The sequence below is a fragment of the Alnus glutinosa genome, chromosome 4, assembly GCF_958979055.1.
Source record: "Alnus glutinosa chromosome 4, dhAlnGlut1.1, whole genome shotgun sequence".
Classification (NCBI taxonomy): domain Eukaryota; kingdom Viridiplantae; phylum Streptophyta; class Magnoliopsida; order Fagales; family Betulaceae; genus Alnus; species Alnus glutinosa.
Genome location: NC_084889.1, coordinates 9,690,841 through 9,762,929, shown reverse-complemented (window position 1 = coordinate 9,762,929; position 72,089 = coordinate 9,690,841). Strand labels below are relative to the sequence as shown.

The following is a 72,089-nucleotide window of genomic DNA, read 5'->3' as shown; positions in this document are numbered from 1 at the left end:
CTTAATATTTACTTTTGGTAACATAATATGAGTTTTAAGGATGTCTAAATATGTACTTACCCATCAACCCAATCTGATCAATCTGTATGTGCTGGGTCACTGGGTTGCCTGCGACCTCCTCGTCAACCCCTCCTGCTGGTGGAGGCTGCTGATCATCATCTGAAAGCATATCATGGGGGCTATCGAGGGCCAATTGATCGGTACCTAACATCGCAACGTCCCCCTCATGGAGAATCTGGCTTCCCCCCAGATCTGGCATCTAACTCTCATCGGAAAGTGGTACCTGACTCTCTCCAGATATCGACACATAGCTCTCCCCAGATAAAGGCACCTGGCTCTTTCCAGGCCCCAGGCCCTGACTCGCTGCCGATGTTGGCATCTGTCTCAACCCCATAATCTGGCCCTGCATCGCTGCCTGTGCTGGCATCTGTCCCAACCTCACAGTCGGTATCTGCATCTCCCTTGTCTGTGGCAAAGGAAACCTATCATCCTGTTTCTCACTATCAGATCCACATGGCATAGGTCCAGTATATGTATACGAAAAGTACGGCGCATAACCATGTGGCTACATCCCTTCTCGCACCCACCATCGAGCCACATTACCTGGTGGGGTGAACCCTATAATGTCGGCAGCTCCGAATACGGAGAACTGCAATATCCAACTGTGCTGGTCTGCCCGTGATATGACGTGGGCACGGCCACCGTACCTGGCAACAATGGTCTATAAGCGGCATCTGGGTGGTGTTGCCACGCCGCAGTATATAGTGCCGTCGAATTTGTGGGTGTGGTCATGGGGGGCATGAGTGGGCGAGGTGCCCGATATGCACAAGGAGGGGGTCTCTTGTCCATATATACCTGCGAACAAATGTAGACAAATTAATTAAAATTTGTATTTTATATATTATTAATGAATATGCAAATTATACAATAAAATTTATGCAAATAAAAAAAAAAGTGTATTGAGTTCAAGCGAATTGTACCAACAATAAATATATCAATCATTGTATCACGGGAGCTTCAATCGGATCAATGTCGGGCCTGTCGTATTCAAATTCATCATTCGTATCGGGTAGGTCATCAGTGGCAAGTACGAGCGGTACGCACTCGTGATAGGTTGTACCTGCCTCATTACTCCCTTCCCCCTGACCAACGTCGTACACGTTGCGCGGTTTGGTCCTAACTGCACAAACCCAATTTGGGTTCCTTCTATCTTCGACATAGAATACTTGATCTACCTAAGATGTAAGCATGTACGGCTCGTCCTTAATCAGTTCTCCCATGTGGACGAGGTGATTGAAGTTGACAAACACTAGGCCATACTCGTCTATTGTGAATCCTCTGTCCATCGTGGGGTTTGCCCAATTGCACTTAAATAGGACGTACGTAGTCCTGTCATAGTACTCGACCTCAACTATATCGGTTAACTGCCCATAGTACGTTTCACCTTCAACGGTTGGAACACATACGCCACTGTTCTGAATCCTCCTTCCCACATCATGGGCAAGCGTGCAGAACAATTTCCCATTTACCACTTACCTGTTGTACTTGACTGCTGTCTCCGTTAGCCCTCTACAACGCATAACCAATTTGTGGCCCAATTCCTCCCTACGTTGATCGTTCAGGCCATCGACCTATGTTATAATTACAAATATTAAAGATCACATTGGTTAATTATACTGAACATGTATAAATTTTGCTAATTTCAAAATTACAACTATTTCCTTACATATGCAATGTACCATTCGCAGAACTGCTCATGATCTTGTGCTTCAATAAAAGCCTCCGTAATGCGACCCCTAGTGTATGATCGTCTAAACGCGTCTTTGTGCATCCTACATTCAGCGTATACAATTATGTAATAATTGTTATTAATAATTTTATTCGAATTCTGTTAAATATATAAACACTACTTACATCCGGAAATTGTGAAACTCTTCAGAGTTGAACACAATATAACGATGAATCTGGTACATTGTCAACCGGTTCAGGGTAACTTGCGTGCCCGCCCCCTTGGATCCATCAGGATTTCTCTGAGGTCTGTTGTGGAATGTTGGTGCGTTATCCAGATACCTTGAACAGAACGTTACCAGCTCGGTCGCTATGTACCCTCTGCAATGCACCCCTCAGGAGCTGCTTTATTGCGCACATTAGACTTGAAATTCCCAAGACTCCTGGTGTACACACATACACGACAAGATATTGTCGTCAATTACGAAACTAATTAAATCAAAATATATATGTATATATTACGCGAAATTTTACCTCTCTGCCGAGTACATCCACCTATACTGCACGGGTCCGCCGAGTCTACACTTGCGCACAAGATGCACGACCAAGTGGACCATGCTGGTAAAAAACCTTGGAGGAAATACATGTTCTAGCTTGCACAAAGTGATACAAACGTCACCCTGCAGTCGGTCCATCTCTTCTTGTGATAGCTTGGTTGAGCATATGTATCTAAAAAATGCAGAAATCTCCACAAGAGGTCTAACCACTTTATTTGGCAATCACTGTCGCAATGCAATTGGGAGAAGCTGTTGCATCAGTATGTGGCTATCATGGCTCTTCACATTTCGAAGAACCTTCAGAAAATTTTCTTTGTCCTCCCTAGACATCGTGTGACAGGCAGCGGGAATATATGTCTTACCATTTGCGGTTGTGAACGGATGCAACTTAGGTCTCAACCCCATTTCCTGCAAGTCTAGCCAAACTGCCAGGTTGTCCTTTGTTTTCCCTTTGATATCCAAAATAGTGCCAAGTATATTATCCATGGCATTTTTTTTCTATGTGCATGACATCAAGATTGTGCCGAAGCAAATTGTCTTTCCAATACGGCAATCTGAAAAAAATACTTTTCTTTTTCCACATAACATCATCGGAACTCACTGCACCCTTCTTCCGTTTATTCCGTTTCTTCTTCTTACCCGCGTTCTCATCCCCAAACGCAACTCCATCTAACTATTGGAGGATCTCGTCTCCGCATGGCACATTTGGCGCGCTGTCAAATTCTTTAGTACCGTCAAATATTCTTCTGTTCAGCCGCCACAGATGTTCAGTTGGCAAGTATCTCCTGTGCCCCATATAGCAAAATTTACATCCGTTCTTTAAATATTTAGAACGTGTCGATTGCATACAGTAAGGACATGCCTTCACACCCCTGTTAGGCCAACCAGATAAATCTGCATACGCTGGTAAGTCATTTATTGTCCACATCAACTGGGATCGCATATTAAAATTTTCCATCTTTGAAGCATCAAATGTCTGTATCCCTACATTCCAAAGTTCCAGCAACTCATCAATCAATGGCTAAAGGTAGACATCAATATCCATACCAGGTGAGCTCGGTCCAGGGATAACCAATGACAGGATGAACGACGTCTGTTTCATGCACATCCAATGAGGCAAATTGTACGGCACAAGCATTACGTGCCATGTGCTGTGGGATGTGCTCATGTTCCCAAAAGGATTAAATCCATCTGCTGTCAATCCAAGCCAGACGTTCCTACTGTCTGCCATAAAATCTGGATGTAAAATATCAAACGATCTCCATGCCTCACCGTCGGCCGGGTGCCTCAATACGCCATCCCTAGTGCAGCCTTCTGCATGCCATCTCATATGGGGCACAGAAGACTCAGACATGAATAACCTCTGTAACCGTGGGATGAGTGGAAACCACCTCAACATCTTCACCAGGTATTTTTTTCCTCGCTGATATGACCTCACCATCCTCATCTATATGTGTATCAGCCCTCCACTTAGATTCTCCACATACGGTACATGAATCTAAGTCTTTATTGTCTTTCCAGAATAACATACAGTCATTACGGTACGCCGGAATCTTCTCATACCCTAGACCCATGAAACTTAGGAACTTCTTCGCCTCATACGTATTAACTGGAAATGTCTCATCGCAAGGAGGCAACAGCTGATTGATAAACTCGAGAATGTTTGAAATTTTTTTGTTACTAATACCTCCAACGTACTTCAAATTGCACATGTGTACAATAGCACTCAATTTACTATGCTTGGTACCAGGGCGAAGTGGCTTCTCGGCAGTCTTTAACAACTCTTGGTACTTCAATGCATCCCAGCAAGAGGTTCCTTCGTCAACTTGTTGCAGATCCGTACTGACGGCTTCAGCAACATCGTGCATGCCGAAGGCGTCACGCAACATGACGTGCATGTCACCATCCTGTTCCAGCGCCCCCCCCCCCCCACCCTGTTCTGTGAATTCACCATGTTCAGTGCTACCGGCAGCGGAATCTGTGCCACTGGGATGACTCAAACACTGACCACGAACAGCAGACCCGCTCGTGGTCTCACCGTGCATATACCACAAATTGTATCCCGGATTCATCCCCATACCTCCTGTCAGGTCGGCAAGAACGTAATCTGGAGTGTGACGCCGGTTATTTCGACAATACTTGCATGGGCAGTAAATTTTGCCATCGACAGCCGTACAGTTACTAACGGCAAATGCCACAGACGCCCTACACCCCGTCGTTATACTGTGTCGTACCCCTACGTGCTGACGTCCAAGACTTGTCCATATTTCTCTATATAGAGTTAAGAGACCGAGACAAATCATATTTCTTACAGTGTAAACTTGTAAAAAAAGAAAGAACATGGGTTACAATTTTACGGTTATGGTTTTAGGGTTTAGTGTTTAGGGTTATGGATTTTGCAAATTTTTTTTTTTTAAGGGTTTAGAGTTTAAGGTTTATGGTTAGGGTTTTTGTTTGTGTTTTAAGGGTTTAGGTTTTATTTTTTTATTTATATTTTTTGAAGTGTTTAGGGTTAGGGTTTAGGGTTTACTTTTTTATTTATATTTTTTGAAGGGTTTAGGGTTTTTTTTTCTTAAGGGTTAGGGTTTAAGGTTAGGGTTTACGTTTTTTTTTTTTTTAAGGGTTTAGGGTTAGGGTTTTGGTTTTTTCTTAAGGGTTTAGGGTTTTGTTTTTAAGGGTTTAGGGTTTAGGGTGAGGGTTTTTTTTTTCTTAAGGATTTAGGGTTAGGGTTTTTGTTTTTTCTTAAGTGTTTATGGTTTTTGTAATTCTTTTTTTTTTTTAAGGGTTTATAGTTTTTGGGTATTTTTTTTTTTTTTTTTTTTTTTTTTTTTTTGTAGAGTTTAGGGTTTAGGGTTTAGGGTTTTTTGATTTTTTTTTTTTAGTGTTTAGGGTTTATGGTTTTTTGGTTTTTTTTAGTGTTTAGGGTTAGAGTTTTTGTTTTTCCTTATAGGTTTAGGGTTTTTGTATTTTTTTAGGGTTTAGGGTTTAGGGTTAGGATTTTTGTTTGTGTTTTAAGGGTTTAGGTTTTATTTTTTTATTTATATTTTTTGAAGGGTTTAGGGTTAGGGTTAGGGTTTAGGGTTTACTTTTTTATTTATATTTTTTGAAGGGTTTAGGGTTTTTTTTTTCTTAAGGGTTAGGGTTTACGTGTTTTTTTTTTTTAAGGGTTTAGGGTTAAGGTTTTGGTTTTTTCTTAAGGGTTTAGGGTTTAGGGTGAGAGTTTTTTTTTCTTAAGGATTTAGGGTTAGGGTTTTTGTTTTTTCTTAAGGGTTTATGGTTTTTGTAATTCTTTTTTTTTTTTTAAGGGTTTATAGTTTTTGGGTTTTTTTTTGTAGAGTTTAGGGTTTAGGGTTTAGGGTTTAGGGTTTTTTTGGTTTTTTTTTTAGTGTTTAGGGTTTAGGGTTTAGGGTTAGGGTTTTTGTTTTTCCTTATAGATTTAGGGTTTTTGTATTTTTTTTTAGGGTTTAGGGTTTAGGGTTAGGATTGTAGTTTTTTCTTACGGGTTTAGGGTTTTTTATTTTATTTTTATTTTTTGAAGAGTTTAGGGTTAGGGTTAGGGTTTAAGGTTAATTTTTTTATTTATATTTTTTGAAGGGTTTAGGGTTTTTTTTTCTTAAGGGTTTAGGGTTAGGGTTTACGTGTTTCTTTTTTTAAGGGTTTAGGGTTTAGGGTTTGGGGTTAGGGTTTTAGTTTTTTCTTAAGAGTTTAGAGTGTTTGATTTTTGTTTTTTTAAGGGTTTAGGGTTTAGGGTTAGGGTTTTAGTTTTTCCTTAAGGGTCTAGGGTTTAGGGTTCAGATCTTTGTTATGGATTGCTCAATAACATATATTATTGTAAATGGTAGACGATGGCAAATTTGTTTTTGTTTTATTGATTATAATTATTGAGGTTAATTTTGGTTGAAATCGTTGGGTACAATCATTTTATTATTAAATGAGGGAAAGTTTGTTTGAAAATCATTTTTGTAAAAATTTGTCAAAAAGGATAATAGCAACACAAATGTACAATTAAACTATGTTATTCTTTTTTTAGAAAAAAATGCTGAAATTAATTGTACAGCATAGTTGTTTAAATTTTATTTTAAACAATTCCACAATTTATTTTTAGGTGATTTTGTATATGTGGACCATTATTAGAATTCATTTTTTTTCATATTTTGATTTTTTATGAATTTGTATATGTCGACTATATGTAAAATGCATATATTGATTTTATGTTGCTTTTTTAAATTTTGTTGTTAAGGCGAATTGTACTGAATGCTTAGAAAAAATATATCTTCTCCTCACACCAACGTTTAAAGTGACAAAATGATATTGTAAATTTTATAATACGAATAATGAAGTAAAAAGTGGACGGTTAATTTGTAATCGTTGGTTTCCCATGCAAAACCATATTTGTAGTACAGTAAAATATATCAAAAAAAAGACAAAAAAATATGTACGCATATTTCACATGCAAAACCACAAAAAAACTAAAAAAAAAAAAAACACAACAATATATATACAAACCCAACAAAATTAGTAGCATTGCATGGGGAAAAAAAAACAGTCCAATATTAATTGCTAAATCCACGTTTATTATTAGAAAATATTAAAACAAATAGGAATATATTTTAAACAAATATATTTAAATGTACCACGTTTATTATAGCAAAAAAATCAAGGACAAAAATAAGGAAAAATTACTCACAATTTATGCTCCTTTTATTTGTTGTAGTGTAATTTATGCTCCTTATATATTTTGTACCTGCATTGTTGGGAAAAAAAAAATTAATAAAACAAAACAAAAGAAAAACACAAGTCAGAGAGAGAGAGAGATGTAGAGAGAGAGAGAGACAGAGAGATACAAAGAGAGAGAGAGAGAGAGAGAGAGAGAGAGAGAGAGAGAGAGCGAGATATTAGAGAGAGAGAGAGAGAGAGAGAGAACCGAGCAGGTAGAGCTAGAGAGGGGGCGTGTCACCGGCGGGAAGGGCGGACGCGCGGTGCCGGGGAGCTGGCGGTGCGGCTGTGACAGAGAGAGAGAGAGAGAGAGATATGTCGAAAATTGGTAGCTTCCAGAGGAAACTACCCATTTAAGTGTTTATTTATTTTTTATTATTTTTAGTATAATTTTTTTTTTAAGTTATTTGGCCAGGTGGCGCGCGGGAAATGTCCCGCGCGGTTCACCTGGCCGAATTTTGGCCACGTGGCATTAATCCACGTGGCCAATCAGGGACGTGTATTTAATACACGTCTCCATTTGTAAATTATTATTATATATTTGATATATATATATATATATATATATATATATATATATATATATACAAACACAAACCTATATAAACTCTAACTCATAAAACGACACCCTAACCCTAAAACTAAATCATAACCCCTAACCGTAAGTGTATGTACTATATATAGTCATAAACATAACCTAAGTGTATGTACTATATATGTACATAAACCCTAACCCTAAGTGTATGTACTATATATAGCCATAAACCCTAACTCTAAGTGTATGTACTATATATAGTCATAAACCTTAACCTAAGTGTATGTACTATATATGTTCATAAACCCTAACCCTAAGTGTATGTACTATATATAGCCATAAACCCTAACCCTAAGTGTATGTACTATATATAGTTATAAACTCTAACCTAAGTGTATGTACTATATATGTACATAAACCCTAACCCTGAGTGTATGTACTATATATAGCTATAAACCCTAACCCTGAGTGTATGTACTATATAAGTCATAAACCCTAACCCTAAGTGTATGTATTATATATAGTCATAAACCCTAACCCTAAGTGTATGTACTATATATAGTCATAAACCCTAACCTAAGTTTATATACTATATATGTACATAAACCCTAACCCTAAGTGTATGTACTATATATAGCCATAAACCCTAACCCTAAGTGTATGTACCATATATAGTCATAAACTCTAACCTAAGTGTATGTACTATATATGTACATAAACCCTAATCCTAAGTATATGTACTATATATAGCCATAAACCCTAACCCTAAGTGTATGTACTATATATAGTCATAAACCTTAATCTAAGTGTATGTACTATACATGTACATAAACTATAACCCTAAGTGTATGTACTATATGTAGCCATAAACTCTAACTCTGAGTGTATGTACTATATATAGTCATAAACTCTAACCGTAAGTGTATGTACTATATATAATCATAAACCCTAACCCTAAGTGTGTATGTACTATATATAGCCATAAACCCTAATCCTAAGTGTATGTACTATATATAGCCATAAACCCTAACCATAAGTGTATGTACTATTTATAGTCATAAACCCTAATCCTAAGTGTATATGGCTATATATATATATATATATATATATATATATATATATATATCATTTTTATTCCTTTTTTTTTTTTGAAAAATTTAATATTGTATTTATAAAACCCACATATAGTACATAAATTCAATGATCGATTTACACATCTCTTGTACAAACATAGATAAGAGATGTGTAAGAGAATGAAATTAAACATTTCTCTTTAAAAAATGAGAAAAATCAACATTTAGCTTTTTAATTTTTAATTTTTTAATTGTTTGAGGAGATTCTCTCTTTAACTTGATTGAATAAAATTCGACTTAAATGCCATAAAAAAACTATAAGATATAAGCTATAGTTTTTTTCATTTTTCTAACTGTTTAGATTTAATATCACAATCATTCTCATACAAAATTAGAGTAAATATACTGTACTTTTTTGTAACAGCACCTAAGCCAAATTCATTCGAATTCCTATAATATCAGAACAATCTAATTATAATCAATTTAGGATTTAATGTTATATTTAAAAGTGTACAATAATGACAAGTGAAAAATATATTGATATTATTATTCATAAAATGTAAAATCAATTAAATAAACCATAGCCCTAAGTGTATATACTATATATACCTATAAACCCTAACACCTCTAACCCTAAGTGTATATACTATATATAGCGATAAACCCTAACCCTAAGTATATATATTATATATATCGATAAACCCTAACCCTAAGTATATATACTATATATACTATATATAGCTATAAATCCTAACTCTAAGTGTATATACTATATATAGCCATAAACCCTAACCCTAAGTGTATGTACTATATATAGTCATTGACCTAAGTTTATATACTATATATAGCTATAAACCCTAAGTGTAAATATTATATATAGCTATAAACCCTAATCCTAAGTGTATATACTATATATATCGATAAACCCCAACCCTAAGTGTATATATACTATATATAGCTATAAACCTTTAGCCCTAAGTGTATATACCATATATAGTTATAAACCCTAACCCTAAGTATATATACTATATATAACCATAAACCCTAACCCTAAGTGTATGTACTATATATAGCCATAAACCCTAACCCTAAGTGTATGTACTATATAAGGGACTAAACCATAAATATTTAATTTATTATATAGCACGGAACCCTCAAAATAATTGCATTTACTATATATAGCCATAAATAGCAAGGTTAGGGTATATACAAGTCATTATAAATGTATATAGTTTCTAAACCGTTTACATGGATGCATGCATATATTATGCATATCTATATATATAGTATTAATTATAGGTTTTTTTTAACTTTGTTATGTTTTATTTTATTTTTTTTGTTTCTAAACGTAGATGGTGTATAAAACTAAACCTTAATTTGAACTATTTGGTTTAATTATATAAATATATATATATATATATATATATATATATATATATATATATATATATATAGCACCAAATTTGGTTTAATTATGCATATAGTACAATATGTAAATTAGGTTAGGGTTTACGTACTTATCAGTATACCATATATATATAAGGAACTCAACATGTAAAATCCAAGTATAGAATTTACATATAGCATATAGCCCTAAAACCTAACCTTACGTGTATATGCTATGTACACCGTAATTATATATATTTATATATTTATAGCACAAATTTAAGATTATGATATATAGTTAATTATATAAGATTTTTTTTTTTTTTTTTTTTTTAAAAAAATGAACACAAAACCAAAATTTTTTATCTTTAATATATATTTGGAAAAAAATAACATTTGGCCACGTGGATTTATTACACGCGGCCATATGGCCACGTGGATTTAATACACGTGTCTCATTAGACACATGTATTTTATACACGTGTACAATTAGCCGTGCGTATTTACTACACGTGGCCACTTGTTCGGCTTATACAACTAGCCACGTTGTCATCAAGACACGTGGCTAGTTGCCCGCGTGTCTACAGTAACCGGTACTGTAGACACGCGGCAGATTGTGCCTTTTTTGTAGTGGCACGGCCACCCTGAGCTTACCCTCTATGGCCCGCAAACCACCCCAGATGCAAGCCGGGGTGGCGCGTGGCCATCCTCAGGTTCGGAGGTGGCAGCAAGCCACCCCATTTCTCTTCTTTTATTTTTTATTTTATTTATTTTAGTGGAAGTAACTCAAATTATTATTTGATTTCACATAAAATGGTCCCCATAGACCACAATAGATCAAATCAAATAAAGATTTTGAAATTTAAATGCTGGGTGAAAAAGGAAGTTTATGCTGCCAAGCTAATGGGCAAATAGTATAGATAGAGTTGGAATTACATGGAATATATATAAGGAATGAAATTATCTAACATTTTCATTCTAGAACGAGACAAGTGACCAAGCTTATAATGCCAAATGTCAATAGAAGCATTCTTTATTGACAGAGAAAAAGCTTTTGCAGAATGTAAAATTGGTTTGTGCATTAAGTAGAAGAGACCACCTTGAAGCCTACCCACTCCAATCGTCCTCCGTGCAAAAAACTGTATGAAGCATGAATTTTCAAGAAAAATGAGATAACAGTTAAGAGTTTTAATTAACTTCCTAACATAAATCAAGTTAAAAGAGAAGGATGGAACGCAAAGAACATTATGCAGGATAGGATGTTCAAAGAGTTGAACTGTACCAATATGAGTTACAGTAGCATAATTTTCATTAGGTAGTTTTACACGAGATGAAAATGACTGCATTTATGAAAGTGAATAAGGACATTGTACTGATCATATGATCAGTAGCACTAGTGTCAATTATCCAAGATTTGACTTTATCACATGGATTATCAATTATGATATATGTGATGTGGAAAATACAGAGTGCTTCATGTTTAACGAAAATGAAGCAGGAGATGTAAAAGTGTCCTACATCGCTAAGATTTCTTTCACCTGCGCACTTTATAAGTCATGGTGTCCCCTCCTCTCTCAAGACGTCATTTGAGAGTGAAATAGGCCAATGGACTTTAACTTGGTATCAGAGCTACATGTTTCTTGCGATGATGGACATTTTCCTCCCGTTATTGTCCACGTGTTTGGTTATTAGTAGCCGCACGTGAGGGGGCATGTCAAAATGTCCCACATCGTTAATATTTCCTTCATTTGTACACTTTATAAGCCATGGTGTCCCCTCCTCTCTCAAGACGTATTTTGAGAGTAAAATAGGCCTATAAACTTTAACAGAAGATGTGACAGAGTTCAAAGAATTACCTCCCATGTTTGCAAACAAATGATCTTGTGTACTAGCTACTAGATGTGCTAATGGTAAAACCTTTTATGATAGAGGTTTGATCAAAGCAAATAACTATTGAATTTGCTCTTGAGAGATCGACAATTGAGGAACTTGAAAGTTCTGATCAGTTTCTTCAACTTGGTTGGCTGAAGGAGAATTCAGCTTATTCTTGCTAAATTTGTATCATGTAAGATAGTTGTGCAATATATAGCACTCTTCCATTGTGTGGCCAAGCAAACCACAATGTGTACACATTGGTCTGTCCTTGCGAAAATTTTGCTTATCATTTCAATTCTGCTAGTACTGTGATGGTGTCTGATACTGTGGTGAAGTCTTTGTCAGCAGTGCTGCGGTCTCAGTATGCAGGGGATTGATGGAGATTTCACGCTACCTTTCTTCTTTGATGATCAGAAAAAATACCTTATTAACCGACAATAAGGGATCAATAAGAAGAATCTGCTCCCATAAGGAACTGAAAGATATAGGCGTTGTTTGGCAACGCCTTGGACAGAACAGAGTAATGCTCTAATTTTTTTCCCTACTTTTTTACATTTTTCAATAACAATCAACATCAAAACATTCTCACTTTTTTCACTTTTTATATCACATCAATAATTTTTTATTACTATTCAAATAAAAAAATTTACTATGATTCAAAACTTTTTCACTTTTCTATACAAATTCTTTTTACTTTATCTCATATCATCACTTTTTACTAATTCCAAAATTAACAACCCACTACTTTGTTTTGTACGAGCATATATTTGTCAAACATAGCCATAATCTTGATGATAGTGATCCAATATGATTTTAGGAGTAGCGCAAGAGCATTCTAGAATTGGTCTATAATTGCTCAATCATCCCAAAGAGCATTGAGTCGAGTATAGTATTCACTTTCAGTGAGATTCTGTTGTGAATGAGCAAATATCGCCTTCTGCAATTGGAAAATTCGAGGCATGTTCTTTTGTGATAATCAATCCTCCACATTTCTTCAACGAAGTTGATGTAGATCACACTTGCAACAATATCCTTGGATACAAAGTTCAAAATCCAAGATAAAACCATATTATTGTTGCGGGTCCAAGCACGGTACTCGTTATCCAGATCAAGAGATGGTTTCTTCAAAGATCCATTGACGAAATTGACTTTGTTTTTAGTAGTCAATGCCATCATCATTGAGTGACTCTAAGTGTGATAATTGTCTCCATGGAGGAGTTGAGACTCCAGAACAAAGCCTGGACTATCCCCGTGATGAAGAAATGCACCAGAAGCCATGAATGGCAGCTCTGATACCATATTGAGTTTCAGAATGAACTACGAAGAAGACAAAGAAATTGTAAAAGAAGAACATTGTTTGAGTGCTCTGGATTGAAAACTTCTCTATTATTAATATTATGAACGATTACATTATGGAAGAGTATTTATACTAAAACTAGAATAACAAACTTCGCACAGCTCACACCTCCACGTGTCAATGTATAGCTCACATTACATGTGCTTAAATACAGCTCACATTTCACGTCATCTAACTGTTTAACAAACTTGATCTTAACTAAATAACTAATTTCCTAAACTAATGTTAATCACTTGCTGACTGAGCTAACTGATGTTAGCTTTGCCCAGGGGCGGAGGGAGGGGGGTCGAGAGGAGTCAAACGCCCCCCCCCCCTCACCTCCAAAAATTTTTTCCCCTATTCTTGAATTTTTTTTTTCAAAAGTTCTAGTTGCCACCCTAAAAAACTCATCAATGGGCAAATATCTTTCAAGAGAATCAAGCTTCATGAGTCACACCACATTCTGCCATATTTGCGTTGGTTTCTTAACCTAAAACCAGTCACTCACCAACCACAAGTTGAAGAAGATGAGGTTGAAGACGAGTTTTTTTCTTTTGATAAAAACACATCGTTTTGTTAAAAACAAAACGGTGCGCTCGTTACTTCGTTTAAACAGACCAACTTCAACTAAAAAAAAAAAAAAAGAAGAAGAAGAAAAGGATGAAGAGGGAGTTTTAATAGATTTGAAATTTTGAAAGAATGATAAGTATGACTGATGAGACTTGTCGATCTTAAATAAAAGGATGAGACTTGTCTTTTAGTGAACCTATGACTCTATGATATTGATTGAACAAGCCTTAAAGGTGAAGAAGCCATAACTCATAGTTGTATTACTTTCTAGTTGCATTCGTCACTGATTTTAACCTTCAGGCATTTAGTTCATCAATTCGGCAGATCATTCTTCAACAATTCAAATCAATTGCTTAACTATTTTGTTTTAGAGCTTGAGTGGTATGTAATTAAACTTTTACATTGATTAAGCTTTTATATTTAAATTAATTGTTTAGGAATATATATATAAACTTTTTGTTACATATTTTAATTGTATGAAATATATAATTGTAGTTACATAATACTTATGAAGAACAAGAATGATTCCATTGAACTCTAATCAAATTCTAAATGAGCTCGTGTCGAGGTAGATTTAGTAAATTTGGCAAGAGATCCTTACTTAAGAAAAAAAAATTTCTGATTACCATCCAAGTGATCGAGTCAAATTCAAAGAGCATATCTACAAAAAAGACCTTGTCAACCTAATCATGATTTTTCGAAAACACAATTTGGAAAAACATGACGCCGTTTTAATCCAGCATGATTTATAGAATATGCTGATTGGCTGGAATACAATATTTTAGAAGATGTTGTATATGCTTATATTGTTATATCTTTAGACCAAACATTGGAAATCAAGGAGGAGACCCGTTTGTTACTCAAAGGTTTAAAAATTGAAAAAAGAAAGAGAAGTTACATAGCTATGTGGAGTCTCACAATAGTGCACATAATCATGCTCGACGAAAAATGTGAAGCTTTATTAAATCAGAAACAAAGCATTAAACAATTTTTGGCAAACAACCAGATCAATAGAAAAGAGAATATAAACTCATTTGAGTGCATCTATTGATTGTATTCGCTTTTTACAGTAGCATGGATTAGCATTTCGTGGTCATGATGAATCTAAAGACTCAAGTACTTAGGCAAAATTTTCTTGAATCGTTTTGGTTTCTTGCGAAACATAATGAAGAAATTGACAAGGTAGCCTTAGAAAATGCTCATGAAAATCATCGAATGACTGCACCAAACATTTAAAAAGAAATAGCAAATGCTACAGCAAGTGAAACACTATATGCTATTCTTAAAGATCTTGGAGACTCATCATTTGCTATCCTAGTTGATGAATCTCATGATATATCTGTTAAAGAACAATTGGCAATCATTGTGCATTATGTAAATAAGCGGGGCCATGTGATTGAACGTTTTTTAGGCATTACACTTGTTAGCAATACCACAACTGCAATATTAAAAATGACAATTGAGTCAGTGCTTATCAAACATGATTTAAGTATTAGCAAATTGCAAGGAGAAGGATACGATGGAGCCAGCAATATGTGATGTGAGTTAAATGGACTTAAAATACTTATTTTGAACAATAACTCATCTGCCTATTATGTTCATTGCTTTGCACATCAATTTTAACTGACTTTAGTTGCTGTTGCTAAAAATCACATCGAAATTGTAAAATTTTTTTAGCTTGGTTAAAAGTGTTTTTAATGTTGTCGGGAGCATCACGCAAACGTTGTGACATACTTCGTGAAAAACGAACTGCTGAAGTTATGGAAGCACTAATAAATAATGAAATTTCTACTGTGAATCAAGAAATGAATAGAAAGAGACTTGGAGATACGCATTGGAGTCCTCATTATAGTACACCTGTTAGTCTTATTTAGGGGTGCACAAACAGTTATAACCAGCGATTATTAGCTAAAACCGCTAACTGCCTAGGCGGATGCGGTTATTTTTATAACCGCCGGTTAGCGGTTATTGAGTAGATAACTGGCGGTTGTATAACCGCTTTTCAATTTGGGTTTTGGGCTGGTTTTGCCCACTTTTGGGCCTGTTTTAGTGCAGGTTTTAAATCCAAAATAGTAACAAATCCAAATACAAATACAAATCTAAAACATAACAAATCAAAATAACCAAATACAAACAAATCCAAAATTATATTTTAATATATATATATAAGCGGTTAGCGGTTATTAACTGCTTTTCCCAAATTCTTTAACCGCTAACTGTCTCCGCCTAAGCAGTTAACAGTTATTTATAACCGCGTTTGAAAGAGGTTATACGGTTAGCGGTTTTAAAGCGGTTATTTTGTACACCCATAGTCTTATTCTCATGTTTTCTCCTATCATCAATGCGGTTGAAGATATTGTGGAAAATGTTTTATATTCTGAATAAATAACATAAGCAAATATACTAATTTAGTCGCTCTAGACTTTTGAATTTGCTTTCAATTTACATTTGATGAAAAGTGTTTTGGAGATTACAAATGAGTTATCTCAAACATTACAATGAAAAGACCAAGATATTTTGAATGCAATGAACTTGGTTGAAGTTTCAAAGCAGCATTTACAGGCCATGAGAGAAGATGGATGGACCTTTTTTCTTGAAGAAGTTTTTGTGTTTTGTGTCAAAAACAATATTGTTGTCCCCAATATGGATGATTTGTACCAACCTCAATCACGATGAAAAGCTCAAAGCATGAAAATTTCACATCATTACCGTGTGGAGCTTTATTATACTGTTATAGACATACAATTCCAATAACTTAACTGTCGCTTTAATGAGGCTAATTCTGAATTATTACTTTGTATTACGTGCTTGAGTCCAAATGGCTCGTTTGCTGCAAAAAACAAGGAGAAATTACTTCATCTTGCTCAATTTTATCTGAATGATTTTCAGCACTTCAACTTACCACCCTGGACAACCAGCTTGAAACATATATCATTGACATGGGTTCTAATGATGAATTTGCATAACTCAAAGGGATTGGACAGCTTGTTAAAAAGATGGTAGAGATGAAAAAGGATATCGTGTATCCATTGGTATATTCATTGGTGACATTGTCGTTGATTCTACTAGTTGCAACAACAATTGTTGAAAGAGTCTTTTCAAAAATGAATATTGTAAAAAACCGTTTACGTAATTGAATGAGATATCACTAAATGAATGATTGTCTGGTTACGTATATTGAGAATGATATATTTAAGACTATCAGCAATGAATAAATCATGTAGCAATGTCAAGGTTGTCGAGGACAACTGAATAAATAAACACTAGGTGTGACAAAATAAATTATAAGTTACATTTATATATTTTAACCGATAATTAACTTTTGTTGAATTATTTATTTATTGTGTTAGTTATATTTTTTAATATTTTTATTTATGCTCCTAAAAAAAAAAATTGACCTCCCTCAACTATAATCCTGACTTCGCCATTGGCATCCGATATAAATTTGTAGATTTGTTTGTAAATGCCGGAGAAATTCCCTTATGTAATAGCACCGTCATTGTGAGGCTCACCAACTCGATAGATTTTTTTTTTTTTTTTTTTTGGAGTGAAGATAGATTTCGATGATCTGCTTAGCAACTCACCTTTGATTTGTCATCTATTGGACTGAATATGATGCATTTTTTGTTATATAAATTCAAATTATGATTTTTCCAAATGCTAAACTCAGGTCAGACTCCCAAGATTATTATAGGCTCTCAGTGATAAGCAAGTGGAGCAGCAGGCTCCCTCAACTCACGTCCCTGATAATGTATGTCCTGCAATACAATATTTGCAACAAAACAAAAAGACCATAAACATATAGAAGAGCCAAAAGGGGAATATCAACATAGAGGAGATGATTGTCAATAATGTAATATATTATTCCTTTTTGGTTGTGGCCTTTATATCACATTTACGGTATTTACTATGTTTATTATTTTTTCAATAAACATATACGGCATTATGGATATTTCCATTAATTTAGATTACCGTAAATATGGAATCGGTATTATGGTTATTTCTATTAATTTAGATTACCGTAAATATGGAATCGGTTAATTGATTTTAAAATCAATTAACGATATTGTTTCCTTGATGGAAGGAAACAAATACGGTGTTTACCATTTTGAGGGTCCCTAACCTAGCCTATAAATAGAGTGCCTGTGTACACCATCAGTACGGCAATCAAGCAATAGGCATAGGTTAGAAGATCCCTCAAATAATCTTTCTTGTTCTTCAGATGGATCGTGGAGACGCTTGAGCAAACATGGCTAGAGGTAAGCCTGAATCCTGTTTATTCGTTTTCCGCTGCGCATGTTAGATTAAATAATATGTTGATTATTTCTAACATGTGGTATCAGAGCCATCCTCTGTGCTATTTTGCTTAGCGTATAATTTTACTATGCGTTATCAATATTGAATCAAGTATTTTTTATTGGTTATCAATATTGAATCAAGTATATTCTATTTGGTATTGTTCACTTCTGTTTGTCAATATTGTTTGAGCAATATTTCGTCTTTTGTGACATGATAGAAACGCATTAACGATTATTTTGTGAATATTTGTTGTTCACGTACTGTTTGTGAAAACCCATAAATTTGATATAACTATTTTTTGTTTTATCACTATTCTGTGTATTGTGATATACTGCCTAATTTTGAGTTGTTGTAATCTTGATATGGGTATTTTCATAAAGGGGTGGCGGCTAGGGTTCCATTTTTAGGGTTTTCAACCCATCTGGAACATTACGGGTCGGGTTGGTTGGTGACTGGGTAGGGTTTCGACCCATTAAAGTTTTTGGGTTTGATATATTTTCAGGTAGGGTTTTTAAAAACCCATGCAGTTTTGGGCCATTTAAGTGGGCTGACCTAGTTTGGGCCAGCACTATACATAGACCTAGAGGCCTGACCCGATTAAGTGGGTTGACCTAATTGCCAAATACAGTAGCCCATTTGGAGTCTTGTGACCCAAAAGCCCAACCTAATATAGTAGCCCAATACAGATACCCAACCCAAATTAAGTGGGTTAACCCAATTGGGTCAGCCCAGTACAGCAACCCATTTCAGTAGCCCATCAAGAATTAAAAAAAAAAAAAAAAAAATAGTAGGCTCATGTGGGGTTTAGAACTTGGGTTCACCAAGTGTAAAGGGCCTTGGCCACCTACTAAACCATTGGGCCATATTTTTTTATTATGTCCTCATATTGCAGTTTTATTCCACTTATTATTTACAGTGTTGTATTTTAAGATTATTGGTTCTTTAATACATATATTGAGGAATATATTTTAATTGTTGAATTTATATTGTTATATATAAATTGTTTGATGCCTATAGACCTAAGAATAATCAACAATACCATATATACTGGTGTGTTTACAGTAATATCTAAGAATGCAATGTCGGGGAAAGTTCTGGCAAGGAAAGTCTTGGGATTTAAGTGTGTCCGGTGTGACCCCCCTCACTTTCCTGGGAGCTCATCTGCTTGCACCTTGAAAAATGCTGTTTACCCCATTTAGGTATTGGTTTGTTATATTCTTGGGGCTATTAAGGGGGCATCTATAAAGTTGTTAGATGTTAATGAAGTCGCAATTATTATTATGATTTTGGGAGAGCCAAAGCATCCCAATTTTTGAATAATAATTGCATCAAGATTACACACACGTAATTATCATGATAATTATGGGAGAGCCAAAGCATCCCATTTTTGTATGATAATTACATCAGGATTACACGCATGAACCTCATAAAGATTTATTAGATGTTCATGAATTACAGCGTGATTATTATGATTTTTGGAGAGCCAAAGCATCCTAATTTTGTAATAATTGCATAAGGATCATACACATGAACTTCATATAGAAAAATTAACATCGTCTTGTAGTTAATTCATAAATTTAATTACTTATCCCCAAAGGGAAGTTTTTATTTTTATGACTTAATTAGAATAAGATAACAAATTTAGTATTAAAAGTGAAATTTCTTTCGGTTGCCCAAAGGTACGAAGAATTTTATTTATTAATATTTAAATTTGCTTTAGTCTTGTTAATAAAGAGTAAATTTCATGCGTGATGCAACCTTTGCCCACAGGTAGGTTGAAATTTACTATTTACTATTTAAATTGGCATTGGCCAATTTGAAATAAAGTTACTTCATAGCATTAAAGTATTTTTATTTTTTATTTTCTTGGTTATTGCAGCTGTTCATATTACTCTACTTTTGTGGTTTTATATTCCAATACATTATGGTAATATTTTTCTGACTGGAAAAAGATTAATATACTTTTTCATTTGAGCGTTTCTAATTCCATTATGGGAATGAAGGATATTGTAGTTTAGCTTAAGTCCCTAAAGATTGAGATTTTTAAGTCATTATTGGTCTATTTCAATTTTTTGAATTCTCTCTTCTAAGTGTAGAATTTTTGTCTTGTAACACACGTAAGGATAAATGGTTAGTAAATAAACTTCTAACCATGTGTGTTCAAGGATATGAGAGAATTTATAAAGTGTTCACATGATTACTCATATTAAAGGAAAGACCAATAAATGCAATCATGTCCAACACTTAAAGCATGAGAATAAGGTGCCAATAAAGTATTATGGCAATTAAGATACATATTTCTCATGAAATAAGGAAAATTAAGGGCATATAAAGAAAGATTGCATGAAGTATAAGAAATGACTTAAAATAAAGATAATCTCATATATCTAGTATGTCGTGAATCTCTTTTAGTGACTCATTCAAATATATTGTGGATTGATTATGGTTTAACAATCCATGTTGTCAACACAAATGCAGAGTCTTTTTAAAATGAATAACACGTGTTTATAACTTGAGGTTGTTGGGATCTATAGGTTAATTTTAAAATTCAGTCATAATTTTTGACCTAAAAAATGATTTATATTCCATAATTTTTAGAAATTTATTTTTTAGTTTGGCTTGTTAAAAATTTCAATTTTATTTTAAACTTGAAGTTTTTCTTATCTTTGGTGGAATATTGGTTGGGGTTTATTTAAAGTCTATTTAAAATTGACCTACGTCCCAATTTTTAAACAAAATTATTTGTTTATTTCTGCATAGTGATGTTGACGTAAAGTAGAGTCTTTGAGAATTTAAAATGCTCTGGTTATGGCTTTGGAGGTTGAAATATATCTCCATACAGTAAATAAAAGTCGGTAATTTACTGACTTTGGTTCTTGTGTGGGCTGCATAAGGGAAAGCATACCAACAAGACCACTAGAGGTGCCAAAGAGAGCATTTTGAGATTCTTGAGATCATGTACATTGAAATGTGTTGACCTTTTCATACTCATTGCCTAAATGGTCAGAGATATTTTGATCTCTTTTAGTGATGACCATATAAAGTTTATGTATCTCTATCTTCTAAATATTAAAGCTGGGGTATTGAATGCTTTCAATATCTATAAGGAAGAAGAAGAGAAACAATGTGAAGATCATTAGATCTAATATAGGCATAGAGTGTTAAGGTAGGTACACACCAAGGGGAAATGATTAGTAATACTAATCTGCTATTACCCTTATAGAGTAAAGCTTTGAAGACCGTTGTGTATATGTTAAACAGGATTTCATCTAAGGTTGTCTTTATGACACATTTTAAAATATGAAATAGATGGAAGCTTGTTTACATTATTTACACATATGGGGTTGCCTTGCTAAAGAGAGGATTTATAATCCTCACCTTAGAAAATTAGATTCAAGGACAACCAGCGGATCTTTATAAGCTATCTAGTAAACTTTAAGGGGTTATAATGTTTAATTATCCTTCATATGATCATAGAGTTGTTGATTGTAAAATTTCTAGAGGATGCAGAACCTAGTGGGAGTGCTCATTCACACAAATTGGAATTTGAGGAAGCACTAGAGTTGGCCAAATCTCCTTCTCATAGAGGATGATTGATTGTATTCAGGGAAAAATCAGATTGATTATCCTGAGCCACAATCATTTCTAGAACAACCAACTCATACAGAACAGGTTCAAAAGTCTATTCTCCCATTGCAAAATGCAGAGGAAGTAGAATTAAGAAAATCCTATAGAATAAATAGATCAACAATTCTTAGTGATCATGTTGTATATCTCCCAGAGTCTGATGTTGACATTGGACATAAAGATGATCCAAATTTGTTTTCACATGCTATGAATGGAGAAAACTCCGCATTGAGATTCAGTGCCATGAAGTAAGAGATAAATCCATTGCTCAAAAGTCAAACTAGACTCGTAGCCAATGGTTTTACTCATAAGGAAGGCATTGATTATCGTGAAACATTCTCTCCAGTGTCTAAGAATGGTTCATCAAGATAATCATAGCATTAGTAGCTCATTTTGATCTAGAGCTGCATCAAATCGATGCGAAAACAACCTTTCTGAATGGGGATCTTAAAGATGAGGTTTACATGAAACAATCAAAAGGTTTTATAAATAACAGTCAGAAAGCTTGCAAATTAAAGAATTCTATTTATGGGCTGTGATAGATCTCTCAATGGTAAGATACTTTTTACAAGGTTATTGTTTATAGAAAACCTTGTTGATTAGTATATATACCTTAAGGTCAGTGGGAGTACAGTAATCTTTCTAGTCCTATATTTGCAAGTGGTGATTTAGGTTTGCTACATAAAGTTCACAAAACTTTGAAATGAAGGATTTGGGTGAAACCTCTTATGTCTTTTGACATAGAGATTCACAGAGACATAAAGAATATTAACATTGTCTCGGAAGGCCTACATTAAAAAAAGTTTTGAAAAAAAAAAAAAAAAAAAAATTTAGAATGAAGGATTTGCACCTTCAGTAGCAATTAAGAGGGACTAATTAAATACAGATTAATGTCCCAAAAGGTATTGGAATAAGGGCAGATGAAAAGTTTTAAGCGTCTGCATTATACATAACCATATGACTGACAATAAGTATATTGAGTCAATAAAGTGCTGCAAATAAAGCCTTGCGGTATATGCAAGGAACCAAGAAGAACAACTTAACCTAAGGATACACTTTCCATTTGAAGGTGGTTAGTTGTTTAGATTTGAGTTTGCTGATTGTGTAGATAGTAGAAAGTCTACTCTAAGGTATATATCTTTTTATTGAAGGATATATCCTAGAGATGCAGTATGCAGACTATAGTTGCTATGTCTACCAAGAAAGCTAAAAGTCTAGCGTGCTATGAATTTAGTACACAGGCATGATGGTTGAGACATTTGTTGAAAGTCTCAATCTTGTCGATTTTACAGTTAGACCATAAAGATACTCTGCGGTAATTCTACTATAATCTTCTTTTATAAGAATAAAGAGTAGAAGCAAAAGTAAATCGACATCAAGTATCTCAGTACGAGAGATAACATTAAGAGACATAAAGGGTCTATTGAGCATATAAGTACTGAATTAATGATTGCGGATCCCATGATTTAAAGTTTACCGGTAAAGAAAGAATAAAGTCATGCGGAATATATGAGACTCATTAATTCATTTTCGCTTGGTTTGTCTCTTTTTGGTCTATAGACATAAAGTTATTGTAATAAAGATTTTTTGTGCACATTTGTTATTTTATCCATGAGGATAAATAAAGTTGGACCCGAATGACTTATAGGAAGTTCATTCATAAAGCTTGATTATCCATAAGGTACTCATGTAAGGAGTGTTTTACATCGTGATACATGGAAGGGACGACCTAATTTTATAATGGTTTTACCGCCATGATTCGTGTGAAACATTTCTTAACTGAGTTGGAGGATTCCATAAAAGATTGGCCAAAACTAAAGAACCTAATACCATATGGTCATGTGTTATAAAGTCCAAGTGGGAGAATGTAATATATTATTCCTTTTTGGTTGTGGCCTTTATATCACATTTACGGTATTTACTATGTTTATTATTTTTTCAATAAACATATACGGCATTATGGATATTTCCATTAATTTAGATTACCGTAAATATGGAATCGGTATTATGGTTATTTCTATTAATTTAGATTACCGTAAATATGGAATCGGTTAATTGATTTTAAAATCAATTAACGATATTGTTTCCTTGATGGAAGGAAACAAATACGGTGTTTACCATTTTGAGGGTCCCTAACCTAGCCTATAAATAGAGTGCCTGTGTACACCATCAGTACGGCAATCAAGCAATAGGCATAGGTTAGAAGATCCCTCAAATAATCTTTCTTGTTCTTCAGATGGATCGTGGAGACGCTTGAGCAAACATGGCTAGAGGTAAGCCTGAATCCTGTTTATTCGTTTTCCGCTGCGCATGTTAGATTAAATAATATGTTGATTATTTCTAACAAATAATACTAATAAAAAAAATCCTAACAAAAAAATTGGGTCATGTGGAGTTACAGGTTACCGGTTCGTAAACGTGTCGTTTTGGGTTTCATGTGTCAACCATTTTAACTAATCGTGTCGAGTTTGTGTTTGCCTTAACTGGTGGGTGGGTCAACCAAAACCTGACACGCTTATCCATTTTGCCATCCCTAGCTAAGTAGGTAAGTAACATATGGACTTTCATGTCAATGTAAAAGAAATTTGTAGCGAAAGTTATAATATCTCTAACAATACTCAAAGAAACTTTATTGCTACACTCAAAAGAATTTTTTTTTTTTTTTAACTACTTCTTCTTCTTCTTTTTCTTTCTTTCTTTCTTTATATTTTATATTTTATATTTTTTAAACGTTGTAGAAAACAATCTGTTTCAAGCTTCTCAAATTATCTCATTCAATTCGGATACAGTGCCCCATGGATGAATTGTAAATTAAGGCTGTCAAATTGTTGGGCTTAGCAACCCAACTCTCTACAAGTGTAATAAGCATATGGCCCACGAACAAGAGTTTTAGTGCTCAACTTTCAAGGCTTGCTTGTACCCTCTATAAGGGCTGGCACATTTGAGCCCTACGGCCTTGCCCATATGCTATGCCCCATGGACAAGCCTTACTACTACTTCGGATCATGCAACGCAACCAAAACTTCACGAAATGGGTGTTGCCATTTAAGTCAAATATGGAAGTGCAATTATAGACTATATAGATTGAATTACTCAAAGCATTTTTCTAAAAACAAAACAAAACAAAATTTACAATGTCAAAGAGTTTGACATAGACTATATTGTAGACCTTAGTTTTTATACAACTTTTTTTAAAAAACTTTTGGTTATGAAAATAAATTCAAACCATCATTTATGAGAAAATTTTCAATATAAGAATATATGTGTGTGTGTGTTTTGCAAATTATCATTTTTTAATGATTTTAATTTTTTGAAACTAAATAATTGTACCATAATTTGATTATTAATTAAAGAGCATTGACTAGCCTTTTTAGCGTAATTAAGGCCCTTACTGATTTTCATTTTTCCCTTTATTACCATGCAAAAGCATTTTCAGTAATATTAGTAATTTAGTTACTTAAAATACACATTTTCCTATTTTACTTATTATATTTTCAATACAAACTTCAACAAATTATCTATTATACTTTCTACTTTCTTTAAATATTATTCTTCAACATTTTATTGTTAATTTTTTTTTAATCCTACCATTTTCTCACCCATCTTGTTATGCCTTCAAATTTTCTCCCTTCCAGCAGCGATTTCCGATCAATGTCATACAAGTCCCATTGTGCTCGCCCATTTTTAGTGTGATTTGTGCTTGTCCTGATATGCCCCATTGGAGTAGCCCTCTGGTGCGGTGGACTGCTGCCGCACCACATGGATCCTAGCCATGATTGACACGGTCGAACAAAATGCTAGAGCGGGGTGCGACCTTGTGGGGAGACCACCCATGCTCTTGATGCTATAGTGGGTTGCTATGCACAAAATAGCCCCACGGTGGAACCTCGGCCAACTCTAACGTAGCGTCTAGTTGTAAAGATTTGACCTTTGGGAGTCTCCGATGGTGGGCCTGGCATTGGTGAGTGTGATTGAACTCTAGACAACAAGCCTAAGGGTTGTTTTTGAAGGAGAGGGAGTAAGGACGGATTTAGCATTTAGAATTTGAAAATGTAAAATTGAAAAATAATTAAAAAAAATTGGGGGTCAAAACTGAAAAATAAAAAATTTAGAGAGTAAAATTTTAATTTTCAAATAATTCAATAATATTTTAATTTTTTTTTGAAGAAAATATGATGGCTTACGGGCGTGCCCCGAAAGCTACCATGTAACTATGCACCGTTGACTCGTTGAGGGAGTGGCCAAGTGGGAAAAGGAGGAAAAATCAGTAAAAAAATTTCCTTCCGTTGTAGCATAAATTATTATTTTGACTATTTTGCTGGAGGAGCAAAATGGATCAAATATAATTATTATGAGTATTTAGAGAGAAAAAAACAAAAAAAAAAATGGTGGTCAAAGGCTACGCTAACCCGCCACGAGTCCACACGTATCCTAATGTTACGCACGATCTCGATCAACGGTTTTGGGTTTAGCCGGCAGACCCAAAGGCCAAACTGCCAGGTGGGTGAATCAAGAAGCATCGGACGGTCCACATTCGCTCTAAATTTGAAACTAGGGTTTCCACTTTCCCAAACCCAGCGACCCCGCTATATAAACCACCCGCTGACATTCAAGCCAGTGCGGTGCAGTTCTGTTCTGCCCTCCCCCTAAAAAAAAAAAGAAAATTCAGTTAACTTCCTCCGTCGTCTTCCGTCAGGCACCGTTCGGATATCCGGACGGTTTATCCCCATTTTACCCTTCCCTCTCCTCTTCTATCCTCCTCCATAAACCAAAAAAAATTCCCCAAATTTTACTTTCCAGAATATCACCCAGGTCCCTAGGGTTTAGAATTTATCGGCGTGGGTTTCTTGAAATTTGAGTCTAGTGTTTTCTCTCTAGGGTTAAGCTTGAATAACAAGAGGGGAGGGAGAGAAAAAAAATTAGAAAAAAAAAAAGAGAGAGAAAAGAAGGATCTAGAAGGGTTTGTGGTTTTTGTTCTTTTGGTGAAATGGCGCAGATTCAGGTTCAGCATCAGACTCCAGTGTCGGGGCCCAACGGTGTCGTCTCGGGCGCCGGTGCGAACCAGTTCGTGACGACGTCGCTGTACGTTGGAGATCTTGACGTGAACGTCACTGACTCGCAGCTCTACGATCTGTTCAGCCAGACTGGCGGTCAGGTCGTGTCGGTTAGGGTTTGCAGGGACATGAGCACCAGGAGATCTCTCGGCTACGGCTACGTCAACTATAACAACCCTCAGGATGGTCAGTCTTTGCTTTGGCTCTCTTTTTCTTTTTGTAGCATATAGTGAAGGAATTAGATACATCGAGGTTTTGTTGTTACGAAAATTGTGTTTCCAGGATGCGTCATATTTGTATCATATATTACGGCTATTTGTCATGTGATGTTTTATTTAATATCGAATTGGTAAATGTTAATTTCAACTCATGGGAGTGTGTGATGAAAGTTGCTACAAATCGGTGTTACCCATAATTTTATTGATTTTAGTCATGAGGATGCGATTACTTGCTTTAAAGCTTTACTTCATGGTTATTATCTGGGCCTGTTTATTGCTTTTAGTGCCGTTTAAGCTTGTTTTCTTCTGTGTTTTGTTTGGTATTAGATTAAAGCTTTATTGCTTTTAATTGCTTCTTCTTACGTACAGCGGCGAGGGCATTGAACCTACTGAACTTCACTCCGCTGAACAACAAGTCCATCAGAATCATGTATTCTCATCGGGACCCCAGTGCTCGCAAGAGTGGGACTGCAAATATATTCATCAAGGTATTCGTATTTAGCTGATCTATTTGTGCCCTCCCCCCAACCCCGTTTGTCCTCATATTTCTTCAAGTGTAGGCATACCTGTAGAATATATTGGTGGTTGTTTGGATGGTTGGGATTTCTTTCCCCTACAAATTAGGAGATTTTGTGCGCCAGTCTGGAAAACAGTTTCTAGCTATGATCAGGTTTTAGGTGTTCCACAGTCTAATTGGTTTGGCATAATAGTTCATTTCTGGTTTGGGTTGCTGTAACTTCTCATTCACTCAAACGGGCATGCATGCTCACACGCACATGTATATATGGCGATGTCATATTTTCACCTGGTGGGGATGTCAGGCTTTATCCTTGTATTTTCGTTCATTGTGCTGCATTTTGCTCAAGGAGTTGGACTCTGAAAACCCACCTCATCCCACAACTTGCATATAACAGTATGGTATAGGCTATTTTTTTTTTTTTGGTTTTATTTTGGGCAATAATGCCTTGATTGAATGCTGGCTTTGTCTTTTATTTTTTTTCTCTCTCATGTAATATGATGCGTGCAGAATCTGGACAAGACAATTGACCACAAAGCATTACACGACACATTTTCTTCTTTTGGAAATATTCTCTCTTGCAAGATAGCTACTGATGCCAATGGGCAGTCCAGAGGCTATGGTTTTGTTCAATTTGACAATGAAGAATCCGCACAGAATGCAATAGACAAGTTAAATGGCATGCTGATCAATGACAAACAAGTGTATGTTGGACACCATATTCGCAAGCAGGAAAGAGAAAGTGCTTTGAATAAGACAAAATTTAATAACGTTTTTGTGAAGAATCTATCAGAAGCAACAACAGATGAAGATTTGAAGAAAATTTTTGGGGAATATGGAATAATTACCAGTGCTGTGGTGATGAGGGATGTGGATGGAAAATCAAAGTGTTTTGGTTTTGTCAACTTTGAAAATGCAGATGATGCTGCCAAAGCTGTTGAGGAGCTAAATGGAAAGGCATTTGATGACAAGGAGTGGTATGTAGGAAAAGCCCAGAAAAAATCAGACAGAGAGCTTGAACTGAAAGGAAGATTTGAGCAGACAATGAAGGAAGCTGTTGATAAGTATCAAGGGATGAATTTATATGTTAAAAATTTAGATGATAGTATTAATGATGAGAAACTAAAGGAATTATTCTCAGAGTTTGGTATAATCACTTCATGCAAGGTTTGTAAATATGTTTCTTGTTTCTTAACAAATCTGAAATCCTAATTGCATTGCTTCTCCTATCAGGGTGGCTATAAATCATTGATCTGACTTTGCAGGTCATGCGTGATCCCAGTGGAATTAGTAGAGGTTCTGGATTTGTTGCTTTCTCAACCTCTGAAGAAGCTTCTCGAGCTGTAAGTCTACATTACGTCTCTTTATTGGTCTAAAATATGCAATCAGAAACTGATATCCTATTGTTTATTTACAGCTTGATGCAATGAATGGTAAGATGGTTGTCAGCAAACCACTCTATGTTGCACTAGCACAGCGGAAAGAAGAGAGAAGGGCACGGTTGCAGGTATGATCGATAAGGAGCATGCTTGAATGAAACTTGGATGAGCAATTTTGCTGCTTTATCTTATTTATGGACTATCAAATTGCTGCTTTCTGTGCTAATAGCTTTTTGTGCTTTAGAATCAAAGCTGCTGTCTCTGTTGTAATGTTGTAAAAAGTCAAATTGGAGTTGTAATAAGAATGGGTTGGAATAAGAATCAAATTTTGATACTTTTTTTAATTTTATCTAATAAGTGATAGTAGGCGTATGTGCTTTGCTTCTTGTTTGTTATAGTTAATGCTGTTCCCAAACAAAAAAGGTAGTTATCTGATTTTGTTTTTGATCTTGTATACTGCCGCATCTATATATTAGGAAGATTTATGACCACAGTAATTTCACGGTGGATATGAACTATATCAATTTTAAACTTTTTTTTTGATAAGTTATTATGGTTTCTTTTTTCTTTTTTCTCCTCTTAGCTAGCTAGGTGTTTTTTCTTGTAAATTTCTTATGTACCTGGAGAGCCTTATGCTTCTAATGATAATCCGATTACTTTTTTTTTTAAAAAAAACTTAAAACTTCTTTTTCTTCATCCATTGCTATTATGGTTTGATTTTCATCTTGTTTACTTCCTGTGTTGGATGACATGGCATTGTTGCAAAATGTTTCTATATTTTGTCGGGGTTCGTTTATCTGGCCATGAAGTACTATCCCTACATTTTAATTCTTTGTTTTCAAAGATGTTTGTGAAATTTGAATTTATTGTTTCCTTTTCAAGACATTGAGCAGTATGACAGGAAAAGTAAATTAAGAAATGATTCAAAGCTGCGATTGTGCTGGTTTAAGGTCTCTAATTGTAAGATCTATTTTAATTTCTGTAATAGGGAACAACTAAATTTTAATTTATCATTATTTATTGGTGAAAAGGAAGATGAAAAGTAAATGGTCATGTAGTTTAGATATGTTGTTTTTATGGTACTCTCTCTCTCTCTCTCTCATGAGATAAGTTAAATTTTATTGCCCAAAAAATGTGGAAAAGAGGGGGAGGAGGCCAGAGTCCTAGTAGACTGGAAGCATTAGAAGACCATGAATGTACAAAATCAAGGTCAACTGTCTAGAGATTGTTTAACATTTGAAAACACCAAAAATGGCATGGAGTTGCCAAAATTTGGGTGAGGAGAGGATGAATAGAAGAAAATCCCAGGAAAAGCAGCTTGAACTTAAGAATTGGAATCTCTAACGTTATGGTCATTCCATATACATCACATTAAGCATGGTAGTGGTGCATGCAGGCTAGGCTCCTCTTACTTATCCTGCCCAGCCCTTTCCAGTAACCAGAGAGCTCAAGCAGAGTCTTGGCTTTATCCATGATGCACCTGACAAAAGCCCATAATGCTTATGAATATTTCATGCAATACCTGCCACACCCTTACTATTCTGAATACTAGACTCTGGATGGCTCCTCCTATGCATTTTTCTTCCCTTTTTTTTTTTAATTTTTTTTTAGTAAATGGATTTGTTCTGAAAATTATGCAGGCACAGTTTTCACAAATGAGGCCAGTTGCTATGGCACCTTCTGTTGCTCCACGTATGCCAATTTATCCTCCTGGTGCTCCAGGTCTTGGTCAACAATTTTTGTATGGGCAAGCGCCTCCGGCTATACTTCCACCACAAGTAACTACACTTGATAATCTGTTATATATTTATTAGTTCATCAGTGATTGTTGTATTGGACCTTCACCATTCCTTTACAAGTCTTTGATTTTATGTAGTCTTGTTCATTTTTTTTTTGGGTATAGAGGATATAAGCTTTCTTGTAATTTTCATTTTGTTACTCGACTAATCTTTGTGTATTCTGCTTGGAAAAAAGGTTAAAGCCTGTTAGCATCATTTAGGCTTTGCAAGTTGATGCATCTTAGATTCCAAAAATGATTAATTTTCAATACAATTGAATCAATATTAGTTGGAGGATTTTTTGGTTTAAGGTATATTTAAGTTTAATGATAAACTTGTCAATGTGGTGCACTAACTAATTTGGAAAAATTAGGCTGGAAGCTTCTGTACTTTTTTTTTTTTTTTTGATTTATAGTATTTAAGGATCAATGGATGTTCTCTTTGTCATTGTTCTTTCAAATCTTCACTATTTTTTTATTCCAGATGTTGCTGCTTTTTCTTTTTTTTTTTTTTTTTTTTTTTTTTTTTTTTTTCTTTCTTTCTTTAATAAATTTTGATGCAACTTGGTCATTTGGAGTGTTTATTTGCTATGATATAAATGCTTGGAGATGGTTTAATTGTGTAAGGGCTTCAAATAATCTATTTGAGATATGCCTTTTACTTTTGGGTATGGTTAATCATTGTTTTGAAAAGTGTTTTTGTTTTGGTTTCAAAGTGTTTTGATGTGATATGAAGGTAAGAAGTGTTTTTTTGTGGGGTTCACATTTGAGAAAGTGGACCAGGAGATTGTTTGGTTGTGTTTTTAAAGAAACAAATATTAAACATGCTTATTTTGAGAAAACACAGTCAGGTGTAGATCTGACTCTTTACTTATCTAAAAAAAATAAAAAATTAGAATAAAGAGTGGCCGTGTGCTCAATGGAAAAGAGGGGTGGTTGCGCGGCCACCCGATGTAGTTCGGGTGGCTGTGGGGCTACCCCTAGCCTGTTGTGGTGGCTGAGTAGCTACCTCTGCCCTGTTGGGGTGACTGCATGCCCCCTTGTCTGATAGCGGTGGTCCTAAAGCCATCCCTCTGTTCTGTTGGAGGTGGCTGTATGCCTCTAATCTTTTTCTATTTTTATTTTTTATTTATTTTAAAAAAAAGTTATAAGTTACATACGCTGAAATTTAAGCACATATTTTCTCAAAACATTCCTTGTAAAAGTTCTTGTTTTGTGTTTTGAAAAGTGTTATTTGTTTTGAATTGTTTAGTAATGGTTTTGAGAAAGTGTGTTTTTGGTTTTGAAAACAGATCCCGCTTGTGGTTGTTTGGTTCATAAGCAAGCCGAGGGTTGTTAATCTCAATTTTGAAGTTATGCAATTTTTAAAGCAAGCCATGACATTGATCCAATATGATTGTTAGTGGTCTAAGATTTAACTTGATCTGTGTACCCAGATTGATTTGATTTAGCTCACTTGAAATATAAACTAATCAAGATGCCGTTTGATTTTGATCTCTTTGAATTTTTAAACTTTTCTTAATCGAAATAATAGTTGAGTGGGCCCAGCTAGGCTTGTTTACAGAGCTTCCCTCTTGTAACTGTAATGCAATTCATTAACAAAAGTGATGGCAGTCAAACTGGCTGAATTTTTAAATGGTTTTGGAGCATATGGGGTTTTGCATATGCTTAAGCATGATTTGGGAAAAAAATAATACCAAGGATCTTTGTTTACTGATGCACATTTTTTGATGGCTAAAGCGGTTATATAAATCCTGTCCCACGGTATTTGTGGTAAATGTGTTTCAATTGAAATTATCTAAGGAGTTTAATAAGGAACTTAGTTTTACTTTGAAGCTGAAATAATCTTTTTATTAATGTTCTGTTAGTTTTAGTAATTTCTGTACTGATATTCTGTCTATATATTGTGTTACTGTCGGTTATTCTTAATGGTGGCAAAGATTTTCTTAACAACATTTGTAATGTAATTTCGTAGGCTGGATTTGGTTACCAACAGCAACTTGTTCCTGGAATGAGGCCTGGAGGAGCTCCTATGCCCCATTTCTTTGTTCCAATGGTCCAGCAGGGCCAGCAGGGCCAGCGCCCAGGAGGTCGCCGTGGAGGTGGTCCTGTGCAACAAACCCAACAGCCTTTGCCAATGATGCAGCAGCAGGTCAGTTGAAATGTGATTTTTCATACTATACATTTGTGTCTGACATCGTGCATGTCTGATTGAAAATAATTCTGTTTCATCACCCAGATGCTTCCTAGGGGACGAGTCTATCGCTTTCCCCCAGGTCGCAACATGCCAGATGTTCCAATGCCAGGTGTGGCTGGAGGCATGCTCTCAGTTCCTTACGATGTTGGTGGTGTGCCAATGCGAGATGCTGCACTGGGACAGCCTATGCCCATTCAGGCTTTGGCTACAGCTCTTGCGAATGCTCCTACAACTGAACAACAGAGGACGGTGGGTTCTGACCTTGTTTCTTTTTTGTATTAGTTGCAGTTCGTCTGGTGGGATGTTATAATTCTGTGATCTAGCCTACTGATGTTTTTTATCCTCATTTTCATGGGTGGGCAGATGCTGGGTGAAGCTTTGTACCCTCTAGTTGATCAGCTGGAGCACGACTCTGCGGCCAAGGTTACTGGTATGCTTCTAGAGATGGACCAGACTGAGGTTCTGCATCTGCTTGAGTCACCGGAGGCTTTGAAGGCAAAAGTTGCAGAGGCCATGGAGGTCCTGAGGAATGTTGCACAGCAGCATGCTAACAGCCCTACTGATCAGCTAGCTGCACTGTCTCTTAATGACAATCTTGTCTCTTGAGTGTGTCGATTGGAAGGGTTTGATGGTTTGAACACTTTGAATCTACTTCTATTTTAATTTTTTAGGTCTTGGAAGTTTGGTGCTTATTAGAGCTATGCTCCGTTTTTATATCATGTAGGATTCTTTTATCTTGCTACGGTAGCTGTGTTTTGGTTTTGCTAAACTCAATTTGAAAGATTTGGATTTCAGCCATTGTTGCCTTATTATTCTTTGCCCTTCCTACCTTCTCATTTTAGGCAATTTTTGCTACATTTAGAGCACTTGTATTGAACTCAAATTTTGACGAAAAATATCACTTGTTATTTTAGCTACTTGGGTTTCATAAGCTCTAAATATCAAAATTTTCAAATATTCTCTACTTTAAAATAAATATTATTTTTTATTAACTTTTTAACCAACCTACTTTTTTCGGACTGTTCTAGAATTCATACCTTTCTCTTCTTTCTCTAATCCGATTCCTCTTTCTTTTTCGCCCTCCACACCGATAGACATTGAGATAGTGAACGAGAGAGAGAGATTAAGATCAAGGGAGAGAGCACATCGGGAGAGATTAGACCCGAGAGATTGGGAGATAGAATCGGAGAAGATCCGATGGTCCAGAGTCGCCGATTTTTGGTGGGTTCTATGGATTGTAGTTGGAGGAGCAGGAGGCACGACGATCGGTGGCCTGTAGAGTGATTTTCGGCAAAATCGCTTTGCAACCCGTGACCATTCAAAGCCCATTTTTCTGGTGAAAATCGTGGCAATTCCGGTGGGTGTTTTCCGGTGAGTTGAGAGATGACTTTTGGTGATATTTTCAATTGTGTCTCCCCTGTTATTTTCGATTGTGTGTCTCCCTTGTGATATTTTTGGTGTTGATCTTCTGCTCATCAACGACCTTTCCCGTGAAAATAGAATAAACAAATGCAAAATAACAGACGATCGATTTTGCCCTTGTCTCATCAGACGATGGTTTTTGACAATCATCAATTTTATTGTAGAGGCGACGAGCTCGTTGGAGATGAGATTTTGAGTAAAATCGTTTGATTTTAGTGATTTCGTCTGTTTGACGACTTCACTAGTAATGCTCTTATAAGAGCATCAATTACGGGAAACAATCACGTGTAGCATCACTTCTTACTTAAACCACAGACATAATGAAAATGTATATTTGTAAGGTAGCCAATTATATAAACGTTTGCTTGGTGGAAAATTTACTTCAATTCTTCTCTTCTCTCCAGCAATAGTAATCACTAGTAGTGACTAGGGGTTGGCAATTTTTTGACACGATTTGCGAATTCGACACGAGCACGACACAAAGTTATAGGGTTTGAGTTTAGATTAGACGGGTTCGGGTCATAAATGAGTTGACCTATTTATGAGACGTTTATAAACAGGTCAAATCATTTATGATACGTTTATGACCCATCAACCCATTTATGACACAATTAGCTAAATGATTCTTCTAACCTGTTTAGTTAATTGTGTCAGGTTCGTGTTAACTGGTCAACCGGATCGACCCAAATACAACTTTTGTGTTTGTTAATGTCTTTTGGTATGTAAATGAATGTGAAAATTGTTTTTGAAGAGTGTTTTGTATGTTTTTGTTTTAAGAATGGAAAAGAAAAGACAAAATAAAGAGTTTAACAAACAGTGGATATTTGTTCTTTGCCAATCAATCATGTTACTGAACCTTTTTGGAACTTCAAGTATCGATTGTTATGAAAATTTCAAGCATTAAATTAGGATATACTTTTTCTCTGCTTCTTTATTATTTGATTTGATTTGATTTTGTTTATTTTGTAGTTTCTTATGTGATCCTCACTCAAATATTCAATTTTGTAGTTTCTCTCTCTTTCTCTCGCTTTTGCCTCATAAAGAGAGAAGAGATTTTGGTGGAAAATAGTGATTTCTATTCAGAGAGGTAGATGGGTTAACAAGCAACATTTTTTTAACATAATAAGAGTAAATTAATGCCATGCTTATGAATAAGAAAAAGCGTCGGCTTTTAGTTTAAGAGACCGGCATGAATCAAAAGGTTTGAGTGTGGTCGACCATTCTCTCACCTTTTAAGAGAATGGTCGGTTACCTTAAAAGTATGATTGAAGTGGACCGAACACTCTTAAAAAATGATCATAAACCACCATTTCATCATTTGAGAAGTGATTGACAACTTCTGAGGTGAGATGTTAGTTGGACCACCTTAACCGCCCCTTTCCATAAACCTTTTTTATTATTTTATTTTATTAATTTCGTAACTAAATTTAGAGCACTCATTTTAGATCATTAGAATTGTATCCCTGAAATTCATGTGATTTGTAAGCCCTACAATTTTCAATTGCAGGACCTAAATTCGAAAAAGGCACACCTTCGAGAAATTAACCATCGTCACAATTTATTAATTCAAACAACAATAGACTATAATAGCATTTCTTCTTCTTCTTCTTCCCTTTTTAACTCTATATTAAGCAAATAAAAAAGCTAAACTACGAGGAAAGAGAGAGATGACCATTGGAATAATGGACGAATTTTTCCACCTTACAACCCATTCAGACGAGTCGTTCTTTTACAATTTGTAGTTTATATACTCAGCATGTGCTAATAAAATTAGAGATATGAGTTTTCTTCTAAAATGATACGTGATAAAACTTATGATTTGACTATGCCAACGCCCCTACCAACCCATTAATTTGACTATTCCTGCCTATAAGTCCCGTCCATAATGGTTGCTATAAACTTTTGGCCATATGTTACAGGAAAAAGGGAGCAGTGATTGGGGGACCCTAGCAGGCCCCTTCCCTCCTTTTCAATAAATAAAATAATTTTATTCAAAAAGTGATTTTTTTTTTATTTTTATTTTTTTTTTCAATAAAATTGATTTGTTTATTAAAAAAGGAGAATGGGGCCGGTTAGGAACTCCCCAATCATTGCTCGGAAAAAGGCTCCTGCACAATAGTTGTGCAAGAGCCTAGAGACATGAGATGGGTGTTGTATAGAACTTATGTGGTGGGACCTACCACATGGATTCCACCCATGTCTCTAGAAATTAACTGTTGTGCACTAATCACTCATCTAAATAATATATGAGTGTCCTTAAGGAATAGCTCAATCGGTTGGGGATCACGCCTCATGAAGCGGAGGTCATTAGTTCGAATCCTCTCTTCCCATTTGTGTGGACATGTCAAAAAATATATATATATACAGGGATGGATTTAAGGAGGGGCTAGCGGAGGCCATATTCCCCCCTAAATTCCAAAAAGCAACAAAAAAAAAAAAAAAAAAAAAAATATTAGGTAAAAAAAATTATAAAGTAAAAAAATAAAATTTAGAGAGGTAATAAAACCTATGTCTAGTTTGTCTATTATGAATATTATAATTATATTTTCATTGGATACTGGCTTTACCTGCACCGGTGGGGCATCCTAAAACAACCAGAGACTATTGTGCTATGCAAGATGAAGTCAACAGCTGCATATCTTTGATCAACCGCATGAACCAGAGCAGCTTATATAAAGATACGGTGATTGAAGGGATTGAAGAGAATCACTTGGCCTGTTAGCCTTCTTCCTTGAAAAAATTCCCATCTGATGTCGAATCCTCCCAAAGTTCGACACATCTCAGAGTGCTTTGTTAAACCACAGCATGCTGTAGAAGAGTCGAAACGGCCCTTTTACCTGACACCATGGGATCTTGCCATGCTCTCTGCGCACTATATCCAGAAGGGCCTTCTCTTTACCAAACCTCCGGCAGCAGATGACCAAGAAGGCTTCATCAATACTCTCTTGGACAGGCTTAAGAACTCCCTCTCTCTCGCCCTTGTCCATTTCTACCCACTTGCCGGCCGCCTTGTGACACAACAAAATGAAAACCCACCTTCGTGCTTGATTTTCGTTGACTGCGATAACAGCCCCGGAGCTAAATTCATCCATGCAGCTTTAGACATGACAATATCTGACATCCTTTCACCAATTGATGTTCCTTCGGTTGTTCAATCATTTTTTGACCATGACAGGGCCCTCAACTATGATGGGCATACCATGCCTTTGCTTTCCATTCAAGTTACGGAGCTGGAAGATGGCATCTTTATAGGTTGTTCCATCAACCATTGCATTGCTGATGGAACTTCGTACTGGCATTTCTTTAACTCGTGGTCTGAGATCTTTCAGGCACAAGGAAATGATATCTCCATTGCGCGCCCGCCCATCCACAAGCGATGGTTTCCTGATGGTTATGGTCCAATCATCAACCTCCCTTTCACCCACCAAGATGAGATCATCAGCAGATTTGAAGCACCCGAGCTCAGAGAGAGAGTCTTCCACTTCTCATCCGAATCCATAGCAAAACTCAAAGCGAAGGCAAATGAAGAGTACAAAACCAACAAGATCTCTTCCTTCCAGTCCTTGTCGGCACTCCTCTGGAGGTGCATAACGCGTGCACGTCGTCTACCACTTGATCAGATAACCGGTTGCAAGCTGGCCACCAACAACAGATCAAGAATGGATCCACACCTTTCTCAGGACTACTTTGGGAATTCAATTCACGCGGTGGCGGGAGTAGCCCTAGCTGGTGAACTGCTTGAACAGAGTCTTGGGTGGGCGGCATGGCAGCTGCACCAGGCCGTGGTTAACCACACTGACAAGGCGGTCCGTGGATGGCTTGACGCCTGGCAGCAGTCTCCCTTTATTTACCAACTTGCTCGGTTTTTTGATCGATACAGTGTGATGATGGGGAGCTCGCCCAGATTCAACATGTATGGTAATGAATTTGGGATGGGAAAAGCAATAGCACTTCGCAGTGGGTATGCAAACAAGTTTGACGGGAAAGTGTCATCGTTCCCGGGATATGAAGGAGGAGGAAGCATAGATTTGGAGGTGTGCCTTCCGCCAGACTTCATGAGCGCTCTTGAGTCTGATGAGGAGTTCATGGATGCCGTCTGTTTGTCCCATCAGTGGCAGTAGGTTGCAGAGCTCTACCCTGCAGATGTCCATGCCCAATCTATCACTAACGTACTTGTAAGGTTCTAAAGGTTTCAGTTAATCTGTCCAGGGAATGGATAGGAATAATTGTTGATTGGTAATATTACAGTGTCTTTTGCCAATCAATATTATGTTGTTATAAAGATAATTAAATAAAATAGAAATTGCAGACTATATCATACATGTTACAAGACATTTCATGTGCTCCAAATGCTCAAACACCTGTTTGAGTGACCAGTAGCAGCCTACTAGTTTACCATATGGAAGATTAGAGCTCCACTCTTTTAACTCAAATTATGTAGTAGAGGTTAACGCAACAAAGGAGCCTGAACAGAGCAATCCATAACAAACTGTAACTACTGCAGATGAAGATAAAGACCAACTCAGGTTGGAGAAACAGAAGAGACCGAGAAACAGAATTTGCACAATTATAGAATTCTCTTTGAATGTATATTCTATAAAGATTGTTTTCTACTTACTGTACAATACAAACTGATGTAAAACACTGAAATTATAAATACAATACAGCCTCTCTGAAATTGTCAATTGGTGAGGCCTTTCATCGAACACTTTGTGTGTGCATTCGTTTAAGCCGTTCCATGTCTTTAACCAGTTAGACCCCCTTCACACAAACTTTCCCATTCCAAAATATTGAATATAACAACATATAAAAGCAGTTCTACACAACCAAGATATATCGGTGGAATCCATACATGTGGGTTTCACCATGTATGAGTCCTACCGATGTGTCTTGATTGTGTGGAAGTTGTGTCAAAGGGTTGTAAAAGAATCATTTTATATATATATATATATATATACACGCGCGCGAAGGATAAATCTCGTAACTACAATTAATTTGACAGCTGTTTGTCTAGAAGTAATTATGACAGCCGTGTATTTGGCTGAGAGGTTTGGTTATTGATATGGATTTGTAGCAGGATGAAACTATTGTGTTTTGTAATAGTTAATGTGCAATACTCTTAACCAAAAATCAAGTGTATCATGAGATGACCAAGCACATTGATGTTAGATATCATTGTAAACTTGATGAAATTCAAGTAAATGCGAAGATTTGTCGTGTAGTGACTTATAATCCTCAAGTCATGGTGTCCCCCATTCTTTGTTTGTTCGTTTTTTTTTTTTTGTGGTTAATTTTTAGCCATATTTTGTCTCTTCTTTAGCTTCTTGAATAAGCTTTTGACCGAACCACTTTTACAAGGAGAACTGTTCGGTCAATTTGAGTATATAGAACAACAAGAACAATTGTCTCACTTTGTATTCTCACACTGTTTGTTGTGCCGCACGGGACTTAGAGAATAAAGATAAGTTCTTATTTGTCTTTAATTATATTTTGTTTGAGTTTTTTCTTTTTTTTTTTTCTTTTTAATTTTTCTTATGTAAGTATATTTTGTGTGAGAGTTAGATTTGAGTGTATTGGAATTAAGAGATTTGAGCGGTGTTATGCCTTTATCTTTTATCAGAAAATTTTCTCTTGATCATCTCCACCCATGGACGTAAGCTTATTAAGTCGAACCACTTAAATTTTGGTGTTCTTATGTGATTGGTGCTGCGCCAAAAAGAGTGCAAGCAATCACAAGTAATAAAATTTTCAGTAAGTACGAGGTCGATCCACAAGAAATAGTAGACACTAAATTAAAATTCATATTATTGTGCAGAAAAGTAAATTGAATTTATTTTCCATTATAAATTAGAGCGATGGAGTGATTAAATTAACAAAACTAAATTACGTAAAATAGAGCTAAGGAAAATTAACAAGAAAAAGTACTAGGGGTTCAAGGATCCACTTAACATTCTATTAACAACCGGGTAAAGAATCAATTATCCTAATAGGAAGATAAAACAATTAGGAACTAAAGAAATATAAAATATATTGAACATGAGTTGGTTGAGAATTTGATTTCAATAATATGTTACAATAAATTAAGCATTCAATATATTTTCGAATCATAACAAATCAAACAAAATAAGTATTTGATATAAACAAAAATCATAATGAATCAAAATAAATTTGTTACATGAAATTATCTCAAATTAAATTTATTCCTAACATTCGATTAATTTATGAACAATAAATAAAATAGTCTTAAAGAATACATAATAAAAATATCAGAGTTCACCCTTAGCCCCAACTAGACAATTAGCCACGGATAATTGAAAATAACAAAACTAGTCTTGAACCCAATCACTGGCCTCCTCCTTTCTTCCTTTCTGTGACGTGGGTATGGGGCAGAACTAGACATTAAAGTGTGTGGGGACATAATTGTGAAAAAAAAAAAAAAAAGTGGCAATTTTAAAATTTGGGGGGGGGGGGGGGGGGGGGGCATTTAATAATTTTGGAGGGGATATTAAATAAAAAGCATAAAATTTAGGACTAACTTTAAAATTTTGGTGGACCAAAGCCTTACCTAGTTCCGCTACTACTATTGTCGTAGGGTCTTTTTTTAGAGCATTACTGGCAGCTTCCCTACAAGGGATCTGTTCCCTAAATTTTAGGATAAATTTTAAGAAAGTCAAAAAAACCATTCCACAGCAGCTTCCCTACAATTATCTGTTCCCTAGGAAGTAAACAGTGCTTCCCAATGCATTGGGAAGCACTGTTCACCTCCCATTCAATTGTTTATTTTAAAAATATAATCTCTCTTTTACTTTATCTCTTTCTTTTCTTACTTTTAATTAAAGTAAAAGTAACAAAATAATATTTTAATGATATAGAGAAAAATGAAGGGAAGCTGCTGTGGGGTATTTTTTGATAGGGAAGTAAAAAGTAGTTTTATTCCCTACATTTAAGGAAAATGAATGGAAAGAAAAGGGAAGCTGCTAAGAATGCTCTTTACAAGAAAAAGAAAATCATTTTTCTTGTAAGTTTCATATTCCATGCCTCCACTGCTTATCATAAAGAGACGAATTCGTGAGGCCCATGTACTGAAATATAATTGCATTTAATTCTTGCTTGATCCATGCCATTTGATAAAAATATAATTCATTTACAATTTCTATATAATTTCAACAAATTTATTTATTTTTAAATCAATCATTCGATATGTTGAATCTACATGTAAAAAAAAAGACATCTAATAGTTAATTTGAAAAGATAAAATTGTTAGAATTGTAAAAAAAAAAAAACGACTTACCTAATAACCTTTCAAAGAAAAATAAAAACATAAAAATATAAAATAAATAAATGAAATGGCAGGACCACCCCTTGAGAAGTTACTTGGTTACTCTCTTCCGGAGACTGTTCCAAGTTCCAAGGGGTGGTCGGCCCCTCCAAGGGTGGTCAATGGTCATCCAATGGGCTGGAATATTAGCATCACAATATTATATTGCAAGCTGAAGTCAAGTCAACAGCTGCATATGTTTGATCAATCGCATGAACCAGAGCAGCTTATATAAAGATACGGTGATTGAAGGGATTGAAGAGAATCACTTGGCCTGTTAGCCTTCTTCCTTGAAAAAAATTCCCATCTGATGTCGAATCCTCCCAAAGTTCGACACATCTCAGAGTGCTTTGTTAAACCACAGCATGCTGTAGAAGAGTCGAAGCGGCCCTTTTACCTGACGCCATGGGATTTTCTCATGCTCACTGCAAACTATATCCAGAAGGGTCTTCTCTTTACCAAACCTCCAGCAGCAGATGACCAAGAAGGCTTCATCAATACTCTCTTGGACAGGCTTAAGAACTCCCTCTCTCTCGCCCTTGTCCATTTCTACCCACTTGCCGGCCGCCTTGTGACACAACAAAATGAAAACCCACCTTCGTGCGTGATTTTCGTTGACTGCGATAACAGCCCCGGAGCTAAATTCATCCATGCAGCTTTGGACATGACAATATCTGACATCCTTTCACCGGTTGATGTTCCTTTAGTTGTTCAATCATTTTTTGACCATGACAGGGCGATCAACTATGATGGGCATACCATGCCTTTGCTTTCCATTCAAGTTACAGAGCTGGAAGATGGCATCTTTATAGGTTGTTCCATGAACCATTGCATTGCTGATGGAACTTCATACTGGCATTTCTTTAACTCGTGGTCTGAGATCTTTCAGGCACAAGGAAATGATATCTCCATTGTGCGACCACCCATCCACAAGCGATGGTTTCCTGATGGTTATGGTCCAATCATCAACCTCCCTTTCACCTACCAAGATGAGATCATCAGGAGATCTGAAGAACCTGAGCTCAGAGAGAGAGTGTTCCACTTTTCATCCGAATCCATAGCAAAACTCAAAGCGAAGGCAAATGAAGAGTACAAAACCAACAAGATCTCTTCCTTCCAGTCCTTGTCGGCTCTCCTCTGGAGGTGCATAACGCGTGCACGTCGTCTACCACTGGATCAGATAACCAGTTGCAAGCTGGCCATCAACAACAGATCAAGAATGGATCCACACCTTTCTCAGGACTACTTTGGGAACTCAGTTCACGTGGTGGTGGGAGTAGCCACAGCTGGTGAACTGCTTGAACAGAGTCTTGGGTGGGCGGCATGGCAGCTGCACCAGGCCGTGGTTGACCACACTGACAAGGTGGTCCGTGGATTGCTTGACGGCTGGCTCCAGTCTCCCTTTATTTTCCAACATGCTCAGTTTTTTGACCGATACTGTGTGTTGATGGGGAGCTCACCCAGATTCAACATGTATGGTAATGAATTTGGGATGGGGAAAGCAGTGGCACTTCGCAGTGGGTATGCAAACAAGTTTGACGGGAAAGTGTCGTCGTTCCCGGGATATGAAGGAGGAGGAAGCATAGCTTTGGAGGTGTGCCTTACGCCAGACTTCATGAGCGCTCTTGAGTCTGATGAGGAGTTCCTGGATGCCGTCTGTTTGTCCCATCAGCAGCAGTAGTTTGTCAAATCCATCACTTCTGGGGAAATAAAGCGCTAACATACTTGTAAGGGTCTAAAGGTTTCAGTTTATCTGTCTAGGGAATGGATAGGAATAATTGTTGATTGGTAATATTACAGTGTCTTTTGCCAATCAATATTATGCTGTTATAAAGATAATTAAATAAAATAGAAATTGCAGACTATATCATACATGTTACAAGACATTTCATGTGCTCCAAATGCTCAAACACCTGTTTGAGTGACCAGTAGCAGCCTACTAGTTTACCATATGGAAGATTAGAGCTCCAATCTCTTAACTCAAATTATGTAGTAGAGGTTAACGCAACAAAGGAGCCTGAACAGAGCAATCCATAACAAACTGTAACTACTGCAGATGAAGATAAAGACCAACTCAGGTTGGAGAAACAGAAGAGACCGAGAAACAAAATTTGCACAATTATAGAATTCTCTTTGAATGTATATTCTATAAAGATTGTTTTCTACTTACTGTACAATACAAACTGATGTAAAACACTGAAATTATAAATACAATACAGCCTCTCTGAAATTGTCAATTGGTGAGGCCTTTCATCGAACACTTTGTGTGTGCATTCGTTTAAGCCGTTCCATGTCTTTAACCAGTTAGACCCCCTTCACACAAACTTTCCCATTCCAAAATATTGAATATAACAACATATAAAAGCAGTTCTACACAACCAAGATATATCGGTGGAATCCATACATGTGGGTTCCACCATGCATGAGTCCTACTGATGTGTCTTGATTGTGTGGAAGTTGTGTCAAAGGGTTGTAAAAGAATCATTATATATATATATATATATACACGCACGCGCGAAGGATAAATCTCGTAACTACAATTAATTTGACAGCTGTTAGTCTAGAAGTAATTATGACAGCCGTGTATTTGGCTGAGAGGTTTGGTTAGTGATATCGATTTGTAGCAGGATGAAACTATTGTGTTTTGTAATAGTTAATGTGCAATACATTTAACCAAAAACAAGTGTATCATGAGATGACCAAGCACATTGATGTAAGATATCATTGTAAACTTGATGAAATTCAAGTCAAGTTCGGTCAATTTGAGTATATAGAACAACAAGAACAATTGTCTCACTTTGTATTCTCACATTGTTTGTTGTGCCGCACGGGACTTAGAGAATAAAGATAAGTTCTCTTTTGTCTTTAATTATATTTTGTGTAAGAGTTAGATTTGAGTGTATTGGAATTAAGAGATTTGAGTGGTGTTATGCCTTTATCTTTTAACAGAAAATTTTCTCTTGATCATCTCCACCCATGGACGTAAGCTTATTAAGTCGAACTACTTCAATTTTGGTGTTCTTATGTGATTGGTGCTGCGCCAAAAAGAGTGCAAACCCAAGTGCAAGCAATTGCAAGTAATAAAATTTTCAGTAAGTACGAGGTCGATTTACAAAGAATAATAGACACTAATTAAAATTCATATTATTGAGCAGAATAGTAAATTAAATTTTTTTCCATTATAAATTAGAGTGATGAAGTGATTAAATTAACAAAACTAAATTACATAAAATAGAGCTAAGGAAAATTAACAGGAAAAAGCACTAGGGGTTCAGTGATCCACTTAACATTCTATTAACAACTAGGTAAAGAATTAATTATCCTAATAGGAAGATAAAACAATTAGGAACCAAAGAAATATAAAATATATTGAACATGAGTTGGTTGAGAATTTGATTTCAAAAATATGTTACAATAAATTAAGCATCCAATATATTTTCGAAATATAACAAATTAAACAAAGTAAGTATTTGATATAAATAAAAATTATAATGAATCAAAATAAACTTGTTACATGAAATTATCTCAAATTAAATTATCCCCAACATTTAATTATTAATTTATGAACAATAAATAAAATACTCTCAAAGAATACATAATAAAAATATTAAACTTCACCCTTAGTCCCAACTAGACAATTAGCCACGGATAATCATGAAAATAAATTCTATAATCAAAGTGCTAAACATTAAACCCAAACAACTAAAAATAAATAAATTTAAAATAACAAAACTAGTCTTGAACCCAATCACTTGCCTCCTCCTTTCTTCCTTTCTTTGACGTGGGTCTGGGGCAGAACTAGACATTGAAGTGTGAGGGGACATATCTGTTAAAAAAAAAAAGGAAAAAAAAAAGTGACAATTTTAAAATTTTGGGGGGGGGGGGCATTTAATAATTTTGGAGGGGATATTAAATAAAAAGCATAAAATTTAGGAGTACCTTTAAAATTTGGGTGGACCAAAGCCTTACCTAGTTCCGCTACTACTGTTGTCGTAGGGTCTTTTTTTATAAGGGAAAGAAAATCATTTTTCTTGTAAGTTTCACATTCCATGCCTCCACTGCTTATCATAAAGAGACGAATTCGTGAGGCCCATGTACTGAAATATAATTGCATTTAATTCTTGCTTGATCCATGCCATTTGATAAAAATATAATACTTTTACAATTTTTATATAATTTCAACAAATTTATTTATTTTTAAATCAATTATTCGATACGTAGAATTTACATGTAAAAAAAAGATATCCAATAATTAATTTGAAAAGAAAAAATTGTTAGAATTGTAAAAAAACAAAACAACTTACCTAATAACCTTTCAAAGAAAAATAAAAACATAAAAATATAAAATAAATAAAGGAAATGGCTGGACCACCCCTTGAGACATTTCTTGGTCACTCTCTTCCGGAGACCGTTCCAAGATCCAAGTTCCAAGGGGTGGTCGGCCCCTCCAAGATGGTGATCGGGTGGTCAATGGTCATCCAATGGGCTGAAATATTATAATTTTATTTTCGTCGTGTACTGCGTTTACCTGCTCCAGTGGGGCATCCTAAAACAATAAAACAATATTATATTCGAAGCTGAAGTCAAGTCAACAGCTGCATAACTTTGATCAACCGCATGAACCAGAGCAGCTTATATGAAGATGAGAAATGCTAGGGAACCCACCAATATCCCACCAGCATCCCACCAAGGTGATTGAAGGGATTGAAGAGAATCACTTGGCCTGTTAGCCTTCTTCCTTGAAAAAATTCCATCTGATGTCGAATCCTCCCAAAGTCCGACACATCTCAGAGTGCTTTGTTAAACCACAGCATGCTGTAGAAGAGTCGAAGCGGCCTTTTTACCTGACGCCATGGGATTTTCTCATGCTCACTGCAAACTATATCCAGAAGGGTCTTCTCTTTACCAAACCTCCAGCAGCAGATGACCAAGAAGGCATCATCAATGCTCTCTTGGACAGGCTTAAGAACTCCCTCTCTCTCGCCCTTGTCCATTTCTACCCACTTGCCGGCCGCCTTGTGACACAACAAAATGAAAACCCACCTTCGTGCGTGATTTTCGTTGACTGCGATAACAGCCCCGGAGCTAAATTCATCCATGCAGCTTTGGACATGACAATATCTGACATCCTTTCACCGGTTGATGTTCCTTTAGTTGTTCAATCATTTTTTGACCATGACAGGGCGATCAACTATGATGGGCATACCATGCCTTTGCTTTCCATTCAAGTTACAGAGCTGGAAGATGGCATCTTTATAGGTTGTTCCATGAACCATTGCATTGCTGATGGAACTTCATACTGGCATTTCTTTAACTCGTGGTCTGAGATCTTTCAGGCACAAGGAAATGATATCTCCATTGCGCGCCCACCCATCCACAAGCGATGGTTTCCTGATGGTTATGGTCCAATCATCAACCTCCCTTTCTCCTACCAAGATGAGATCATCAGGAGATCTGAAGAACCTGAGCTCAGAGAGAGAGTGTTCCACTTTTCATCCGAATCCATAGCAAAACTCAAAGCGAAGGCAAATGAAGAGTACAAAACCAACAAGATCTCTTCCTTCCAGTCCTTGTCGGCTCTCCTCTGGAGGTGCATAACGCGTGCACGTCGTCTACCACTGGATCAGATAACCAGTTGCAAGCTGGCCATCAACAACAGATCAAGAATGGATCCACACCTTTCTCAGGACTACTTTGGGAACTCAGTTCACGTGGTGGTGGGAGTAGCCACAGCTGGTGAACTGCTTGAACAGAGTCTTGGGTGGGCGGCATGGCAGCTGCACCAGGCCGTGGTTGACCACACTGACAAGGTGGTCCGTGGATTGCTTGACGGCTGGCTCCAGTCTCCCTTTATTTTCCAACATGCTCAGTTTTTTGACCGATACTGTGTGTTGATGGGGAGCTCACCCAGATTCAACATGTATGGTAATGAATTTGGGATGGGGAAAGCAGTGGCACTTCGCAGTGGGTATGCAAACAAGTTTGACGGGAAAGTGTCATCGTTCCCGGGATATGAAGGAGGAAGCATAGATTTGGAGGTGTGCCTTTCGCCAGACTTCATGAGCGCTCTTGAGTCTGATGAGGAGTTCATGGATGCCGTCTGTTTGTCCCATCAGCAGCAGTAGTTTGTCAAATCCATCACTTCTGAGGAAATAAAGCGCTAACATACTTGTAAGGGTCTTAAGGTTTCAGTTTATCTGTCCTATGATTCTTATGATGATATCAACAGTGCTGGAAATGGATAGGAGTAATTGATGCTTGGTAATATTAGAGTGTATTTTGCCAAGCATATATATATATATATATATTTTTTTTTTAATAATAGAGTAATAATTTTATAACTCAGAAAAATAAAGTAGATTACTCTAATAAAACAATATCAAAAATACATTCAGAAATTTCTTCTATCCAAACCTGATCTATAAACTGTTTAATGGCCACCTCAGCTAAGCCATGCACCGCCTTATTAGCGATTCTACTAATATGAAGAGTCTACCAACTAGAGAGAGAATTTAACATGATACGAGTATCATCCACAAGTTGTTCAATTCTACTTCAGTTACGTACATTGGAACTCACAACCTTAAGCACTTAGAGTGCATCACCTTCCAAAATAATGTTATGTAGACCTAGCTAATTCTTTGTAGAATAAAGAGGCATGGAATGCGGTTAAGGCTTCTGCAGCTACCGGTTCTAAGTGACCCAATATCGTCATACTCCTAGCCGCGTGCACATATCCCTCACGATCCCGGGTGCCTTCCACTTGGGTTGAATTCCATTTCTGTTCCCTGTTGGTGGTATAGTCTTTGACAAATTAGCTTTTTTGTAGTCCTCAGCTAATGTAATCACCTCCCTAGCAATAGAATTCGGATGAAGGAACTCACCAACATGAACCACCGTATTTCTTTGGAACCAAATAATCATTGCTATCCCCACAAACATCACAAAGTCATCACTATCACATTTAAGCACCATAACCTCCACCATCTAGAAGAAATCAGATCCGCAACAAGTGCTTTTCTGAAACTTTATCTTGCTCACCCCCAGACATCCATCACTCATGGACAACTCCATAATATGTGATGTGTGCTTTCAATCTCTAATCCACAAATAGAACAAAGAAAATCAGATACAATACCTCGCTTTCGCAGATTATCTTTGATTGGCAGCAGATTGTGGCATGCTCTCCACAGGAAAATTTTTTCAGCATTGTGAATTTTCAACTGCCATATCAACCACCAAATATCACTTGCACTGGTTTGCTTTGTTATAAAGATAATTAAATAAAAAAAAATAAAAAATAAAAAATTGCAGACTAAATCATACACGTTGTAAGGCATATCATCTGTTCCAAATACTCAAACACCTGTTTGAAGGAACAGTAACAGCTACTAATTTACCATATGGAAGATTAGAGCTCCACTCTTATAACTCAAATTATGTGGGTAATATTAATACAGAACAAAAAGCGGGCTTAATTCAGAATCTCCAAGTCAAACCTAGCTTCATTCTTAGCGTTCAGCCGTATTGAACATAAAGTGGCTAACGCAACAAAGGAGTCTGAAATGAGCAATCCAAAACAAACTGAAACTAGTGCAGATGAAGATAAAGACCAACTCAGGTTGGAGACCAAGAGATCATTCGAAGACGTAGAATTCTCATAATTTTAAAATTCTGTTTTGATGTATATTATGCACTGGAATTATAAATACAATACAGCCTCTCTGGAATTGTCGACTGGTTGAGGCCTTTCATCAAACACTTTCTGTGTGTGCATTCGTCGTTCCATATAAGCTTTCCCATTCTAAAATCCGGAATATAAAAAAACATATATGAGCAGTTTAGTATAAACAACGTTTAAAAGATACCTTCTTCAATATACTTCTTCAAGTTGAACAATTCGGCAACTCTTCCGTTTAATTTTAAACAATCAGTAACTCAATATTTGAGGCTGCCGTTGTTTTGATATAAAATAATTTTTATATGTTTTAGTGTTTGTGGTGCAATTGAGTCAGGCCTCGATCGGCGAACTTCCCTACAACAAATTAAACCAACGCACATTTCGGCCTTTGTAAGAAGTCCAGCCCATTACCCAAGCCTTTGTGATAATCCAGCCCACTTACTCTATTAGACCCATTACACCTAAAGAGCCTACGTACTATTAGACTATTATTATATCTCTTACCGTTGACGAAATGAGTTATTGCGTGTGTCGGAGAGATTTGAGACGGTTTAATTAAGCAAGAGCTAGCGACAAGTAAAAATGTTTTACGTAGCTTTTGCATTGCAACAATTTCTCGAATAGTTTTATGATCAGTAGAAAAGAGTTTCGAGAACAAGTTTTTTAGACAAGTTTTAAGGAAGATTTCATTAGTGTAAAGAGAAACATACGCATTGAAATAGTTTTTAGTTTTTAGTATGATGTTTAATTTAAAGGAGAAGGGATAGAAAGGACAAGTATAGTTTTCGATCAGTAAAATTAAGAACAATTCAAAATTGAACGGGGTGGTATATTTGACAGCCCATGGTCAAATGGAGTGGTACGTTCCGCAACTCAAGGGCAAACGGGATTGTATTTTTAACACAGGCTAAAAAGAAAAAGACTAATAAATCTTTAGTTAGTAGAAAAACGGGATTGTGCTGGTGTTATCTTTAGTTGGCAATAGAAATCTCTGCTTCTTAATTCTAGAGAGAGAGGGTCCCGAGAGTTTCTAGAGAGAGAGAGAGAGAGAGAGGTTGAGTCTTTGCTGTGGTACATTTGACACCCTCTCCTGGTGGTGCTTTCTTCCTTGCCCTTCTTAGGTGGGGGAGGTTTTTTTTTTTTTTTTTTTTTGGTTCCTCCTTGGTTAGATCCAGTGGAGTTTAGGTGTCTTCCAACCATTAGGACTGTGACGTTTTGTTCCCCAGGGTTAGATCCGGTGGTGGTTGATGTTCTCTGCCAGTAGACTTTATAGGATTTGGGTTGAGGAGCGACTTTCTGGTGTGTTTCCAGTAGAGTTTCTGGCCTGGTTTATTTGTTTTGGGTTTTTTTTTTTTAGTGTCATGTTCACTCCGGCAGGTTCTACCAAGGTACGCGCCTCTTCACAGGGGTCACCGACTTTCTTTGGTCTAGCAGCATCCAACCACGGTCGTGCCAGTTCCTCACGCTCGGCGCATGGCCTGCATGCGCCACTCCTTAGTCTGGCGGGTGTAGGTCACGGCTTGTCCTCCAGGGTGCGGTGGGTGGTTCACTAGTGGTTCCGGGGTTTTCTTGCGGACTTTTGCTGCAGAGGAGATCCCTGGTGGAGGCGTATGTCCTACACGTGCAGTCGCCGGTGACGGCGCTTCCCGGTGCCGGTCCCCTTTTTGGATTCTGTTTGGGGTGATTTTGTTGTTTTTTCTTTTCTTTCCACAATCTGCCTGAGATGCTTAAATGTTATTGAACTATTTGTTGGCTTAGGTGCTAGATCTGCCCTCTATTATTTGTTGATTGTGCCTAAATGTAAGAGTAGCTCATTGTTGTCCCTGTAATATTTATGTATTTTGTAGGTTTCTGTTCAAGTCAAATTTTTTTAGCTTAAGGTATAGGGGTCTTGTACTTCTTTCTTTGTATTTATCCTTGTCCTGGGGTTTCACTACAAAAAACTTTAGAATTGGCTGCGTGTGTACAGTACCTGTTACTGTAGACAAGCGTCCAATTAGCCACGTGTATACAGTACACGTGGCTAGAGGTATGCGCATCACAGTTGGCCGCGTGTAATTAATTACACGTGGCCAACTGGACACGTGTAATTTATACACGCTGCCAATTGGCCGCGTGTATTTAATACACGTGGCAAATTGTTATTATCAATTGGCCGCGTGTATTTTTTACAAGCGTCCAATTGGCGGCATTGGCCGCGTATATTTTTTACACGCGTCCAGTTGGCCGCGTGTATTTTCTACACGCGTCCAGTTGGCTGTGTGTATTTAATACACGTGGCCAATTGTTTTTATCAAATATATATTAATAAAAACAAATTTTATTAAGTTTTGTATATGGCCGCGTGTATTTTTACACGCGTCCAAGTGGCCACGTGTATTAAATACACGCGGCTAATTGTTTTTATTAAATATATATTAATAAAAGCAAATTTTATTATGTATATATACGTATAAGAAAATTGGCCACGTGGCCTAAAGCCACGCGGCCAGAATTTGTGAAGGTAGCTAGGCGCGAGGGAATTGTCCCGTGCGCCACTGAACAGTAGTTTCAAATGAAAAAAAAAAAAAAAAAATCGTTAAATACACGGTGCATGTGCATGTGTTCTCTCTCTCTCTCTGTCTCTCTCTGTCTCTCTCTCTCTCTGTATCGCTCTTTCTCTCTGTCTCTGTCTCTGTCTCTCTCTCGCTTTCTGTATCTCTCTCTCTCTCTCTCTCTACTGAACTTGCTCGTACGAGCGTGTGTTTTCCTCTTCTTTTTTTTTTTTTTTTTTTTCTTCAGTTATTATATATTTTTTCCTTTAAAAATAAAGAATTAAATTAAAAATACAATCAATAATTTAAAAAAATAATTAAATACATATTTAAATTAAATAAAAAATTATTTTTTATTTTTTATTTTAAAAAAACATATTGCCACGTGTATTTTAGACGTGGCGGCCAATTGGCCGCACGTATTTTAATACACGCGGCCAATTAGCCGTGCGTATTAAAATATACGCCGCCAATTGTGCAGTTAGTGTCAACCGGATCCACCGCGTGTATGTACGTGGCCACTTGCACGCGGCCAACAGTTTGCCACGTGTACAGTGACCGTACACGCGGCGAACTGTAAGTGGCGAAAAACAATTTTTTTTGTAGTGTTTCTTCGGTAATTTATAATACCATATAATATTTGTTAAAAAAAATAAAAAGGGGATTGTACTGTCAGTTTTTCGAACGTAATGTAAATTTGTAGGCCGGATTTAGTTACCAGCAGCAACTTGTTCCTAGAATGAGGCCTGGAGGAGCTCCTACATATGTCCCATTTCTTTGTTCCAATGGTCCAAGTCCAACAAGGCCAGCAGGGCCAGCGCCCAGGAGGCCGCCGTGGAGGTGGTCCTATGCAACAAACCCAACAACCTTTGCCAATGATCGATGTAGCAGTAGGTCAGTTGAAATGTGATTTTTCATACTTTTCATTTGTGTCTGACTTCTTGCATGTCTGATTGAAAATGATTATGTTTCATCACCCAGATGTTTCCTAGGGGACGAGTCTATCGCTTTCCCCCAGGACGCAACATGCAGATGTTCCAATGCCAGGTGTGGCTGGAGGCATGCTCTCAGTTCCTTACGACGTTGGTGGTGTGCAAATGAGAGATGCTGCACTGGGACAGCCTATGCCCATTCAGGCTTTGGCTACAGCTCTTGCGAATGCTCCTACAACTGACAACAGAGGACGGTGGGTTATGATGACCTTGTCGTTTCTTTTTTGTAGTGGTTGCAGTTCGTCTGGTAGGTTGTTATAATTCTGTTAGGTTGTTATAATTCTGTGATCTAGCCTTCTAATGTTTTTTATCCTCTTTTTCATGGGTGGGCAGATGCTAGTCTTTGTACCCTCTAGTTGATCTGTTGGAGCACGACTCTGTGGCCAAGGTTACTGGTATGCTTCTAGAGATGGACCAGACTGAGGTTCTGCATCTGCTCGAGTCACCAGAGGCTTTGAAGGCAAAAGTCGCAGAGACCATGGAGGTCCTGAGGAGAGCATTTGTTGGTTTGAACACTTTGAATCGACTTCTTTTTTAATTTTTTAGGTCTTGAACTTTGGTGCTTATTAGAGCTATGCTCTGTTTTATATCATGTAGAGGATTCTTTTATCTTGCTACATTAGCTGTGTTTTGGAATTGCTGAACTCAATTTGAAAGATTTGGATTTCAGCCATTGTTGTTGCCTTATTATTATTCTTTTACCTTCCTCCTACCTTCTCATTTTAGGCCATTTTTGCTACATTTATAAGAGCATCAATTACGGGAAACAATAACATATCGCGTCACTTCTTACTTAAGACCACAAGCATAATGAAAAGAATAATATTGTTGCACAACATATGCACACATTTTGTACAACAAAGCTGTGTAGCCAATTATATAAACGTTTGTTTGGTGAAAAATTTACTCCAATTCTCCTTTTCCAGCCATAGTAATCACTAGTAGCTGCCCCATAACGGAGTATCAAAACGTTAAGTAAAAGAGTAATGCTGGAAGTTTCTCTTATCTCATTATTGTGTTCCTTTAAAAATGAGGGTAATATGATCCTCTTCATTTCAAATGAAAAGTCAGCATTTAAATTTGATGCATCTAGTGGTGTATATGAAGTCAATGTTGGTACGTCTTTTAAAAATTTAAGTAATGTGAAATCATGTACATCATTAGATGCATCAACTTTAAATCCTGACCATAAAGTGGATGATATTCATTTTATTTGAAATGGAGAGAATCTTGGCTTTTAAAATCACTATTGAGCTTGTGATTGATCACTATTGAATTTTGATTAAATGATGATTTTAAAAGTCACCTCATTTTTTTAGGAACACAAAAGTGACACATTAAGGACTTTTCAAATTACTCTGAGGAAAAATATAACACTGTTCTGTTTGTTAATGTGTTTTGGTATGTAAAATGAATGAGAAAATTGTTTCTAAGGAGTGTTTTGTATGTTTTTGTTTTAAGAATGGAAAAGAAAAGACAAAATAAAGAGTTTAACAAACAGAGTTGAAATTTATTCTTGGCCAATCATTTTACTGAAACTTTATTTGCTTCTTTTATTTTTTATTTTTAAAGTAGATCAGCCTTCTATATAAAATTAGCAATTTAAGCACAACGTTCTACATGGATAAAACCAGTAATACAGTGTGAAAATTCCTCAAGGAAAAACCCATTCCTCACTAAGAATGAGTTCTTCCTTTGCAAGACTATGGGCAGCCTCATTGGCAATTCGCCGAATATGAGAAACCTTCCACTAAGTAGATCATTTAAGACCCCACGAGCCTCCTCAATTATATGACCATATTTACTCAAATTACAACCTTCCTTTCTCAGGGTCTGCACCACCTAGAGAGCATCTCGTCCAATTCTACTCGTTGATACCCCAACTCCTTACAGAACAAAGCAGCTCGCCAAGCTACAGTGGCTTTAGCAATAACTGGTCAGTAATGTAATCTTTCGTAGCTGACAAGATAGCCCGGACTCACCCTCGTAGTCTCGAATAATAGCTCAAATACCCATCTTCCGGTTGTCTTTGTCCATAGTTGCATCCTAATTGACCTTTACAAAACCTTCCAACAAGCCTTGCCAACTCAAGTTCGTGATAGGGATATCTTCTGGGTGAGTCCCTTGGCGGGAGTTAGCACTACGATAAGCCTTGAGTGAGTCTAAAGCTTTTCTAGCGATAAGGGTAGGATGGCTAAAAATTCCCCCATGGACTACCACATTCCAGCGTAACCACAAGGTTCGTGCTACCACCACTATAAGCTCCATGTCATTAGGCTCCATATCTCGTTGGAGGATCTCTATAATGGCCACAAAATCTTCATGCTCTATACTTCTTTTTTGGATCTTTCGTCCACACAAACTCCAGACATCCTTAGTAGTCCCACACCCCCATAAGATATGACCAGTAGTCTCAGCCACAAGCCCACAAAGAGGGCAAAAAGGGTCTTGCGTGATTTTTCTTCTGGATAGATTTGCTATAGTCGGAAGCGCATTTATGCATGCCCTCCACATAAACACCTTTACAGTACGAGGCACTTGCATTTTTCTGAGACTCTTCCATAGCAAACAGTGTTGACGCATAAGTGAGCATTCACCTTTTGCCAAGGCTATCCTATCCATTTGTTGATGGTAGGCATTACGAGCTGTAAATTCCCCATTAACTGTGGCAATCTAGATCTGTCTGTCGCTACAACTATTCGATCCTATAGGAATTTGACAAATAATGTTGGCATTAAGCCTATGAACCAAAGAACTTACCAGAGAGGTATTCCATGCATTAGTGTCCTTATCAAAAAGTTTTGAAACGTATGCCTCTTCATGTAGCCCTTGTCTCGGAAAGACGCAATGTGCGATATGTTGGGGGAGCCAATGATCCTTCCATATTCTAATATGATTACCATTTCCAACTCGCCACTTTAGGCCCTCTGAAAGAAGATCTTGGGCCAACCAAATACTTCTCCATATGTATGATGGGCGCCAACCTAGTGGAGCATCAAGGATAGAGCCAGAAGGAAAATACTTAGTTTTTAAAATTCTTTCTGACAAGGACTCAGGGTTCTTTAGAATTCTCCAGCACTGTTTGGCGAGTAGTGCTTTGTTGAAACTCTCCAAGTCACGAAAGCCCATACCTCCTTGCTGTTTTGATCTCCCCATTCTCTCCCGTTTTACCCAGTGTACCTTCGTCTCTTTCTCATGGTGCCCCCACCAATACCGCTGCATCATTGCATTTATTTATCTAAGTAAAGTCTTTGGGAGTAAATTAATTCCATGCTTATGAATGAGAAAAAGCGTTGGCTTTTAGTTTAAGAGACGAGCTGTATTGAGGCTTTTACAATTCATTTTGATTGAATGGCTTTGATTAAAACACAATAAATAAATGAAATGGTTTGACCATACCCCTGTGAGGATACCCTTTCAAAGGGTGGTCGGCCACCCCAAAATGGTGGTTAGGTAGTTCGACCACTCTCTCACCCTTTAAGGGGATGATCGGCTACCTTATAAGTATGATTAAAGTGTACCGAACACTCTAAAAAATGATCATAAACTACCCTTTCATCCTTTGAGAGGTGATTGGCCACCTCCGGGGTGAGATGTTGGTCTGACCACCTTAATTAACCGCCCCTTTCCTTAAATTTTTTCTATTATTTTCTATTATTAATTTCATGACTAAATTTAGAGCATTCATTTTAGATCATTAGAATTGCATCCCTGAAATTCATGGGATTTGTAAGCCCTATAATTTTCAATTGCAGGACCTAAATTCGAAAAAGGCACACCTTCGAGAAATTAGCCATCTTCACTATTTATTAATTCAAACAACAATAGATTATAATAGGATTTTTTTTTTCTTCCCTTTTTAACTCTGTTTATTAAGCAAATAAAAAAACTAATCTTCGAGGAAAGAGGGTGATGACCATTGGAATGATGGACGAATTTTCCACCTAACAACCCATTCAAACCGGACGTTCTTTTACAATTCGTAGTTTATATATTCAGCATGATCTAATAAATTAGAGACTTAAGTTTTCGTCTAAATTGGGTGATAGAAAATCCTTCCAACTTATTTTATAAAACCTATGATTTGACTATACCAACCCCCTACCAACCCCATTAACTTGACTCTATCAAGTTGAAGCCTTCAACCCTTATTTGACTATATCTACTCATAGTGGCGGATGCAGGATTTTACTTCACGGGGTAAGATTAAAAACTACAATTAATTAAAATATAACTAACAAAATAAATAAATAATTCAATAAAAGTTAATTATTATTTAAAACGTATAAGTGTAACTTGTAATTTATTTTATCACACCTAATGTTAATTTATTTAGTTTTCCTCCACGAGTTCTTATATTTCATATTTGTTAAATCTACCATATCACGAGCTCATTTAAAATTTGATTGAAACGTAATGAAATAATTGTTGCTCTTTTCAAGTAACTATAATTATATATATTTCATATAATTAAAATATTTAACAATATTTAAATGTAAATATAAAAACTTACAAGAACAATTTTTTATTTAAAAATAAACATAAAAATAAATTAGTATAAAAATCTGACTATATACCAAAAAAAAAAAAAAAAAAAAAAAATCAAGGAAGAGAAATCATTAAAAAAAAAAAAAGTAAATTTTTCGCCTTTCCTTTCACCTGCACCTCCCAAAAAAAATTGTTTCTTACGTTTTGTGATTTATTGATCTGGTAATTTTTTAAACAATTTTTTAATCAATACTTTTGAAGGAGTAAAATTAAAGTACTGCAGTGAGTCACTTTTTTTTTTTTTTTTTTTTTTTTTAAGAGAGTCACGTGTTTTTTAAGTCTTGAAAGACAAATATTTTAAAGATGTGTGTTTATTTTTAAAGCTTTAAATTTAAAATTGATGTATCTAATGATGTGTATAAAATTAATATTAATATATCTTTTAAAAATTTAAATAATGTAAAATTATGTAAACCATTTAATACATCAAATTACATCAAATTTAAATCTTAACTGTAAAATAATTTGTATTATTTTATTTAAAATGAAGAAGATACTACTCCACGGAGAGAAGGTTAACCAATTTGATGAAAAGCAGTGGATAAATAATATATGGGTCATAAAACCGATGTCTACTATGAATGTTATAATCATATTTTCATTAGATACCGCCTTTACCTGCACCAGTGGGGCATGCATCCTCAAACAACCAGAGAATATTGTGCTGCTATCGATCAGGAAGCTGAAGTCAACATCTGCATTTTAAAAGTAACTCTTTGTCATTTTTTTTTTTGAGAAAAAATAATGTAATTTTTAAATTTCAAAGTAAATTTTGAAAAACCACAAAAAAGTGACTTTTAAAATACTTGAAAAGAGGTGATCAGACTTTCTTACCAGTTACCACCAAGTTTCTGACTACCTCAATCGACAATGGGCTGGAATATTACAATTTTATTTTCGTTGTATACTGCCTTTACCTGCTCCGGGGAGGCATCCTAATTTTATTTTCGTTGTATATGAAATAAGACAGAATGTAATGTATGAAGGCTCAATATTATTAACAGTGATATTAGGTTATATTTATACACTAGTGAGACATGAAGGGCAAGCACATAATGTGCTGTCTATTTACAAAGAATATGAACGTTGGAGGATTGAGTTTCCTTGTGGAGATGTGTTGCCATGCTGGTCTGCGTGACTTGGGGGAGCTGTGGGAGTTGCCTTAGTGGAGCGCATGCTTATAAGGGAGGTGCGATACTTTCCTAGTCAGGGCGATCGTGATCCGGAGATGGCTGCAGTGTATCTGCTGGAGTGATTTGTGGGATTGGATGAGCCGGAGAGGAGATTGAGGGAGTGTAGTCTAACAGTATATATAGTGAACCAGAGCAGCTTATATAAAGATATGGTGATTGAAGAGATTGAAGAGAATCACCTGGCCTGTTAGCCTTCTTCCTTGAAACAATTCCCATCTGATGTCGAATCCTCCCAAAGTTCGACACATCTCAGAGTGCTTTGTTAAACCACAGCATGCAGTAGAAGAGTCGAAGCGGCCCTTTTACCTGACACCATGGGATCTTGCCATGCTCTCTGCGCACTATATCCAGAAGGGCCTTCTCTTTACCCAACCTCCAGCAGCAGATGACCAAGAAGGCTTCATCAATTCTCTCTTGGACAGGCTTAAGAACTCCCTCTCTCTCGCCCTTGTCCATTTCTACCCACTTGCCGGCCGCCTTGTGACACAACAAAATGAAAACCCACCTTCGTGTTTGATTTTCGTTGACTGCGATAACAGCCCCGGAGCTAAATTCATCCATGCAGCTTTAGACATGTCAATATCTGATATCCTTTCACCGGTTGATGTTCCCCTTTAGTTGTTCAATCATTTTTTGACCATGACAGGGCGCTCAACTATGATGGGCATGCCAATATGCCATGCCTTTGCTTTCCATTCAAGTTACGGAGCTGGAAGATGGCATCTTTATAGGTTGTTCCATCAACAAATTGCATTGCTGATGGAACTTCGTACTGGCATTTCTTTAACTCGTGGTCTGAGATCTTCCAGGCACAAGGAAATGATATCTCCATTGCGCGCCCGCCCATCCACAAGCGATGGTTTCCTGATGGTTATGGTCCAATCATCAACCTCCCTTTCACCCACCAAGATGAGATCATCAGCAGATTTGAAGCACCCGAGCTCAGAGAGCGAGTGTTCCACTTCTCATCCGAATCCATAGCAAAACTCAAAGCAAAGGCCAATGAAGAGTACAAAACCAACAAGATCTCTTCCTTCCAGTCCTTGTCGGCACTCCTCTGGAGGTGCATAACGCGTGCACGTCGTCTACCACTTGATCAGATAACCGGTTGTAAGCTGGCCACCAACAACAGATCAAGAATGGATCCACACCTTTCTCAGGACTACTTTGGGAACTCAATTCACGCGGTGGCGGGAGTAGCCCAAGCTGGTGAACTGCTTGAACAGAGTCTTGGGTGGGCGGCATGGCAGCTGCACCAGGCCGTGGTTAACCACACCGACAAGGCGGTCCGTGGATGGCTTGACGCCTGGCAGCAGTCTCCCTTTATTTACCAACCTGCTCGGTTTTTTGACCGATACAGTGTGATGATGGGGAGCTCGCCCAGATTCAACATGTATGGTAATGAATTTGGGATGGGAAAAGCAGTGGCACTTCGCAGTGGGTATGCAAACAAGTTTGATGGGAAAGTGTCATCGTTCCCGCGATATGAAGGAGGAGGAAGCATAGATTTGGAGGTGTGCCTTCCGCCAGACTTCATGAGCGCTCTTGAGTCTGATGAGGAGTTCATGGATGCCGTCTGTTTGACCCATCAGTGGCAGTAGTTTGCAAAGCTCTACCCTGCAGATGACCATGCCCAATCTATCACTAACATACTTGTAAGGTTCTAAAGGTTTCAGTTAATCTGTCCAGGGAATGGTTAGGAATAATTGTTGATCAATAATATTACAGTGTCTTTTGCCAATCAATATTATGTTGTTATAAAGATAATTAAATAAAATAGAAATTGCAGACTGCAACTTTTGAAGAGATAATACAAAAGCTTTTATTTCTCGATGATTATTCAACGTTACAGTGAGTGTCTTATATACAGAGGGTGTGCTATGCTACAAGGCAATTCCACAATATGTGGGATTATCAAATTACACATGATTACAGGGGACATAATTGTGAAGGGTGCTGTCAAATACAATATGGGTAGTTTCCTTAGGAGAGGCTTGACCATTTGAATAAGAATCTTCTGTCCTTGAGAGGCATTACATGTCTTGCCATTTCTGCACCGAATAATGATGGTGAGCAATTATTTCTTTCTTTAGAGGACAAGATTGAATTCCTCCAAGATTTTCCTTTTCTGATGCTACACGATATGCTGCATGATTTGCAGTGATCCCAACTGTATGGTTTTTAGAATATGCTGCTTGATCTACATTGATTTCATAGGTGTCATTCGTGGTAGCTGCTGCATAATTGTCGGTGATTCATAGGTGTCACTCTTGGCTGCTGCATGGTTTGCATTGATTGCATAGGTGTCACTAACATCCCCCCGCAAGCTAATAGGAGGAGGCTCATCATTAGCTTGGACTTGAGAAAATTAAACCGAGCTGTAGTTAACCCTTTTATGTAAATGTCGGCAATCTGATCATTGGTAGAGATAAACTTGATGAGGATATCACCATTAACAACATTTTCTCTCACATAGTGATAGTCTACCTGTGACGACCCCTTTTTTTTTTTTTTTGAAAACATGCATATAGCGTAAAATGGATCCTCACAGTGGCACGACTACTTGTCGCTTAGCCAACATAATGTACACGTTCCATAACCTGTACCTGATATTTAGAGTAACATCTAACACATCGGAATATATTATGATACCAATCAGTCATAATAGAAAGCACATCTATGACTCGTCTGTGGTCCATAGAAAAGAGCCAATTACCCATGTCTATTTGTTTAAGGCTTACAACATATACCACAATTACAAAAGACTGGCTATACCAAAAATATGTGACACATGCACCACAAGCCATATATAAAAGATATCCAAAAGATAGGACTCCGTAGTCCAACACATTACAATTGTCGATGTGGGCTTCAATCGTAATACCCCAAATATAAGGTCACTGGGTCATCATCTAGCTCAGGAGTACATACAGTCAGAGCATCAGAATCTGCACGGTTATGGGGGTTGCCGCATCCGCACAGGTGGAATTATGAGCCCACCGTTTTAGCATAATTAACTAAACTAAGACCTCAGAGGTATATTATTCATCAAGTTTTCGCAAAGAACCAACATTTCCTTTTTAGTCATGAGTACGCTATAACGGCCACTAATTTTATAAACTTTTGTTTGAAAGCCCTCATAGTTGATATAACAAATATTGACTAATAGAAAACATTTAAACATACTAGGCAGCTAAGATTATACATAGAAGTTTCGTTATAGAAACAACTACGTACGATAATACTTTGTAGTTTGTTTGCTTAGGTTTACATACACACGAGGATATTTGCATGCACATAACCCTTAAGCTAGAAATAATAGCATTTGGTTATCGGTACTAAGACATTCACATTACTAGAAATAGGCAACACTAAGCCTAAACCTCAAAGCCAATTGGCTTTGAACATCAATATGATCATGCGAGTATTAGAGTTAGACTCTAATATATTAGCATGTCATAACTGAAGAACAATGACAACTCGCGAGGCCTTACATAGACGTTAGCATCCCATAATACCAGGCCTAAACCTTCTAGCAAATTGCCTTTGAACGTCAATGTGTTGAAGAACAATGACAACTTGTGAGGTTTTACATAGGTGCAAGTATCTCTACATCTAGACAATGCAATCATCCATGCACTCTCAACTCAATGCATTTAAATCATGCGACTAGAAATACATATATATCATAAAAACAATACACACAAACACACCATGATATATGTATGCATATGCCAAGCGAATGGGGACCGTTTTCCAAGGAACAGGGATCGTATCCCAAAGGATAAGGACCGTATCCCAAGTTAACATAGAGTCTGTAACTCAAAGAGAACAGGGACTGTATCCCATATTAACGTCGAGTTCGTAACTCCAGAGAACAGGGACCGTATCCCAAGGTTTGTGCCGTTCAGCACGCAATACACCATGACCCAATTTTTATAACTCACTAAAAATCCCAATCATTTACAATGCAACCATAGTCTACAAAATTTCCCAACCACCTCGTATAGTCACTCAATTCATTCAAACTCCACATATCATATTCATATTTTCAAACATCTATCATAATCTCAAGATATTCAATAATACTCAAAACAACCAAAACAATTATAATCAACATACAGTTGGTTCGGATTTATAAAATATCATATATTTTGAAATTAATTAATATATAAAAATAATAGTTTCTCAGTGAGTAGAATACTCAACTTGGATTGCACGTACTCCCAATTCCAACAATCCTAGGTTTGACCCGCAAAGTGCCGCTATATTCACAACACAATGCACCATTTAACTATTTAACCAACAACAATAACAATTAGCACTTTGAATCACTCAAAGGTTATAACACGAAGTTACCCATTATTTGACTAAACCCATACATAGAAATATTCCTAAATTTACAATTAAAATCTCTAGTTTATACTAATTACTATTTTTAGGACCTAATCCCATAAATGCCTATTTTTCACGAAACCCATAGATGATTTGGAATTAATTAACACCTCCTATGCAATTAATCCATAAATTCACAATCTATGTTTTAAATACTTCAAAACCCCCAAATTAATTAACTCATCAAATTAAGATTTTCCAAACTTAACCCTTAATTATAAAACACTACCCTAATCATAATGTCATTAACCCATAGCATTTACTAAGGGTTAATCCCCTAAAATACAACTAAAATCAAATAACTAAAAGTTAGAGTTTGAGGAAAACTCACCACAAGATCACTAAACCAAAACCCAAGGTTTGGGTAGTTTCAAGCAATTTCCAATAAGCTCAAATACCTAAAGAACATAGAGGATTAAACTCATTTATAGGATTTTACCCAAAAATTACAAAACCATGAGTTTAATGTTTTACCTCAAAGTGAACGATAGGAACGTAGATCCGAGTGCAAGGATCTCGTATCCAAAGATGAATCGAAGATTGGACCGTTGGTTCTTCGTAAATCACGATTTTTGTATAGAGGAAAATGAGAAATCTCCCTCTCCCCCCTTTTTTACTTCTCTCGGCCTTACAGAAAAGAGGCACTGCCTCCTTACTTTCTTTTTTTTAGTGAAGCGCATGTGCGCCTCACACTTCACACACACACACACACACACACATATATATATAGAAGGGCAATTCAGCCCTTTAGTTAAAAATGGCCATGCGGCCAATTAAATGGTCGTGTGGCCCCCTTTTTTTTTTGTGTGAAGGGCATTTGCCCTTCACCCTTTTCATGCAAGAACTAAACACATCGAGATAGTGTAATGTCCAAGAAAATATAAGTGATATTTCAGGTTAAAATAATAATAATAATAAATAAATAAATAAATAAAATAAAATTTGGAATAATAGAAAAAGAAAAGAATTAGAAAATATAATAAATAAAACTAATAAATTAATAAACAAGATATACACATGCCAAAAGGTTTTGTTATCAATATTCCAATTTAATTATTCATGAAAAAGCGATTTGCTTGTCTATGAGTTTTCTTGGATTCATGAGTAAAATCAACGTTCTTGAAAGAGAACGATGTATTTTCAATGATTCTAATTTGACATGATGTGTGTTTACCTATTAGAGTCATCTTATAGGGTATGCTAGGAAGCACCGGTCGTATCACACCTTTGGTAGTTTAAACCGTTTTTCAATTATAGTGTAACTTTTACGTGATGCGATCGGTGTGAAACTAGATATCTTATCATTGTGGCCTAGTTAGGGTTTGCATGTATTGTGTATGCTTATTAGGATGTGTTGTAGAGTAGTAAGGTAGGGAGCATTAATCACTCCACACTTTTCGTAGTGTAAACGTTTTTCAATTATAGACTAATCTTTACGTGGAGTTAATTAATGTAAAACTAGGTGCTTTATAACTACGTCTTAACGAAAGTGTTTTCACGTCGAGGTCGTCGTAATGGTTGACGCCCATTACGCGCTCATATCATGTATGTTAGGAAGATCTATATAGTCTTTAAGCATTTTATCGGTTGAGGAGTGGATAAGATCAACACCCTAAGTTTTCGTCTAAGTTTGTTTTCATTTTTCGCATTTCTTCACTTTATTGTTGTAGCTTCAATTCTACAACCTTTGCTTTTATTTTTACTCTTAAGTTAAGTTAAATATACTCTTTAGATATCTTATTACGCAAAACAACCCATAATCTCTGTGGTTCGATCACCCTTACTATAGTACAATCGATACGTACTATTGCGAGTGGTAAACTTATAAATTTAAAATCCACGTAGTCGATTAGCGAACTACCAGCAGCTCCCTATAGAATTGATCATCCTCCATCTTCTGCGGCTTTTTCATAAAGTGCCTTGATTTGTTAGTCTTGAGTTTGCCATTCTGATTGGCAGGAACAAATCTCTATTGATGCCGTTGATGCTGAGGAGCCTGACGCTGTGGGGTTTGGTGCCTTGGTACTCGATGCCATGGAGCATGATATTGGGGGGCCTGATGCTGTGGAGCTTGATGTTGGGCTAGAGGTCTAATGCCAAAATTTGCTTGTCTTGGCACTTCTTTCTTGATCTTTGATCTCTGAGCTTTGAGTAGAGAGCACTGGGGTCGAATGTGCCCGCTTAGGCTGCAGTGATGGCATATAGGAGGTTGTCTAATGGTTGGGGGCTTCTGAATGACTGGAATATGTCCACTTATTACGTCATTTCCTTTGTCCACGACTATGAGTGGAGGCTCGGGGACTATGAGCTTGACAAAAACAGTCCTAGAAGTAGAGGGAATGTCAGAGGGAGGAGCTACATACCTGAGTCCAGTTTTGTCTGTTGGGCTCTTCTGGATTGATAGCATATGGGTCAGCTTCTAATTAGTGACTCTCTCCAGTAGCTTCTCCTCTAGATACTGTATCTTGAGCAGCAATGAACTCTTTTCAGTCTGTAGGCTATTTAGCTCATGGATGTGCTGCTTACGAGTCTCTGTCAGCTTCTCGAACTCTACATAGAGGATTTTATAAGCCTTTTTGAGTTCTTTCCCATCTTCATCACTATGCTCAGAGTAGTAAAAATTCTCATTTTCATGTGGAGCCACAAAGGCTAGAAACTGATCTTGAGCAAGAGATTATTCTTCTTCGGACTCATCACTGAGAGTCACATTTTATGCCTTCCCTTTTCCCTGCTTGAAAATCCCACAATCAGCCCGTATATGCCCCAAGCTTGAGCATTCAAAACATTTGGGGCCTCTTAGGTCTTTCTTCTCAGCTTACTCAAGTTTAGATTCTCTGGGGGCCTTCCTCAGTTTTTCAGAGAATTTCTTCTTGAATCGATCATTCCTCATTATTCTCCCGAAATTCTTGGCTAGCATTGCCACTATATCTTCTTCTTTCTCAAAGTCTCCTTCAGATGAGACTTTGGCTTTCTTTTTAGATGCCTTGAGGGCAATAGTCTCCACCTTCTTGACTGGGGGCAGGAACAGCTCATAGTTTTGAAGAGATCCCACCAACTCTTCAATCTTCATCTCTTCTAAATCTTTGCTTTCTTCTATGGTAGTCACCTTGATTTTGAAACGGTCAAGCAAAGATCTTAGAATTTTTTGAATGAGCTTTACATTCAAGAAGGACTTCCCAAAACTCACCATCGAGTTTCTTAGGTCACTCATCTTGGAGTAAAACTCTTCAAATGTCTCATCATCAAGCATCTTAATCTCTTCAAATTTAGAAATCAACATTTGAAGTTTGGCAGATTTAACAAGTTTTGTGCCTTCATATATTATTTCTAAGATTTGCCATGCTTCTTGAGCAGTTCCACAGTTTGAAATTTTAGTAAATTCAGACAGTGAAATCGCTTGACATAGAGCATGGAGGGCTTTTTCATTAGAAAGTCGTGCGTTCTTTTCATTTACAAGCTTAATATTTGTTTCCGCTGGCTCAGTCCAACCAGTTACAACAGTTTTCAAACAATCAATGGATTTTAAAAAGAAACGCATACGAACTTTCCAATAGCCATAGTTCATACCATCAAAGGCAGGAACAGTCAGATTTTGAGATATATTTTTTTTAAAAAAAAAAAAAAATAGAAGTCAAAAGGATAACACTCAATAAATAAATCTAAACAGAGTGTACCAAACTCTAATACCAATTGAAAAATAGATGACTTCTAATTAACCGTGTGTGTATGTGCACAATGTGTAACAAATAATGTAAAAGATAAAATTTTAATGACACAAGTATTTTGTTAACGAAGTGAAAACTCAATAAAGAGAAAAACTACTCCGGGGTAGCTAAATTCAGGATATCCAATATTCAGAAGACAAAGCTAGTTACAAAGCAGTAGCACTCACATACCCCTGATGTAGTGGTTGTAACTTGAACTCTGACGCATAACCTAATGCGAACGCCTCCCAACCAAGTCACCTACTTGAAGAGATCTTCATTGGAATCCTTTACCTTAGGGCTCCTCCTTAAGATAGACTCCAATTGTAACACAGCAACAACACACAACAGCAACGGCTTGAGAGCGAGTGAATCAGCACAATAACTCCTAAAATATACTATCTAAGCTCTAAAAAATTCAATACCGAATTCAGTAAATTGTACATGCCTAGAGGCCTATTTTTATAGGCTATAGAAGACTTAAATCGAGTCTGAATCAATTTTCTCTAAGCGGGGTCCAGACGGTAGCTGAGAGCGTCTGGATGGCCAACTGTGCAACCGACTTTCTAAATTCGCTTACATTCTTTCCTGAATAAGGCCGTGTCCGGACAGTGTTGCCTTAGTGTTCGGATGGTTGCACTTCTGCTGCACGTAATTTCCATAATAAGGATTGAGCGTCTGGACAGTGTAGACTGACGTTCGGAATATCATGTCGTTCGGACGGTTGCAGCTGACTTCCCATATCTGTGTTTGGAAAGGAAATCCTTTTACTTGTCGAACATTGAATAACGTCCAGACGTATTGCCGAGACGTCTGAACAGATGCAACCTAGAACAGTTTGAAGTTTCTAGATACAAATGGGAGTTCGGACGAAAAGATCTCGTCGTCCGAACGGATGTTGCTTAACTAATGAGCATCCGGACGGAATACCACGTCTTCCGGATGGATACAAAGGACTTGAACTTCACTGTCTTGAATTCTGCACATAGTCTTCTTGAAGCACATAACTAAAGTGTAGCCTCTGAATATAACAATATCCCTGATTAATAAGTAACATTACATAGAAGTGATTATGTCCAATAGAATGCAGCCAATCACAAACTAACAAAAATATATATTTAAAATAAGTTGACATTTAACAGTTTTTCTAATTTTTTTGGACCTGGCCTTTTTTAATTTTCTTCATATTGTTTGGACCAGGCCCGAACTCAACTATCTTTCACCTACAAAATTTGGATTTTGGACCAGGCTCGAAGTTAGGGGTATACAACCAGTTGCGGTTGCGGTTATTTGTTCATAAGCGTAACTACAGCCGGGGTACTTGGTTATTCCCATTTCTTTAATCGTAACCGCAACCATCAGTTATCCGGTTATTGAAAAACGGTTATTAACTGGATAATCGGTTTTCATATATATTGTTGAATCTTTTCACTTTTTTTTTTCTTTTTTTTTTTTTTTTGGGGGGGGGGGGGGTTTGCTTGATGTGCCAAACATGCTGCACCGTGCAATCTTAGCTTCTTTGTTAGACACTATTAGTTTGATTCTACGGATAGAATATATGTTCTGAATTTTGATTGTAGATTTGTAGTGTAATTGCTAATAAGAGTACCGAAGAGTTGCGCACACCTCAGTGTATGACAAGAAACCCGATGATCATCACATTTCCAACGTGGTGTCGGACCATGTTGAGGACTTGGAGAAGCCTCACACTCTCTAAACACAAAGCACAAGGTGAACTATGAAGGGAAATAGCTATATAAATAACTATAGGCATACGTGGCTTTCATAGCCTACGTACATAGTATTTTGATGTAACAAATAATAGTGGTTTTTTGTAATATATATATATATTAAAAAAAAAAATCCAGTTACCGGTTACCTGTTTATTAACCAATTTTTTAAAATGTTATAACCAATAACCGCAACGAGGTACCCAGTTATCCTGTTGCGGTTAGTTCTGGTTTTCTTGATTATCAGTTGTTGGCGGTTAAAAGCGGTTACCAATTATTTTCGGTTATTAAATGCCCCGCTTGTACAAACCTAGGCCTGATTTACGTAAGACTTAACTATCCTTATATTACCTTATCTAGTCTCACTGTCACACACACACACACACACATCACCAAGGTCGCACGCCTGAAGCCTAGAGCCTTCCACACCGTTCTGGAAGAAGTTTTGTCAAGAGCTAAGGTTCTATAAAGAAACTAAGAAAGGAGATCGAAGACGTTCATCTCCTGCCCCAATTCCAGTTATTGATGATGCCGATGCACCCAGAAACACTGCTTCTAATCTCAGTCTTTTGGGTTTGGGGATTTTGTTTCACTTCTGAAATGTCTTTGAAGTGATTTTGGGGATTTTGTTTATCTGAGTTTGTCATTATTTTGTTGTTGAGCTTTTGATATGCATTGGATTTGAGGGATTTTGGTGATTTGGGTTTGTCTTTGCTCGCCCTTCTTACAATATTGTTTTCTTCATTTCTTTTTTGCAATGAATTCACATTCTGATTCTGACATTTTTGTTTGTTTGTTTGTTGGGAAAGTGAAAGAAAAAGGTTAAAATTCATATTTTTTTTTCATTTTTGTGCTCCAGTCCAGATAACTGGATATTAACTGGGCAGTTAACCGACTCCCCGATTCCGAAGCTGGTTAGGATTTTTTAATAACCGGAGACCCTGGAGCCGATTCCCGGGTTTGGCCAATAACTAGAAATCGGCTCCGGGCTTACACCCCTATATACCTTAAGGAATTTTGAATCCCTCTGGCCTAGTGAGTGCGTCGTTCAAAACACGGGAATCATGTGCACTTCCTTCCCAGCCAGCTAATACATACGTGAATTCTAAGTCAAAGGTAATGCCAGCTAACACATTTTGTGTTGCTCGCTCTTTTCGACCACGAAACCTTCCTTGGATTTCGACTGGAACAGATGCCTGAACACGAGTTCCATCTATTGCTCCAACACAATCCTAATGAGTGTAATGATGACCAAAAAATAAAAAAATTACATTTGTTTGACAAATTACTTGAATTAAAAAAAAAAAAAATCAAATTTTAAAACGTACCTTAAAGTATGGGTGAAAATAAAACCTTCGGCTATTTCTTATTAATAGTGGCGTAGAATTGTTAGGTTTTCTAATTAAATGTTTATATAGCCTTAAGACTCCTCTAAGGACAACCCTAAAATATCAAGGAACAAACTCAATCGATCTATAGAACCTTCCAACGACCACTCGAAACCTCACGTTATGCCCAATAATGTGTAAAAACATCAACACTTGTTCCTTAATAGACATGTTAATGGTTTCACGTATAAGGTTGTTGTAAGCAAGAATTTTACAGAATTCGAAGAAAGCTATAGGACTCATTCTTATTTGATCAATACAATCTTGCTTGCCTTCATAAAGAATATTGTCCATATAAATCCCTCTTTCATACTCTCGATTAACATGAGGTTCCTTATGTAATAATCTCCTAGATTTAATATCTTCTAAGATTACAGCCCTAAGAGCAAGGATACAATATTGTTCACTTTTGGCTCCCCCAAACCAGACTTCGCATGAGGCCACCCATCCTGGTACTACTCTCATAAAAGCACGCTTAATTGCAGAGTTCTGATAGGTTCATGGTTATCACAACTTTAAAACGAATTATGTCAAAAAGATTGTGTTTATACATATAAGCACATCCTCATTCCTATACCCAGGCGGTGTAGTACTAGAGCACCGCATGACGTGGCCTTGATGAGGACGTCAAGGGTTTAAGAGTGGAAGTTTATCATTTGTAATGACCCAAGGAAAAGCACTAGCCACATCTGCGCTATCACCCAAATATAACTAGTCAATTTGGAATTTCCTTAGAATTCATTATAAATTCTAGTTTCACCTAATAACTAGACAATGTGGGACTTAGCATTCATGACTATCTTTATAGATCACCCACTCTATATGGGTTACTCATATTCCCAATATGGGACCGGGGTGTTACAAACTCCTCCTCTTAAACTCCTGACGTCCTTGTCAATGCCATGTCATGCAGCGCGTCATTACCACAAGGCCTGGTGTTACTAGATGGCTCTGATACCATTTGTATGGATCCAAGGAAAAGCGCTAACCATATATGTGCTATCACCCCAAAAGGACTAATCAATTTGAAGTTTCCCTAAAATTTCTTATAAAGTATAGTTTCACCTAATAACTAAGCAATGTAGGACTTAGCACTCATGACTATCTTTATAAACCACCCACTCTTTTTGGGCTACTCATCTTCCCAATATGGGACCAGGGTATTACAGATTGATTAAGAAATTGACCCAACCCTTAAAAGTCTAAGGTTTCACTTAGTCGAGAAAAAAAAATCATAGAAATTCAGACAAGCGAGATAAAGCAAGAGTAAATCGCACAATAGAGTTCTTCCCTTGAGTTTTCTCAGAAACCAAATGGAAGTGAACACTAAAAGCCCAAAACGAAAAATGAAACCAAAACAATTTCAGACGATCCAACAAAGAGAGAGAGATGTGAGATTACTTGAGATTCTAGTAGAGAGAGAGAGAGAGAGAGAGAGAGAGGAGTTGTGTGGTTGAGCGTGAAGGAGAAGATGAGAGAAGGTGTCGCCCGTTTGTATTTGAGGAGAAAACGAAATTCTCAGGTTTACGAGGGGAAGGAAAAACGGGTTGAATGCGTCTGGAGAAAATGATTTACGAAATTAAAAAGCGTAAATCATTTTTCGAAATTTATTAAGCATTTTTTGTTAGATGAAATCATTTTCAGATTGATTATTATTTTTCGCCCCCACCAAACACCGGAAAATGCCAAAAATATTTTTCAGAAAACATGTTACGTCGAAACAAACGGAGCATTAGACATTTGCAGTACTTGGGGTTTCTTTCATTTCCTGGAAACTTGAGGTTACGGATTGTAAGAACATTGTTCAACTAGCAGAGAATTTTATCCTTGCTTAAAAGTTTATAGTTCAGCAGAGAAACTTTTTATTTCATCTCCAAGAGTTTGATGATAGAGCCTAAAGTTGAAATCCTAAAAAATAAAAATTAAAACACCATGGAGGCAAACAAAACACCAAAAGCATTTTGTATTCTTTCTAAGACAATGTTTACTTAATAATCTTTGGAATTACGAAATTCGTATGAAATACATAATTGTAACCTTATGAATAAGCTTTCCAACGCCATCCCAACGCCATCAAGTTTGTCTTCATCTAATGTCGGAATCACAAGGTATAAATATTTTTCTAAGTAAAACAGTTATGATAAAAATTGGCATGCATCATCAATTCCATACGATTGAAAACAAAAAAATATGTAAAAGTGCCAAACAGATTTTTTATTTTCTTCTTAATTAAGTGGAAGCCGTTTTGAAAATAATCATCCAAACGCCTTAAGCACTGTTTTCTATTTTTGGAAACTGTTTTTTAACAAAAAAATAATAATAATAATAATAATAATTAAT

General features: G+C 36.6%; 5 protein-coding genes and 1 pseudogene across 5 annotated transcripts; all 6 read left to right on the top strand.

Annotated features, from left to right (window-relative positions):
• Positions 1-26,305: 26,305 nt before the first annotated feature.
• LOC133867160 (polyadenylate-binding protein 2-like) lies at positions 26,306-33,642 on the top strand. Its single transcript, XM_062303857.1, has 9 exons — positions 26,306-26,942; positions 27,344-27,462; positions 28,002-28,658; positions 28,757-28,834; positions 28,909-28,998; positions 30,511-30,648; positions 32,623-32,799; positions 32,887-33,093; positions 33,208-33,642. Exons 1-9 carry the CDS (start codon positions 26,690-26,692, stop codon positions 33,448-33,450), a joined length of 1,962 nt encoding a protein of 653 aa, XP_062159841.1. The 5' UTR covers positions 26,306-26,689; the 3' UTR covers positions 33,451-33,642.
• A 3,240-nt stretch (positions 33,643-36,882) lies between these two features.
• LOC133866019 (uncharacterized acetyltransferase At3g50280-like) lies at positions 36,883-38,579 on the top strand. Its single transcript, XM_062302582.1, has one exon. The coding sequence runs from the start codon at positions 37,017-37,019 to the stop codon at positions 38,385-38,387; it is 1,371 nt and encodes a 456-aa protein (XP_062158566.1). The 5' UTR covers positions 36,883-37,016; the 3' UTR covers positions 38,388-38,579.
• A 3,247-nt stretch (positions 38,580-41,826) lies between these two features.
• Positions 41,827-43,449, top strand: LOC133865882 (uncharacterized acetyltransferase At3g50280-like). The gene has a single exon (XM_062302393.1). The coding sequence runs from the start codon at positions 41,895-41,897 to the stop codon at positions 43,263-43,265; it is 1,371 nt and encodes a 456-aa protein (XP_062158377.1). The 5' UTR covers positions 41,827-41,894; the 3' UTR covers positions 43,266-43,449.
• A 2,769-nt stretch (positions 43,450-46,218) lies between these two features.
• LOC133866026 (uncharacterized acetyltransferase At3g50280-like) lies at positions 46,219-47,898 on the top strand. The gene has a single exon (XM_062302590.1). It carries the CDS (start codon positions 46,342-46,344, stop codon positions 47,707-47,709), a length of 1,368 nt encoding a protein of 455 aa, XP_062158574.1. The 5' UTR covers positions 46,219-46,341; the 3' UTR covers positions 47,710-47,898.
• Positions 47,899-50,626: 2,728 nt separating this feature from the next.
• On the top strand, positions 50,627-54,740 carry LOC133866110 (polyadenylate-binding protein 8-like). Its single transcript, XM_062302664.1, has 6 exons — positions 50,627-50,653; positions 50,778-50,873; positions 52,503-52,693; positions 52,818-53,038; positions 53,148-53,297; positions 54,622-54,740. Exons 1-6 carry the CDS (start codon positions 50,627-50,629, stop codon positions 54,738-54,740), a joined length of 804 nt encoding a protein of 267 aa, XP_062158648.1.
• A 3,620-nt stretch (positions 54,741-58,360) lies between these two features.
• Positions 58,361-60,338, top strand: LOC133867367 (uncharacterized acetyltransferase At3g50280-like; annotated as a pseudogene).
• Positions 60,339-72,089: the final 11,751 nt, after the last annotated feature.

What these genes read in the sequence shown, in the direction of transcription:
- LOC133867160 (XM_062303857.1), top strand. Translation starts at nt 26,690, where the DNA reads ATGGCGCAGATTCAGGTTCAGCATCAGACTCCAGTGTCGGGGCCCAAC. An exon ending in CTGAAGAAGCTTCTCGAGCT is followed by an intron (nt 28,835 to 28,908) that starts GTAAGTCTACAT and finishes GTTTATTTACAG; the next exon opens with CTTGATGCAATGAATGGTAA. An exon ending in CAACTGAACAACAGAGGACG is followed by an intron (nt 33,094 to 33,207) that starts GTGGGTTCTGAC and finishes ATGGGTGGGCAG; the next exon opens with ATGCTGGGTGAAGCTTTGTA.
- LOC133865882 (XM_062302393.1), top strand. Translation starts at nt 41,895, where the DNA reads ATGTCGAATCCTCCCAAAGTTCGACACATCTCAGAGTGCTTTGTTAAA.
- LOC133866019 (XM_062302582.1), top strand. Translation starts at nt 37,017, where the DNA reads ATGTCGAATCCTCCCAAAGTTCGACACATCTCAGAGTGCTTTGTTAAA.
- LOC133866026 (XM_062302590.1), top strand. Translation starts at nt 46,342, where the DNA reads ATGTCGAATCCTCCCAAAGTCCGACACATCTCAGAGTGCTTTGTTAAA.
- LOC133866110 (XM_062302664.1), top strand. Translation starts at nt 50,627, where the DNA reads ATGTTCACTCCGGCAGGTTCTACCAAG. An exon ending in CTCCGGCAGGTTCTACCAAG is followed by an intron (nt 50,654 to 50,777) that starts GTACGCGCCTCT and finishes TGGCGGGTGTAG; the next exon opens with GTCACGGCTTGTCCTCCAGG. An exon ending in AGGAGATCCCTGGTGGAGGC is followed by an intron (nt 50,874 to 52,502) that starts GTATGTCCTACA and finishes GTAAATTTGTAG; the next exon opens with GCCGGATTTAGTTACCAGCA.